Here is a 72,089-nt window from a genome sequence, read left to right as displayed (position 1 = left end):
ACTTAATTAAGAAATAAATATCAGATAAAGGTTTCAATTAAAAAATGTTAGAGACGTCGTAAAGATTGTCAAACAATCAAAGGGTGTATAACAATGACACGGAAATGCATGTATTGATTTCAATTTTCCCAATTGTAGAATACGTTTCTGTATTTGAAATATATTTGCAGAAAGAATTCGTGACCATGTTGCTTTCTTCTTTTTCCTTTGAAGGATATATCTTATTACTTATTAGTTATTGTTTAACTTTATATATTATTTTGTTTTTAATTAAGTAAGAAGAATTTTATAAGAATATTTTAAATATATAAATAGGTGTAAATCTTATTGAGTTAAATTTTAAAATTTGTTATTTAACAAATTTTGAATATCTTTTAAGATCTAGCAATTTCTCTTTCTAGTAATTAGAAATGATAAACCAAAAGAGTAAAGAAAAGATAGTTGCATAAAATTACAAGATAGAACGTATATATCTTTCCAATTGCTATAGAAGTGGAGGAAAACCAAACTTTCATACCAAACATGTTTGCCTGAAAAGTGTTGTGCACAAACTGGTTTTTGGCAAGACGTGTCCAATCATCATGCTATATATGAATTAATTCCAGCCACAAAAATTACCATAATATATAATAGGGGAAAGTTAATTAAGGTTCTAATTGCAGAGACAATAGTAACAATTACACAAACCTTAAAAACCATGATGCCGTGAAAACTTGGTATGAATGCGGTTGACGTGGTGAGGATGCACTTGCTTAAAAATTCAAAGTCATGATAACTGTTAGGAAATGAAGAACTCATTGAGTTTACTATATATACCATATCAGACATGACATTTTAGAATTGACAAACATTTCCTCCAACATATAAACAAGACACTCTTAAAACATTAAAAACAAAATTTATGTTTAAAATTTTGATCATACTTCAAGTAATCAAGTTATTAGTGTAAATATTCACACGTACGTTAATGATTAATTGTCAGAAAAAAAAAAAAAACATTCATGATATTTAAATCTAAAATCTAACATATAAATTGAGTCGAAGTAATGGGAGTCACTCTGTTTACCTCGCCACAAGATTTGGAGTGTGACTTTGATTTATAAACTCTGAAGAGCCAATCATCCACTTTCCTCCAACCCCACGGAACTAACCTTCTACAACTACCTGTCAATGGAATTTAATTTCGTAATCCTTCTAAATCCACCATCCATTTTATCTATAGGAATAATATATATAGTTAGTTGGTTATGGATTAGAAGCATTATGTATATGCTTCTACTTTTCACAATTATTAATAATATAATTTTCTTTCTTTTCTTGTTTTTTTTTTAACTTTACATGGAGTTACTAATGACTTTTTTTTTCTCTGATATGTTTAATCATGAAGATTTTTCTTTATCCTTTAAGTTCATTCCTAATACCTTCACCATGCACATCACCCTTAAGTCAGACAAAGATTAATTTTTTATTTGTAGCAACAAATTCTTGTTACTATTATTATTCTTTGATAATCCACAAGTTTCTCCAAGGTTCAAAAATGTTATGATTTTTGTGTCAACAATATCAATCCTTTTTGTGTCATGAACAATGAGATAAACTTATACTCATTTGGCTTCTTGCATCACTTTGAATCCTATCCTCACCAAGATAGTGGATCTTGAAACTTCTGCTCAAATTTAAATAAGATTGCACACATATTATGCCTCTCAAACTAAGACACAAATCAAGAAGCTGAAAAATAAGCTATGTACTTCAATGAAGAATCATGGTGTCACTATGTATATGTTTAAAATCAAGAAAACGGTTGATACTCTTGATGCTATTAGAGCTCTCATTACAGTTGAAGATCATATAAATGTTATTTTTTATGACTTGTATGAAAATTATGATCATTTCATTACATTTATCACATCTAGCTTAGAACCTTATTATGTTATTATATTGAGGCATTTCTTATAGTGTAAGAAGAAAGATTTAGAAACGTTATCTTAATGATCAGTCTCCTCTACAAGCTAATAATATTTTTGGTTCATGATCTTTGTCAAATCATCAACAAAATCACAATCGAAACAATACTTCTCAAAATAGGAGAGGACGAATGTTTTTTCATTCCAATAACGATATTGATTACGAGTTTGACATTGATGATCATAAATCTACTAGTGATTATTGTATTTATTTAGAATCCAATCTTGTCTTTTGGTCTTCTCACAAGCAGAATGTGATATCCTGCAACAACACTGAGGCGATATAAAGGAGTATTATTGCGTAAAATCAAATAATTGTGTTCCCTTCTCACTAATATTAGAGTTTCATCCCCTATTTCAAATATTTACTATGATAATTTGAGTATTATTTTTCTTGTTGTTAATCTCATTTGACACTTCAAATTAAAATATTTTGAACTTAATCTTCATTTTTCATGATAATGTTCAACAAATCAAATACAATTCATCTTCTAACTTGTTATCAGATTTTTTATTTACTGACTAAACTCGTTTATAGTATCTCTTTCCTTAAGGATTGTGATAAATTCTATTGTTGTAAATCGGGGGTGTCAGGAATAATGTATACGGTTAATTAGAAGGTTTCATGTATAATATACTGTATTTATATATGCTAGACATTTAATCAATGATAGAATTCTTTCCTTCCTTACTTTTGTTATACCTTGCACAGCGTAAATCATTGACTAACCAGTATTTAAAGTCTATAAAATTTACCAACAAGTTAATATTTTTAATACTGTGACAACGCACTAATTTTAGAACTTATAATCTACAAACAGAAACTTATTTGTTTTGATTAAATTGTCGAAATTTATCGTTTTTACGCCGATCAATTATTCTCATATGGAATTAAGCTTGATAAGATTTGATGGACAGATCGAAGAGGACAAGAGGCCTAGGAGTAATAATTGAACTTACTTTAAATTTTAAAGACCAAAATTAAACAAAAATCTTATTATAAATGTGTATAATGAGTTATTATTGCATTTAGTAGGTAAGGAAGGCACCCAAGAATTTCACTTGGAGGAAGAGTAGGTAAGGTCTGAACTGATGGAGCATTATAAATTGATTACTGAGTATCACCTTTTCCAACTTTTTAATTTTGTTTTCACCAGCCATGATTCATAGTTGTTACATTCATTGTAATTTCTGTGTACTGTGTAAGTATAGAAAATAAATAACTCTTTAAACATTATTTTGCACAACTTAGTAAAAGATCATAAAACGATTTAATTCGATTCATTGATCAAGTCATTTTACTTATTTACTTATGAAATGTTAAAAATTGTCAAGTGTATTTGTAATACTTCAATAGTATTTTCTTAGTTTAATAAAATATATATGCATATTTCCAAATTTTAAATGTATTTTTATACTGTTTTGTTTCTATCACTCTTCAAATAAGCATTACATACGAATTTGATTAATAAAAATAGTTGTACTAAAGACTACACTCTTCGATTATACAAGTAATTCCAAACTCAAGAAATCAAATTATATTATCAAGATCTATAATCATCTTTATTATCAAAATCATTTACTTTCATTGATCAAAATAGCTCTCATTGTACAGGAGTTGTTTGTTTACTAAGCAAAATCAATATAGAAAGAAAGTTGAAAGAGAGTAAAATCTTATAATATTAAAAAAAAAAATAAAAGGAAACAAGATAGAGAAATTTTAAAATAAAAGGGAATAACCTTAAACGCTAAATAAATTATGATGATGGATAAATAGATTTTTATCTCACTAATAGATTTTATTTAGGAAAAATATTAGAAACTACTCTAAAAAAAACTAAAGAGAAAATATAAAGAGAATGAGACTTAAATATTGAGTTGGTCCATTGAGTTGCTAGTTTTTAAATATATATATATATATAATTCTAAATATTAAATTATTAAATAATGTTTTTATTCGGATAAATTGAAAAAATAAATACTTTTTAAGTTATTTTACTAAGTTATGTAATTGAAAATTAACTTGTATACGTAGATATTCATGATTTAAATTAGAATATTATTATTTTAAAATAATGTAACATAAAATTATAATATTTTAAATTGAACTTATTTTAATTTTAATATTTTATGTATATAATAAAATAAAATAAAAATCGGTCAACGGACTAGGTAAGCAGGTCAAGATGGTTTGAAGATAATATCTTATCTGGCATCATTGATGCCGGTTGAGGGGATCCACCCGTTTTATGAGCTTCAAACATAGTTAATACAAACTAATATAAAAGTCAATTGTTTATTAAAATGTTTAAAAACAATTCTAATTATTTTAAATGAGAGCACATATAAAAAATGAATGAAATTTGGATAAAATTAAAAAATTGCAGCATCAATAGTTTTAAGACAGAAAAAGTATTCAAGTAGTGGTCATCTATTTGAACCCAATATATAAATGGCATATAGCATTTAAGATTCCTTTCTCTTTTGTGCACACTTTTTCTCTTTTTGAAATATAAAAGGAAGGTAAAGCTTCTCCGTAACTCCTCGTGCAGAAAACGATATTAGGATGCTATAACATTTAAGTGCCACTTTGTTTTTATCAAAACTTGAATGGTTTATATTATGTACATATGTGTTTAACGTAAAATCTCTTAAGAATATAAAATAATGATACTGTTAATTTTAATATAGTAAAATCACCTCAAATTATTAACTAAAACCTATGAGACCTCGTCATAAGAGAATACGAGGTTACCACTTAATCTCAACCAACAAAGATGAAATGCAATGTCTCTCTAGCATCTCACTAGGATTTCTGTTAATCAAAGAAAAAAAGAATTAAGATTTCTAATCTCATACTATGATGGATATCTATTATCTCATTTACTATTTATGTTGTTCTTCCCTTTTGCTTGTATTTCTCTTCCTCACAAGTTTCCTTTATATAGAGAATGAAAAGAAAACTTCCTCATAAAGAGATAATTGATAATTAATGTTTGTCGTATTTTCAAGATACTTTGAAAATACCATCTTGAACTTTTTAGGCTGAACTTCAAAGTCTTCAAAGAGATATAATTCCAAGACTTTGGAATTTTCATCCTTGAATATACTCAATGAATCAATTATCAATATTCATTAGTCATGGTCTCTCATTAAAAATTAGTCATGGTCTCTCATTAAAATTAAAGTGAGATTCCCAACAAAATCTAAATTTGTGGTTGAATTAATCCGATTACATTTTTTCAAGAGCAGTGATAATTTGACATCCATTGCTCCAAATTACACCTCTTCAAATGACAAAAATATTCTTTTATATTTCATAACCTCTATCATTTGAAAGTTGTAATTTGAAGCAATGCAAAAAGTGGGTGTGAAAATAATATTTTTCTTTTTTCAATTATATTTGAACAGTATGAAAATAATTTTATTCTCTATAACAGGTGGATCCTGAGAAGCACACTGTTTTTGAAGAGAGCATCATATAGATAGTGTGGCTGACCAAGGAAAATGCCATCCGCATGGGACGGGGCCAGAGACAAAAGATGACGAGCAGTATTTGTAGCATTTCTACAAGAATGCGATAAAGTCTATATGAATCAAGCACTTAATCCTAGATTATGAGAGAAATATTATTATGTTATAATCTCCCTTAATCTGGTTGAAGGCATTTTACCAAACTGAAGAAATTAACGCACGTTAGCTAAGACTTATTGAAAGAAGTGGTTGAATGAAGTAAAACCAAGATTAATTTTCTTATTACAATCATCATGGCGGGCATTGAGTTATGTGACGACACCTACACATGGAATCCTACTCCTTCCAAGTTCTACCGTCTAATGCTAGCCACGTCCAGTTTTGGATATATTGTTACTGGTCACGGTGGAGCTACGAATTTTGCGTCCACTGGGCCCTCCTCTTTTTCGCCACTATCCCTGGTCGTTATCATTGGGATGTGAAGCGCCACGTGAAATTCAATTTTATTACACTTCTTCACACTCTACCCAATTTTTTATTTATTTATTTATGCCATTTTATCCATCTGCAGTGTAGTAAACGAAGTTATGATCCAAATTTGAAAAACTACAGGCATATTTATAATTAAAAACAAAAATAAGTTAAGTGGGGATAGTACAGGAGGAAGGCTTTAATTTAATTGACGAGGTTTTGGAGCAGTTTTGTTGGCCCAGATGAGGGCCAAATGGGAGATATGGTTGGTGGAGGAACCGTCTTCAGCGAGAGCCATGGCAGCAGCATCCTTCAGATCCTTCATTCGGTAACGCAGCTTCTTCCCCTCTTCACCTTCCATCAGGGACTTCACAACGCTACTTATTTGCTGTCTCTCCACTAAGCCATTATCGGAAACTTTGGGCCTCAGCGCTACCTTGACGTCGTGGGTGAGCATAAAGGCGTTCATCCTCTGCTCCGCGAAGAGGGGCCATGCGATGAAGGACACCCCGTTCACCACGCTCTCCAGAATGGAGTTCCAGCCGCAATGGGTGAGGAACCCAGCGGTGGAGGGATGGGCCAGAACCTGAGGTTGCGGAGCCCAAGAGGGAACCAAAAGGCCCCTACCTTTCGTTCTCTCCACAAACCCTTCGGGTAAAAACCCAAACGGATCCGCCGCAGTCTCCGCTTTGAAATAAGAACCGTTGGCGATTTCGTCGTTTGGGCTCTTCACCACCCACAAAAACCGTTGCTCGCTCGCTTCCAGCCCGTGAGCCAGCTCCTTGATCTGGGCACTGGAGAGGGTCCCAGCGCTTCCGAAGGATACAAATAACACGCTCCCACGAGGCTGCTCATCTAACCACCTTAAACACTCCGACTCCACTGGACCCGTTTCCATTCTGACTAATGGCCCCACCGCGTAAACCGGGGGCCGTCCCGGTTGTTCCTTCTGCAACTCGCGCCAAGCTCCCGGTTCAAGCTCTGCGAAGCTGTTCTCGATTATTCCCTCGGCTTCTCTATACCTCTTCGCGTGGTGTAGGACCCACTTGTAGGCCTCGTTCTTGCGGTCCTGAACCGGGTCGAGTAAATCCCTTCCGTGAATAGGAATGCAGCCAGGGATGGTCACCGGTTCGGGGAGGTCCCGGAACTCGCAGTGGGCCTCCTGGTCTAGGGTTGGGAGGTAGAAGAAGAGGGAGAGGGCAGTGGCGGTGGATGGGAAGAAGACGTAGCGGGAGGCGTTGAATTCGGCGGCGATGTCAAAGGCGTCGGTGGAGAAGAGGTCGACAACAAGGGCTGCGAGTGTGTGGGTGGCGGAGAGAGAATGGAAGGCTTCGCGTAGGGAAGGGAGGGAGCGGAGGACGACGTGGGACATGGTGGTTTCGATCATTGCGTCAGGCGGGAGGTCCGAGAGAGTGACCGGAGGGAGGAAGGTGTGGGAGATGGAGTCGGGGAGAGCGTGGAGGACGGCGGTTTGGGCCTTGGAAGGTGGGCCTTGGGTGGGGATGACGAAGGTGACCGACAGGTTATGGTAGCGAACGACTCGCTTGGCGAACTCGATCATCGGGATTAGATGGCCCATGCCAGGGGATGGCATCATGGCCACCATGGGAGGTGCGGGAGCCACTCGAGCTTCTTGTTTTGGGATTTCCATGGCACCAAATTCTGAAATTAAGCGGTTCACTCTTTTCGTTTTGTTTTCTCTGTTTTGGAATGGTTGTGAAGATGAAGGAAGAACAGAGAGGGAGTGTTTATATATAGTGAGGGTGTGTTGAGGGGTGAGGTTTATTCATTGGTTCTGAGTGCCTACGCTTGAATTTCAGTGAACATTCTGATATTTTTAATTTGTGATGGCTATAATGGAGACTGGTAGTAGTGTTTATTAGTAATTAATTTATTTTAATAAATTATTATTATGATTATTATTATTATTATTAGGTGATTGTTGTATGATTGGAGTGTGGATGTGGGAGGCAGTGGAGTTTATATTTGATTTAATTGAATGGTATTTAAGGAGGAGGCAATGGTATGTTGAGATAATATGTATCTAGAAGGAAAGCGTTGAGTGCGGAATATGTGAATTTATGTAATGGCTGGGGATGGATTATGGATGATGTCAGTTCAAACGTAAGGCTTATGTGATCAAAACTATTTTGCATTTGGTGTTGGAAGGTGCGGTTCATGTGTCCCTCCTCAACACAAAAACCGTGTCCATTCAATTCCGCCTCCCAGTCAAGGCCCTCACCCCACCCTCCAACTTATAATACATTCAAATTCCACCTCTTCTTTGCAACTCCACCAATAAAACGACATCTACCACCGCTACATTCTGCTCATTCAATTCAATCTACAATTATTATTTAAATATATACAATAATATATTTCTATTAAATACTTCAATTTTTATGTATTTACTACAGAAGTAATCTTGTTAGAATATACCTTATCTCTGTTTAACAGGACTTAATTATGAGCACCACTACATTATGCTCATCTATTCATCTGCATTAAGTTAAATTGTTAATATTATTAAATTAATGTGTTTGTTCAAATATGAGTCTCGATACCACTGTGGAATTCATGTTGAGGGGGAATTGTAATATTAATATGGAGTTTTAAAATAATTATAATTATTGTATAAAGAATATTATAAATAATATATAATTTTATGATTCTATACATATATTGCTAGATCAATCAATTATATATATTACTAAATTAATAAATTTGTGTTTTAATTATATGTAATATCTTGGAAAGATGTTCAATGATGTATTATATTATTTAAATTATGATTTAATGTTTAAATAAGAGTGATATATATATATATATATATATATCATTTATACAACATTCAACACTTGAGTGACAAGTAAACGCTCAAGTATTACGTTGTGTTTGTGGTGTTTTTGAAACTTGTTGTACCATACAAAGATATATCATCACTCGAGTCGCAATATAATCATTCAAGTATATGAAACAATGTGCCTGATGTTTTTTAAACTTGTAGGATTATAAAAAAATTCCTTACTCAAATGTTGATGTGACTTTATAATGATAAAAGAGGATGATGGTTGCTAAGGTAACAGTGAATGATTGAGCGAGAGAGATGTCAAATCACTTATCTTAGAGTTAGTTTTCCTAAGTAATGTAATATCACTTAAACATGAAAGTCTTCTTATTAAGGTAAAAAAATTGCTAGAACAACATAAATCTTTTATATATATATATATATATATATATATATATTGATGAGATTGATACATTTTTATTATATGTGTATATGTATTTGATATCAATACTTATTAGAAATGTGTATGTTGAAGTCTAGTGTGATACTCTAACCCTCATATGGATGTATGATTACTTGAGATAATACTATAACGTAATAAATTTGTAACTCCTTAAAAAATTGAAATATTCTATTTCAAGAATGATGGATGGAATGGATTCAAATATCTAGAAGTGAAAAGCATAATGAAGTAATTATACACGTTTCCTTGAGATAATATTTGTTAAATAAATTATTGTTAATTAGAGGAAATTGTTACCGTAATTTGCATACTTTTGATCTACACACCAATAAAACCACCACTCTCCAAAAGGGAAAAAGTTAACAGTTTTGTGTAAAATAAGTAGGATACAATATTGATACACGGAAAAACAACAAATCACTCTGTTTTCCATTTTCAAAAACCTTGATTACATAGTAACATCCACCACTTTGTTTTTCGTTTTCAAAAACCTTAATTAGATAGTAGCATCCACCTTCCGTTTTCCAAAACCTTAATCACACAGGAACATCCATGCACTCACACATAAAATATCTATTAAAAACAATAAAAAAATTAAAAGGAGGAGGGAGTTGTCAAAGGAACAGGGGAGAGAAAACACCAAGGGAATAACATTTTTTCTACTGGTTAAAATGAAATAAATGTTTGTATAATAAACCCTGTCTATAAAATATACTTAATTTAAAAATATAAGAGTTAGACTTCAATATATGTAACTTCCAAAAAAACATTTAATTTTAAAATTTGAAAAAAATAAATATAAGAATCACGTTCTTTTCCATCTTTATACTAGTTATGAACTCTGAAATATATTAAATTTATATAAAAAAAAACGTTTTGGTCTACTAAATGAAACGAGCATGAGTTTAAAATATACAAACTACAAAAAATAATTAATCTTTTACATTCAATATTAGCATAAGTATAATCCATTTGAATTAAAGTATATTTTATTTTAAATTTGTAACCTAACCTAAATGTCACTCTAGTCAACATTATTAAAGTAATTGTCAATATAGTATTTAATAAATATCATAATTAATATATTGTCTTTAAGAATATTATAATCAATATATGAATAAATATACTTTAGTAATAGATATTATGCTGTAGAAGATGTTTATAATCTATAATAGTCAAATAAAACTATCAAGTATGAACTATAGAATCAAATTAATCTAGACTCGTCTGGGTAAGATTATCAAAAAAATTTAAATAGCATGATATTTATATATGTACTGTTAATTGCACATTTATTATTCTCAACGCTCTCTTTGACTTGCACATGATGATATGATCTTTTCATAATGTTTTTTCGGACACATCTTCGGATTATGTTTTTAAAATACAGCCTAAAACAAAAACCATGAAAGTCTAGATCAGCTTGAAAGAAAAAATATAATTTATGGAACCATTTAAGGTACTTATAACAACTGATATATTATAAGTAAATTTAATTTCCAAAGTTAATTACATGATCGTTTTATACCAATAAATTAATTACTATATTTAAAGCTTCGTCAAATGCTAGTGAGACAAATTATCAAGTACTTTTTCAACGATAATTTATAAAAAAATATATATATAAAAATATGTATTTCAACTGTAAACATTAAGAATAAAACTGCAAAGGATCAGTGAAATTAATTAAAGAGTTTCTGAGCTGTTATCTATGTGAATGTAATAAATGGTCTCTACATTTAAAAAAGAAAAATATTATTCAAATGTTGGCTTTGAGTTTGCAGGTGCACGTGCACGTCCTCATGATTGAATATATGCAAAGCAAATTTTGCACGTACACTGATAAAATCCCATAATTTCCAACACAGTTATACACTCAAACTAAATTGTTGTGGTTTCAGGGAATGTTGGTCTATTACAAGCATCATCCTTCTCAGATGGCAAATTGATTAATAAATATCTTAAAATTAAATTATTTTAAAATATTTTAACTTATTTTAAGAGCTTTATATTTCCAAGTTATAAGATATTTTAATTAGCTTATAATTTATTTAATATTGTTTGCCATTTTTAAGATTTTTTTTGAGTTTTTTTAATATTTTTTTACGTAATTCAAATTAAAAAATTAACATTGTATATTAAAATAATTAATGGTTTAGATATAATATCACGTGACAGACACACACAATGAAAATTATTTAAAAAATGAATGTAATAGTGTGTTGAATTGAGAAAAAAAATAAACTTTTTAAAAATAAATAAAAATTGAATTTGATTAATGCGTGTTATATCAACTTATTTAAAAACTGATTTCTCCAAATAAAAAACTATTTAAATTTTTTTAAAAATAAATGTAATAACTAAAAATTAATAAAAAAATTTAATTATTTTAAAATATATATATATATATAATTATAATTATGCAATAATATATTTTTTTACTAACACAAATTTCATGTATATAACTATATTCTTCATATATTTTGTATATATTAATTGTATGAAAAATATTTATATTTAACAATAAAAAATACACTACAAAAAATCATTAAATAGAAATTGATTTTATAGACAAAAAATTAATCACTATATTAATTAAATTATATATTATTTTAGATATTAAAAAATATTAATTTATAAAGTAATTTTTATTATAAGAAAATTTATAAAATTAATTTTAAATTGATATCTAATTAGTTTCTAGGATTTTAACTACTAACTTTAGAATATAAATTAATTAATAACTAAAACATTGGTAGCTAATTATATACCAATTTAAAACTAATTTACAAATTTTATTAATAATACACTACGAGAAAATCATGAAATAGAAATTAATTTTAGAGACAAAAAATAATTAGTTGCTATAGTAACTAAATTAGAGACCAGTGACTAAATAAATTTTTGATTTATGAGTTAGTTTCTATTATTGTTAGATGGTTTATAAATTGGTATCTAATTAGCAACCAAAGTTTTTGCTATCAAATTTAGAATCTAAATAATTGGTAGTTAAAACCTTGGTAGTTAATTAGATACCAATTTAAAAACTATTTAACAGTAATAGAAACTAATTTAGAAACCATTTTTTTTAGTTTCTAAAATGTCTATAATTTAGTTATTCTTGTAACTAATTATTTTGGTGTCTAAAAATTGATTTCTATTTTATGATTTTCTTGTAGTGATAGAAATTATATATTATTTTTTTAAAAATATTAACTTAAGAAATAAAAGTAAAATATATTTTTATACAACTTTTTTTAAACAGTCAACTAGTTTGAAATCATGAGACACTGCAATAAAATTATCAAATACAAGCTAATATTTAGATACCAAAATAATTAGTTACATTAGTAACTAAATTAGAGACCATTTTAGAAACTAAAAAAAATGGTTTCTAAATTACTTTTTATTATTGTGAAATAATTTATAAATTGGTATCTAATTAGCTACCAAAGTTTTAACTACCAATTATTTAGATTCTAAATTTGGTAGAAAAAATCTTAGTTGCTAATTAGATACCAATTTAAAAATCATTTAACAATAATAGAAACTAATTTAGAAATATTTTTTTTTTTTAGTTCCTAAAATAGTCTCTAATTTAGTCAATATAACAACTAATTGTTTTTTCTCTAAAATTGTTTTTTATTTCATATTTTTTTTAGTGAGAAGAAAGATTAAAAATTAAAAAACAATAATATAAATAAAAGTTAATGTTGTTTAAATATAAATAATTGTTTCACATAATAAATACGTGAAAATTAACATAAAAAAATACTTTTGAATAATAGTTAAGTGGAGTCTAAAGACTCTCTAGAAAGACCGTGATTTTAATAAATTAAATATATGGACTAGTGCATGTGAAATTGTTTTAAAAAAATCTCTTTATATTATAACAATAATAAATAAATATAATGACTGACAAGATTTTAATTTGTTAGTATAGTTAGTTTTTTGTTTTATTAGCTATAGAAGACATCCGTGGCATGGGCATAATTAAATTTATAGATTTCAACACTAAAGACGATTTATGATGGTAGTTTTATAATAATGTGAAAGTGACCCCATATCAAATCCACTAAATGCCCTTTATAATTCATAATTATTACTTGTTTTCTTTGGCAACTTTACATTCCAATTATTTTCTGCCTAATCTTTAATTGTTATCATACTTATGGGAAGCTTTTCGCTACACTTCATTCGCATCATTCTTTCATCATTGAAACGTGGTGTGAATACCAATAACAACAATATTTTCATGTGTTCAAATGGATAATGTTTAATTTTATTTTTATAAAATTTTTAATGTTAAGCAAGATAACACAACTTTAGTTTATTAATTAATTGAAATTATACTAACATGACAAGAAATTTAATATAATCAAATTTTAACTAATTTTACAAGATAATTTTTATAAATATTACACATTTCAGTAATTAACGTGTAAAATTTAAGATATTACATTTCTTTCTTAAGTCTTCCGTCTTACCTTAGCTCACTCTTATGAATCTATTTTTTTATAAATTTTTATTTAATAACAACTTTATATACTTATAAATATTGTTGGGTGTGAATGCTGAAATATTCTAATAATTAAAAAGGAAAACACACACGTGATGAGCTTGAAATTAAAGTGGATACAGAGGAGGAAATGAACTTCCTAGAAAAGTCTTCATATGCATATTTTCTTTCCATTCGCATTCAACATTCTTTTTATTTAAATTTTTAACTAATCCATGCAAATTATTCTTAAATCTGGAATGGTCATTGCTGCCCTTTGACTTTGAGCTAATTGTGGACCGGAGAAACCAATAAAAGTTTAATAAAAGAAAGTACATTAATTGTTTTCCAATTTGTTAGAGTTAAAAGTATAAATCATAAACCCATTACCTTATAATTTTAAATGAAAGTGGACTCATTATATGTTAATACTACCTTTTTATTCTACATTCACTTTAGAACTTAAAAAAAATACTATTGTATTATAATATAATATTTCATTAGAAAAAACAGTTGTAAGTAGAAGTAATTTATGTGTAAAAAAACTTTTTCCATGTTAATTTCTCATGTAAAATGATAAAGAACTTGAAATATTGGTGTTGGTTAGTAGATAGATGTGTCTTAGTTAAGCACTAAACATAGATAAAGTGTTTATAGTTCAATTTTATTAATTGACTCCCACTCAAACTAGAAAGCAAATCTAATTATTTTTATCCCACGATGTTGCAGAAGCATTAGCTCTCCAAAATCATATTATCCTTATTAATTAATTAATTGATTGATTAGATAGATCTAAACTTAATTAATGCTGAATTAGAATGAGTTGTTTACTACTACAACTGCTGCAAGAATGGAACCATAAAGTGAGTAAATTAAAGGTGTGTTGTTGGTGATCTTTGGCATATTGGTCATTCAAACATGGTGGCAGAAAAAGTAACAGTGCTGCTGCTTTTTGTGTACCAAAAAGTCATGCTTTCCAAATCATGACGTTGTATGCATGGTTGGATGCTTCGCTTTATGCCTCATTATGTAAATTATTCATTTTAATCAAATCATATCCTACCATTTTAATAAATTTGAAATATATCGCTTTTGAAGGAAAAAAACAATTTAATTTAATCACGTTGTCTAACAAGTTTTTATATTTTATTTTATTTTTTAAGAAATAAAAAATAATCTTGTAAAGATTTATTTCATCCATAGTTTATTCTATTAATATGTATAGTCTACCTAAGTATATTTTTGTTAACATATAATTTTGGTTTAATTCTTTCATATTTTTGTATTTTTTTTAATTATATTTTTTTTTTCATGTGATGACAAATGATTGTTGTTTCTTGAAGTGTCTGTACCTGAGTGGAGAGATGGGGTCCAGGCACGGTCGGTCGATGTAGTGTAGTTGCTGACGTGTCGGTCTTATTCTCTTTCGGTCGGTCGCTCCTTCTTGGTGTCTCCTTCGGTCGGGCGGGGGAGGGTACCTGCGAAGGCACTCCGACGCTCAAGTAAGTATGAGATTCTAAGAGTGGTTTAGTAAGTGAATCAAAACGTACCTTTCTCTGGCTTGAGCACCGTATTTATAGGATTGCTAAATGGGCTTTCTACCTCTTGGGCTCAAGGTGGTTATGGATAGGTTTTACCAATCGTGCTCCGGAATACCCGGGGGAAAATATCTTCTTCACACGCGTATTCCTTATTTTTCGGAATATTTTAACTACCTTAGTCTTGTCGCGCCCTCACATTTATTATGAGTTCGGTCGGTCGGTCGGCCACATCTGTTCGTCCGGTGCCTGCCGGTACAGTGTCAGTTTAACTGAGATGTCAAGTAACGTAGTAATGCCATAAAAAAATTTTATAAAAAAAAGAAAGAGTTTTGTTTCACCTTGTAAAACATAAATCAATTTAAAATGTTTTGTTATATTGAATTACATTTTACTATAATATTTGACGTTATATTCGTCTGGATATGATATTAAATTTATAAGACATATTACTGACTATTTTTTCTCTCATCAATAATATAAATTTAAGCCCAACCTATATATAAATTATCTTTTATTTTATTTGCAATAATGATGCAAATACCTCAATGCTATTGGATACTTTTAAAGTTAAACTGAATGCCATAAAAAAGGCTATACAGAAATATTTAAAACATCTAAAAGAAATTAAAAATATTCCAAAAATTAACTCATTGTGACATACAAAATCTATATTAAGACATAGAGTAAAGAATATCTAATAGTATACAATTTTTTTAATATTAGCGTCATGTCGTAACATGAGTGCGCTATTTAATTCTTAATTTTAATGTTGAATGATATATGTTGTATTTGAATGCAATGTCAAGTTTTGAATAATCAAATTGATGATGAATAACTAGACGAGGTGGTGACGTGAATAAATTAATAATAAAGTAATTTTGAAACTTGGTAAAAATGAAATTAATGAGCTTGCTACTTATTCGAAACTATTGAATTTTCAAAGTCATTTTGGATTTGTTTCGAATTCTTCTTTAAAGTTGAATAATCATAATTTTTTTTATTATACATACATATTAGAGTGTCAAACATGTTTAAATTAAGGTTTAAAGAAAAGTTAAATTTGGTTAGATTGAAAGGACACTCATTCTAGTTAATTATGAAAAAATTATGATTCTAGGATGGATGTTAATTCCATTTAGAGAGCTAAGAAATAATTTCAGACAAAATGTAAATTCATCTATTGGAGGAGATTTCTCTTAACAAATCTCAACCAAAACTTTGGTTAATTGAATTCTCTTAGTAAAATAATTGCTCAGTGGAATGACTATAATGCAAGAAGGAGTTGAATAAAATAAAATATATTTTTTTATGCATTTTATGAGTATTTTTCTTAATATTTTTTTTTATCTCAACCTAAAGTTAATTGATATTAATTAAATATGAAATATATTATTGTTCAATTTATGATATGGAATGAATTAAAAAATTATGTAATTATTGATATATAATGACTAAATTCATATTACTATGATAATTATATGTGATTTGTGGGTAGTAACCAAGGAGATACTATAGAATGGATAATGTTTTGTATATGTATTAAATCAGGGCATTAAATGAAATTTTGTGATATAGAGATATAAATAAAGGTATCAGATAAAGAATCAATTTGATATTAAATTGGTTGTGAGAAGTGACTGATACTTAACTAGATATTTATAAAATTACTTTGTCATAGGAGGTTGCGAAATAAAATTATACAAAGTGTAGTAGATTGCGAAATAAACCAATATTAACACATATTTTTCTTACAAGGACCAAGAACACTAAAATTAGGTTGACAAGATTAGCTCTTATACAAATCTTCCGAACTTTGGGCTGGACTCTCTCGGTCTCTTCTCACATTGGGTGCTCTAGACTTCTCCTCAAGGTAGATACTCTCGGCTTCTCTTTCGGCTAAGTGCTCTCGGCTTCTCCTTCGGCTAAGAGCTCTCGGCTTCTCCTTCAGCTAGGTGCTCTCGGCTTCTCCTTCACCTAGGTGCTCTCGGCTTTTCCTTCAGCTAGGTGATCTCGGCTTCTTCTCGGGTTGGGCTCTCGGCTTCTTCTCCTCACAGGTGGGTGTGTGTACCTGCAAGGCGCTCCGATGCCAAAGTCAGATATAGTTTTTTGCTTATCAGATCAATTGAAAATTCTTCTTACCTTTTGAGTTGAACCTCTATTTATAAGGCTCTCTTATTGGGCTTAAGAGTTACTTAGGTCTTTTCTTTTTGCACCTAACATTTTGAAAACACACACCTGTATATTTGGGCCCATCTTATGGGCTTTGCTATAATCACTAATTTAATTTTACGCACAACCTTTCGGTCGGTCGAGACTTTCAGTAGACCTTTCGGCGTCAGAGCCTCCGGGTCGGTCGAGACTTTCAGTTGACCTTTCGGCGTCGAGACTTTCGGTTGACCTTTCGGCCGTACAACCTTTCGGTCGGTCGAGACTTTCAGTTGACCTTTCGGCCTAGACAGTACACTAGCCCCCCAGGCATGAGGATTTGAAAAAGACGTTATGCCTAATGAAAAGGACAAATTTTGTATTTAATACCTTCCGTATCAAAGTATTGCCTTGTTTCGTGTACTTTTCTTGATTATATCGATTAACATGACGAGTTATAATTGTGATATCGTAACGCTTCGGTTGGAAGGGTTTTTTGTTTTTATTGATTCAGAAAGATTGAACCGAATACTCTCAAAAGGTATAATGTCTTCTTCAAGCTCTGTTTCGATTTCTGATGAATTTACAGAATTTTTGGACATCAGTAACGAGGCTATCAGGAAAGTAATTGAGATGAATCGAGCAAATTTGGCGAGCGGTCGGCCGGCACTCGCGATGATAATCGAGCGAGCGGGCGTTCGGCCAATACTTGCAATGTCATCGAGCAAGTTTGGTGGGTGGTCGGCCGGCACTCGCGATGATAATAGAGCGGGCGGGCGTTCGGCCAATACTTGCAATGTCATCGAGCAAGTTAGTAGTGATGAGTTCAAGTGAAGAAGCTATAGATCTTGAAGCTGAATAAAGAGTTGGTTGAATCCAGCAAGAGTCTTGAATAACATAATTTTTTCTTTGTTTGAAGATGTGTTTACCTTTTTCCTTTCGGTCAACCTTTCGGCCTATAACATTGAAAAATGATAACAATTGTTTGGAGCCGTTTACCTTTCGAGCGAGCGTAGTGAGCGGCCGACCATTACTTGCGATCATAATCAAACGAGCGTAGTGAGCGGCCGGCCATTACTTGGGATGACAATCGAGCAAATTTGGTGAGTGGTCGGCCAACAATGAGATTCAACGTTTGAAAGGAAACTTCGCAGAAGCTGATAATAATCTTCGTTTAGAATCTGTGATAAACCAGTTGAATTCAAGGGTTACTCGAGCTGAGGGTTATGTTATTCAGCAACACAAGTTGGGTTTTGCAAAACCTCTCCAGCAAGCCGAGTATTTTTGCAAGATTCCATTGGATGCTGGAAATTTCGACATGGGCAAAGATTTTTATAATGACGAACTGATGCCCATCAGTGAAATTCCTTATGATGAAGATGAAGATGAAGATGGTGGCACTGATGATGTTAGGCGTGCCGGCGCCGAATAGCTTGTTTTAGTTGGTTTGTAAGAACTCCCAAGTAAAGTTCCAGGGTGGCACTGAGGATGTAACATGTTTTGTCCCAGCCACTTGATGGTTATTTTGGATGTATAACATCAAGTTATATATAATATTCTATTTACTTTACACGTATCCCAATTATTTGCTAGTTAATAATCTTTATTTATCACAAATGTGCATGAAAGATAAAGTGAAGATGTGATTATCCACTTTCAATTTTTGAGTTTGAACCGAAAATAATTGTCTATGAACTTTCTAATTTTTGAGTTAGAGACCAATTTTGACTATTTTTATAGGCTTGAACTTTTGGACTTGATACTGATACGCCAATGTTTATTTAGACTTCTCGGTTTTGTCTTGAAACCTCTCGGTTTTGCATTAGAACCTTTCGGTTTTTTCGATAAAACCTCTCGGTTTTTGTTTTATGTCATGCAAAAAATGAGACCTCTCGGTTTTTGTATTAGAACCTTTCGGTTTTTTATAAAACCTTTCAGTTTTGTATTGGAACCTTTCGGTTTTTTATAAGACCTTTCGGTTTTGTATTGGAACCTTTCGGTTTTTTATAAAACCTCTCGGTTTTTGTTTTCTGCCATGCAAAAAATGAGACCTCTCGGTTTTTGTATTAAAACCTTTCGGTTTTTATAAGACCTTTCGGTTTTGTATTGGAACCTTTCGGTTTTTTATAAAACCTCTCGGTTTTTGTTTTCTGCCATGCAAAAAATGAGACCTCTCGGTTTTTGTATTAAAACCTTTCGGTTTTTTATAAGACCTTTCGGTTTTGTATTGGAACCTTTCGGTTTTTTATAAAACCTCTCGGTTTTTGTTTTCTGCCATGCAAAAAATGAGACCTCTCGGTTTTTGTATTAAAACCTTTCGGTTTTTATAAGACCTTTCGGTTTGTATTGGAACCTTTCGGTTTTTTAATAAGAGCTCTCGGATTTCTATTGGAACCTTTCGATTTTTTGAAACACACTCGAGAGAGGGATTTCACCTGGAGTGAAAGCATCTTGATCCGAGAGGCTTGAAGATCGAGACACACTCTCGGGAGGGATTTCACCTGGAGTGAAAACATCCTGGACCGAGAGGTTTGAAGTACGAGATACACTCTCGGGAGGGATTTCACTTGAAGTGAAAGCATCCAGGACCGAGAGGTTTGAAGTATGCGAAGCATTGATGGATTTAACAATTTGACTCTTCATATGAATAACTTCTTCATTAAGTGTTTCAATCTTGAATAAGACTTTCTTTATACATGAAAAATCATCCTTGACCGAAAGGTTTTACATACAAGGATGAGTGTTTAACTGCCTTGGACTTTGTCTGCTCCTTATCCCTCCATCTCTATCGAAGCGTTTCAACTGCCCAACTTGAATCAATTCTTCAATTCTATCTTTCAAAGCTACATTCTTCGCGTATGACGACCATGATTCTTGTGGTATCTTTCAATTCCATCTCTATCAAAGAGTAGTGAGCGGCCGGTACTTGCGATGATAATCGAGCAAGTTTGGTGAGCGTTCGGCCGGCACTTGCGATGTTAATCGAGCAAGCGGGCAATCGTTCGGCCAACACTTGCGATGTTACTCAAGCAAGTTTGGTGATCGTTCGGCCGGCACTTGCGATGTTAATCGAGCAAGCGGGCAATCATTCGGCCAATACTTGCGATGTTACTCAAGCAAGTTTGTGAGCGTTCGGCCGGCACCTGCGATGTTAATCGAGCAAGCGGGCAATCGTTCGGCCAATACTTGCGATGTTAATCAAGCAAGTTTGGTGAGCGTTCGGCCGGCACTTGCGATGATAATCGTCAAGATTGGTTGCCGGTTTTTTGCAAAGACTGTCGGCAAATGGTCTCGGTTTCAGTGCTGTAATCATATGATGCATTGTGACTTTCGGACTGAGATTGCGAATACTTAGTGCTACCTTTCCAAAGCACTGCATAAATGTTCTTAGGGATTCTCCCTTTTCTTACCTTATATTCACTAAGGCAATTGATGTCAGATGATGTGGTCGGCTTGTAGCAAAATGAGCTACAAACTTTTCTACTAAAGTGTCGAAACAATCAATGGATAACGGTGGCAACCGAGTATGCCAACTCAGCCCCTCCCTTCAAAGTTGTTGGGAATACTCGGCACAAAATGGCATCATTCCACGTATACAAACTTATCTACGTTGTGTATACTGCAATGTGTTAATCAGGATCTGTACCTCCATCATATTTCTCCATGGTAAAATTCTTCCCATTTTTCGGGCAGTGAGGTTTCTATAACGGCTTCAAAAAATGGATGCCTCCTGACAAATATTCCTACAAAGATACCAGAAGTCTCTGGTATTCTCTCCCTTGTAGTTTCAAATCTTTTCTCATTATGTACCCTTTGGTGGACATGTGTTCTTGGTTGAACAGTTTCAAATGATGTGTTTAAATTCGTCTCTTCATTCAACTTCCTTTTCATGTACGCATTCTCCGCCCTTAGCATACTTAACTTTTCTTCATTGCTTCTCTTTAGTGTTTCGAACTCTCTTTGTAACTGCATGAGCATAGCCATTGATATGGAATTTTGATTATCTCTCTGCTCCCCAGATTGCTCTCCACCTTGTTCTTCTCATTTGATTCATCTTGTCTTCAACCTTTTTCAGCTACTTCTCGGTCCCACGGTGGGCGCCAAAATGTTCTTACAACAAGGACCAAGAACACTAAAATTAGGTTGACAAGATTAGCTCTTATACAAATCTTCCGAACTTTGGGCTGGACTCTCTCGGTCTCTTCTCACATTGGGTGCTCTAGACTTCTCCTCAAGGTAGATACTCTCGGCTTCTCTTTCGGCTAAGTGCTCTCGGCTTCTCCTTCGGCTAAGAGCTCTCGGCTTCTCCTTCAGCTAGGTGCTCTCGGCTTCTCCTTCACCTAGGTGCTCTCGGCTTTTCCTTCAGCTAGGTGATCTCGGCTTCTTCTCGGGTTGGGCTCTCGGCTTCTTCTCCTCACAGGTGGGTGTGTGTACCTGCAAGGCGCTCCGATGCCAAAGTCAGATATAGTTTTTTGCTTATCAGATCAATTGAAAATTCTTCTTACCTTTTGAGTTGAACCTCTATTTATAAGGCTCTCTTATTGGGCTTAAGAGTTACTTAGGTCTTTTCTTTTTGCACCTAACATTTTGAAAACACACACCTGTATATTTGGGCCCATCTTATGGGCTTTGCTATAATCACTAATTTAATTTTACGCACAACCTTTCGGTCGGTCGAGACTTTCAGTAGACCTTTCGACGTCAGAGCCTCCGGGTCGGTCGAGACTTTCATTTGACCTTTCGGCGTCGAGACTTTCGGTTGACCTTTCGGCCGTACAACCTTTCGGTCGGTCGAGACTTTCAGTTGACCTTTCGGCCTAGACAGTACACATATATTTAAGGGATCCGTCTTTATATATGTTATGTGAATGAATTATTTGACAATGAAAACTATTTACATATTAATTATGATTATAGATCTAATTTGATGTTAATTCATTATTTATTTTACAATTGCGTTTGTAAAAATACTATAATTATGTTTTGAATTTAAGACTTAGAAAAGGTACGCAATGATATAGTTTCTCTTTATATATATATATATATATTGAATAAATCATGTAAGAACTTAGGTATATTTTTGTACTTAGGTGTTATATAATTATTTGTAAACAAGTTTATGTATCTAATAAAATAATAAATAATCACGAACTCTTAATATCTATCTACTTTTTGTTGCTGCAATGTTTATTTACTCATTGTTACTTCTTGCCAGTTTAATTAAGTAATTTGTCAGTTGAAAATTTCACAAGAAATTAGGACTTGAGAAAATAATGTTCTTAAGCTCAATGCTATCATGCATACAAAGTTAGATTTAGTTGCCTTTCTATACAATATTAAATAAAATGAGTTATTTCTCTCTTATTTATTTTTTCACTCCTTCAAATTCATTGACCAATCCAAAACACCCTTATAACAATGTTTGAATAGAAAAAGTGACATTTGCAAATTTGAAAATAAATACTATCATTTCATCTCTAATTTGAACATGACCACTTATATTAATACATTATTATCATGCTTGATGTTATTTTTAAAAACAATCTAATAAATTATGTCTTTAGAATATTAAAGTCTTAAGTTCATTCTTGTTTCTTGGAACATAACACTTTTTTAATACACTGTATATACACCACAATAACACTTGTATGAAAAAAAAAAAAACTCAGTTATCTTTCTTACAACATTCGTACGCATACATATTTAAAATACTTTACAATTTTACTAAATGTACGGTAGATCCTGTAATCTCTAGTTTATGATACCCCACTTCCACCAATATAATATATTATCCAATCCATGTTTCGTTTACATTTTTTATTTATTTCAGAATTGACTTGACAAACAGAACTTTCATCAAATACACGTAAGACATTCATGAAGGAATACTTTTAACTATCAATTTGAATCATGACTCATGATTCATGATCAACATCAATTCACTCCTAAAGTAAGTGTCTTTTGATTGCTTCAGGAATAAGTGAGTTAAAAAATTTCAATTTTCAAAACTACATATAAAATGGATTATAGTTATGATTAAAGTGAGCTTATCAACTTCAATTAACTTCTAAATATTTTTAAAATTACATAAATATTTTAAAATAAAAATTGATGTTTAAATATTTTATATTAATTATAAATTAATTTTCACTATTTATAATTTAAGTGGAAGGTTAACTTAATCAACTCAACTTAATTAGAGTTCAACCTAATCCAACATTGTCTAATGATCTTGACCAATCATAACTCATTTTAAATTAACATTGTATGATTTAAACTTCTTTCGACATGAGTCCAATTCAATGTACTTCAAAGTGGGTATGACTTAACTCGACCCGACATTATTTGACCCACCTCGTATGGTGTGGCCCGATACGACTAGATCAGACGAGGGTCTCACTCAATGCAGATCTAAAATGACTCAATCCAACATGGACCCTACTCGATTTGACCCGATGTGAGCCTAACTTAAATTGATCCAAAATGGGTCGGATAAGACTCAACCCAAGGTGGGTCTGAATCAACTTGGCCCGAGATGAGTTCAACTCAACTTGGCCTAAACTGGACCTAACTGAGCTCGACCCGAGGTGGGTTCAACTCAACTCGACCAAAGGGTGGTTGAACATGACTCTACTCGAGGTGGACCAACACGACTTGGCTCGAGACGTGCCTGAGACTACTCCGTCTACCGTTTATACAACATTACTCAGCTCGACGTTACTTGAATGTACGTAACTTGTTGTAGGCTAGTCACGACTTAACCCAAAGTTTTAGCCCAACTCGACTCCACCAAATGAAGGACGAACTTGACTCGACTCGATGTGAACCCAATACGACTCGAACCGACATGGACATGACTTAACTTGTCAAGGGATGGGCTCACTTGGACTTGGTTTGATGTGGACCCAACTGGACTCCGGCATAGGTGAGCTTGAATTACTCAACCTAATATGGGTTTGAGTCTACTCAATCCATTGTAGACCAAACATGATTAGGTCGAAAGTGAGTCCATCTCGACTTGACTCAATGTGCACCCAACTAAACTCGTTTTGAAGTTAGCATGGCTTAACTCGACCTGCCTAAGTCTACTTGGCTTATTGTTTACACAACTCTACTCAACTAAACTGGGCTTAACTCTACTTGACCGATTATAAGCCTAACATGATTCAACCCAACATGGGTCTAACTCGACTTGGACCGATCAGGCTTGACTCAACTTGACCTAATGTAGACCCAACCTGACTTGACCTGACGTGTGCCTAACATGGACCCAACTTGACTCGGCCCAATGTGGACTTGACTTGACTTAGCTTACCGTGAACTCTACTTTACTTTATTTGAGGTGCGTTCGACTGGAATTAGTTCAAAGTGTGTTTGATTTGACTAGACTCAACCTGATGTGGGTCTCACTCGACTTGAATTAATATGGGCTCGACTATACTCGATCAAATGCGGGATCAAGTCAACTAAGCAATACGTGGACCCTATTAACCTTGGTATGACTTGAACTCAGCCTAACCTGGATCAATCGATCTATTTGACTTGGTCTGAGTCAATCTTATCCATCTTAACATGGGACTGACTCAAATGAACCTGGTCTTTACCTCCCTCAACTTAACCTAGGCACGACCTGACATGCCCAATATGAGTCCAACCCAAGTTGGTCCAACATGAGCCATCTCAGTTTGACCCAACTTGCCCGAAATTGTAATTGACTTGACCTAAAGTTAGTCTAACCTAAGTTGTCCTAACCCTTGCTCTACTCGACTCAGCACAATCATGCCTAACTTGGCCTGACGTGATTCTAACTCATCTCAGTTTGAGTTGGAATCGACCTAATATGGGCCCATGTCGACCAACTTGAGATGATAGCAATGTAGCTTAACTATAGTTACACCTATTTTTATTCATATCAAGTGTAAATTTGGATTGAGTAAATATTTTTCTTTATATAGGAATCTTTTTTTAAGTATTTATCATTTTTATTTTAATGGATTAAATATGTTTTTCATTCGCGTAGTATAACACAAAATTTGTTTTTGTTCCTAATCGAAACCTTAAACCACGTGCGTATTTGTAATAAGAAAAAGTTTGGTATGAGACACTCACAACATATCACATTAACTTTTTTTTGACGTGGCAAACGGACTTTCAATATGGAGTAGAGGAATTATAATGTCCACCTCAATGATGAATTATTGTCTATATAACCATGAAAGTAGAGGAACTAAAACCAATTTTAACTTTATTTTTTTATTTAAAATAATTTTTTTCATATAAAAAAGATTTAAAAAATATATCATAATTAATATTTTTTATATTAAAACTCAATCTTATAATCATGATAAATATTATAATTAATATAGATGTGAATATGTATTTATAAATATTAATTATAGTATTTACATTAATTATAATTATAAGATACAGTTTTAATATTAATTATAATATTAATTATGATATTAATTATAATATTTATATCAATTATAAATATTAATTAATATTATAATTAATATAAATATTATATTAAGTATTATAATTAATAATGAATTGGAACTTATAATTAATATAGATATTATAATTAATATTTATAAATAAATATTCAAATTTATATTAATTACAAAATATTTATTATAATTATAAGATCCATTTTTAATCTAAATAAAAAATATTAATTATAATATAATATTTAAATAATTTAAACCTCTTTTGCATAAAAAAATATTGCATATAAAATAAAGTTAAATAATAATAATTTTTAATCTTTATGTTAATGTGAATAATCACTAATCGTTAAGATAAAAAAACATCATAATATTATAATATAATTTATGTTTTGTTTGACAAAAAAATTAACGTCATTGTTATGAAATATTCATTTTAATAATTTTCTTAATATAAAAATCTACTTAAATTAAAATTTTGACAAAAAATAAAAATAAATTCACATTATAATAAAGAAACGAAAAAAATATATTTAACTTGATTTTTAATTAAATTTTTTACTTTAAAAATTGATCCATAAGTTGACTCTAAACTTTATCTTATGTGGGCTTTTTAATTGTAATATATGTTGTTCAGAACCAAATCCTATGGAAGAAGCCGAATTGACATGTCTAATCACATTATGTAGATAGGATAATTTAGAACAATGTTCATAAAAATAATGTTTCTACTTATCAATATATCCAATAAATGTATACCACTTTACGTTTTTCTTATCATGCATTTTTACCTCTTTTCATTTTATTTTCTTTTATCTCTTTCTTGTAAACTCACAGCACATGGAGGATTTTCCTCAAGGAGATTTTTTTTTTTCAACAAAGTGTAAAAGTGATCTCAAACCAAAAAGACAACAAGGTGTAAAAAAAGACGTAATATTTTGGGCTGATAGAAATTTAAAGGAGGCAAATTCTTATTGCAGCTTATAAATTGTGACTGCACGTAATCTCCTTTTAAATTTTTAAAATTGTTTTCCTTCAAGAATTGAAAATCTGAAATTCAAAAATTACATTTTGAAAAAATAAATTTAGAATAGATGTTTGTATTGAGGAAATGAAATTCTGGAATATAATTGGAAAATCAAAATCCCATTTAAAAAAAAATCGAAATATAAAAATACATTATAAAAAAATTTCTAAAAAACAAAATTCAGCAATATATTTTGAAAAAGGAATTCTGAAAATCAGAAAAATGTTCCAGAAATTTAAATCTTGAAACGTGTTCTAAAAAAAATTTAGAATGTATGTTGATCGGCACCTTCGCATTTTTGTTATTTCTATAAATATAGGTGCACGTTAAAATTTGATCAGGTGCAGAAAGTAATTGACTTTGCAAATGGAATACTACTATTTGCCACTCCCTCATCACTTGAACACAATCCTCATTTACCTACAGTAGCTTTTTCTTTCTGAAACCTATGAGAGGACTTTTAAATCGATATAATCTAATAATAATCGATGAAAAAAATGAATAATTTTATTATATTGAACTTAATATTATTTATAAATTCACCATTATTTTATATTTTTAAATTATCAAACAAGTTATACTTATTTATTGAAAAACCATTTAATTAAATTTTTTAGTAACTATTAAAGTAAAACCAAATTAAATGATTATTTTGATAGACTATGTAAAAATATTATATTACTAATAATTATATAAATATATTTAGATATTTTATATTTTTGTTATACTCTTTTAATATATTATTTGACATTTTCTTCGATAAAAAAATAAAAACAAGACAAAACAAAAAAGGAATCCCTTAAAATAGTTTTAGATTGAATTATTAAATATAATTTAATATTTTATTCAAATGAGTTTAATAATATGTTAAGAAAATCATAATAATTAATTCAAAATAGTTCTCTCCGCATAAATTAGCATAATTATTTAAATAAAAAAATAGGTTATGTTTTTTAAAACAAATTCACCTTCAGAATCTTTCTTGAAATTTCTTTAAACATTTTTCTCTTTAATCTATTAATTTCATCACTATTTAAACTAAATTTTATTATTTTCAAATAAATGATCAATAATCAATAGTCAACAATATATGTTTCAGAATATTTATTTCAAATTTGAGCAATTATAATATAGCTTACCTGTTCAAAAAGATTTATTTATCCTATGTATTGCACAAATAAAAATAAAAATATAATTTATCTGTTCAAAATCAATTTAATTGAATCCATGAAGATAATGTAAATGTTATTTGAATATTTTCAATTCTATTTAATCCTAACTTCACGTTGCCAACACAAGGAGACAGAAACGAATTTACAGAAATGGTCAAATTGTGAGCATTTGCAAAAGTAAGTCGTTCCAGGAGTCAATTGGGCCTGGGAGACACCAATGCAGGCAATCATTCTGGACCTTAGCATTGAGCAAAGGGTGAAACTGGCGGTATGGGCCTGGATGCCCATCGGGCCTCAACAGTGAAAGCCCAGTTGTGTCCAAAAGTTTGAAGTTGGCACTTGCATTCTTAGCCCTGTGAAACTCTTCAAGTTCAATGCTTCTCATGATGGAATCCTCATACCTCACATCTATCTGCTCCTCTTTGAAGGGAACTGTCCTATTGCAGTACCCTCCACTGAACCACTCCCCATTCTCAAAGTGGTCTGGTGTGGTGGTTCTGAAGAACACAACCGCTTTGTGCTCTGAATGTGTCATGAAATCAAAAACCTGATGCAATGCTTTGCGGTATGCATGTTGGTATCCTGCATCTGTTAAATTCTTTCCCTGGCATTTGTTGCAGCCTGTTACAGTGTTATTTTCATGGTATATTGCTGTTTTGAGGAACCATTTGCCACCTGCGATTACAATGTAGTCAAAGTTCTTGTATTGGCTGGTCCACTTGTCGTCCACAATGTCAAGATGGAGCTGTGTTTCTGAAGAGGAAACTCCATTGATGTCCTCGAATATATCTGCTTTGAGAAGGAATGGGCTCCATAGTGCCGAGAGTGTGAAGTTGTAAGAGGGGAACTTCCATATCCTTGATTTATATTCTTCATCATGGTACACCTCATCAGCTGCTTCCACCTGCACTGGACCACACAATCACTTGGACAAATCTATATCGATGCCACAAATCATGCGGCAATAATTGGTAAAGTAATAGATTAACAACGCATACCCGTGAAAGGAGCAATTGAAAGAGAAAAAACGATTGAACAAGAAAATGTTCTAGTTACTGAATATGAAGTTCAGACTAGAATACGTACATGGAGCAATGAATATTCACTGGAAGACACCTGGTGTTTACACTGGTTTATTCATGGCTAGTAAAAGTTTACTCTATTCCCACACCAAATGTTTTCGCACTAATGATCATTGATCACAAAATTAGTCTCTGGTTAGTGTTTGTTTACAAGTATTTCAGAATTGAGGTAGGCAAAGCTGTTTGAAAAAGACAACAAACTATCATGGAAGCAGTGGACCAACCATACATGCACAAGCTGTTTTCCACAATCCTACTTCTGCAGCTTTATTTACAAAGACATATCACTATCATATCATCAAGGACATTGCATGTAGTGCAAGCTGTTGAACTTTATTCCTCATGAATGAAATTTGGAACCACTCTTATAAATAATTACTTATTTATTAGCTCTAACCACTCTAACTACACCAACAATCTATGCAACTATTAGGCTAGATCACACCATCACATGAACTAGACTCTGTATAGACCTAATGGCCCCATTCCGAATTCTTGGCTTTATTGTAAAATAAAAAAGGAGGAAAAAAAAAACGAGAAACGTGAATCATTTTAGTTTCTTGTGATTTGACAAGCCAGCGAAGAGGAATCATGAGTGTGTCTAAAGCTGAGTAGAAAACAATTGACACCTAAGTATTACAGTTCACAAGAAACCATCTCTTGTCAGCCAGAGAGATCAAGAAAAGCATTAAGAAGCTCTAAAAAAGGAAAGTTAGAACAGAGAAGAGAGAACAGATAGGGTACTTTCTAATGACAAACCAAAAGGCCAAGCATGTGAAATTTGCAATTGGTTAGCAGAAGGAATTAACTGTACCTGTGAGAGAAGGCAAAGTAGAGATTGCACATGGTTGCGAGAGATGGAATCACCAATAAAGGCCCATGATTTATCTCTCATCATGTCAAGGAATTTCTTTGGACTGAACTTGGGTAGTTCACAGTCCCTTGGGTTCCACCTCCAATAAAGGTACCCCGAATCAGGCCGTCCATTTCTCATGCAGTTCTGATGATCTTCAATCACACGGCAGCTCTCATTATCGTACCTTGGACCATTTAGGTCCGGCACCCAATCTCCCACAAAAAGATCACACTCCACTGCATCTAAATATTTCAAAGGAAAATTATAAGCATTGCATCAATACACACACACATATACACCTGACATTTCTAACTTTTAATCACAAAACTTGTCGTTGTGGCATTTCAATTCAATGTAAGAAAGAACCTGACTATAGCTGAGAAAAAAAAATCATGATCCATGTGGTTAAATTATGCCCCACTAGTGTTCTGATGAACAGTTTGATAGGTAGCAGGGAAATTAATACTTATTTAAATATTAACACAGAAGAAAACAGGTCCCCAAAGTCTAGAAACTAAAAAGTTTCAGAATTCACATTCCGTGACAGAAACCATTGCATGCAGAACTGAAAGATCTAAATGGTTCCAAACAACTGAAACCCCAAATAATTATCAGAAGAAAGAAGTAGAAGTGGGGTTCTGCCACTTTTCTTATCATATATTGTTCTAGTTTGACTCAGAGGGGAATTTATCCTACCCAAGTAATGTAGAATTGTCTCCCAGAAAGGATAAAGGATGCATGTGGTTTTTTTACTAAAAATAACAAATCGCAAACACATTTTTTCTGTTGCAGACCATGCAGATGAACTGTCTTTGACACTACAAAGAAACATGAAATGATTTGTTACCTTGGGGAGATGTTTGGGTCTGGTTTACAGGAAAATCAACAGAATAAGATGGCGGAGGCGGAAAAGAAAGAAAGGGTGAGTGTGCTATTGCATTTGCAAGAGGGGGAGGATTGTGCACAACAGATGAAAAGCTGAAGGAATCGGTGAGGAGGAGGCGAATAATGAGACCCACCAAGAGACACGACACTGCCAACTTAAGGAAGACATGGTGATGACGATAGTTGTGCTTCTGTACGGATAATGGCTTCAAATCAGACCTCGTTTCCCTCATCTCCTGTCACTCCACACCGAGAAAGGAAAATCTGTGATGCTGAAAACAGTAGTTGAGAACAGAGGCTTGAGCCAGTAAACCGCTACTTTCTCAAAACAAAACAAACGGTCCTTACAAGAGTGACCAACTAATTGTGGGTATGGATAGAAACATTTTAGTATTAATAGAATTAAAGTGCTGCATGTTTTTTTGCATACTTCCTCTGCTTCTGTACTTTTATGTGTGCTATCACTCACGGGCAAGGCTCTGTTTGGATTGGTAAATGTTAAAACAACGTTTGCACAGTTCCGAGGGAAGAAGTGAAACTTGTCCAAATAGAATGTGTGTCGTACTAATAACACAATATGCTGTTTGTCTGTTTTTATTTTATTTTATGTATTCTCATCTTTCTACAGCTTTTATGTCCTGTCATGTGTTGTGCTCACATTCTGTCATTTTATATTTTAAGATGGGATTTATATTTCATCTTTTGTACATAAGTAAATTTTAATGAAAATTCTTCTTTTGAATTAACCACGCCATAGCTATAAAATCCCAGCAAAAAATGAATGAAAGACAAATCTATTTGACAGACCAAAATCCTCCTAATTTCGAGTTTGCTTAGAAGGAAACTTTTGTTGCAACTGTTGTTTTCTTACCAAGTATTGGTCAACTTTTCAACGTTGATGCTGAAATAAACCTAAATTTTACAGGTTTATTTTAGAAATAAAAAGATTAAGATTATATCACATGTTAACGACGTATGCTGAGGGCATCATATTCTGTCGCAATTTTTCTCTTTATGTGCCTTTTTCTTTACATTGTCGTGATCGCATCTGAATTTCTTTATCAATTGGTTTCATTAATTCGGAAAGCTTTATTCTCTAACCTTTTTTTACCCAATCTCATCTCATTTTCTGTCATTCTTTAGTAATCAAATATATAAAATTTCAGGATAATCTCTTTTCTTTGTTACAGATGGTCCCACACAAAAACCTTAAAACTGCATAATAAATTTAAATCATGACGGAATCTGTAAAAATATAGTTTGATTTTGGGTTTATTCAAATAGCACAATCTTTTGAAAATCTTCTTAGGACAAACACATGTGAAAAGAGATCCGAATTACCAATTATCACAAATCTCAACGTGTTTAAATTAAATTAATAAAATGTATCCTATAAAAAAACACCCAATAGAAAAAAGTATATATTTTTTAAATAGATTTTAGTTCTTTAGAACATTAATATTTATTCTGGAGGGTAAAAATAATTTGATTAAAGAAAGTTGACGATAGATCTATAATGAGTGGTAGTTAGCCAACATAACCCTGTCAAAGATCCTATCATGCTTCTCATTTTTCTTTTTCTTTCTTTGCTTCTCTCCAATAATAGTTATACAGAACTATATGACATATAACTTCTCAATTTTAATAGTAATAAAGTAAATAATAATATTTAGGTGAAAAATTCAAGTGCATAGATGGAAGTTCCATTAATTAAATATAAGTGGGAAGAACAATATATATTAAAAAACTATTATTTAATGTTTTATTAAAGATAACGTGAAATATTTTAGATATATATTTACTCTTAAACTTATGATTCATTAAATGCAAATTTCTCCAAAATACTTACCAACTCTGTGATTATATCCAGTCAAATAACCCAAACAATTCTTTGGCATAAAAATGATTTTCCATCATAAATTTGGTTATAATATTTTCTTAACTCTAATTATCCTGTGAGGTGACGTGCACTGCAAAAATCAAAGCCAAAGCTGAAAGCTCAAGGCCAGCTCATAATCCTTTCCATTATTAATTCCTTTTATTTGAAAAAAGGAAAAAGGATAGAGGTGTGTTGATGTGAATTGTATTCCACCCATTTTTTTTGTGTTGTTCCACATCTTATCTAAGATTATCATGAATAAACTTTTGTTTGGATTTTAGTTTGAATCACCTAAATCAATTTGTATATTTAACAATGTACCCTACATGGCCTACTTAATTTCTATGTATTGAAAAATCAAGTCCAACCATATACTTAAAAGCTAATCAATTAGACAGAATTTTTCTTTAATTTCAAAATTAACTTATAAATTCGTGCTAAATCAAAGTCACCAATAAGATATTTTTTTTTATAAATACATGTTTTCCAATATAAGATAAAGATATATATTTAATAATATCTACTACTTTCTATCATAAATATACTTAAATTTTAGATAATTTTTTACAAATATCTTTTATGTCTAAACAGAAGATTTGCAATCAAATAATGTTAGAAAAAGACACTAAATATATAAAAAATTATAAGCAGCAACAAGAATGTGATTTTCCCCTTCATACAAGAACAACCACTTTATTAAAATATTTAATATATTTTTAGATAATTAAATAAAATTCACCTCAAATTTCAATTAACTTAATTTATTCTTATATGAAATCCATACGTATTATCTTAATAAAACAATCCTTTTTAATTTTATTTTCTTTTACTTTATAAGTCTGAGGTATTTGGTATGTATCAAAATGAATTATTTTATATCTTTGTTTTTTAAAGATAAAAAGTCTACAGTGTAATAAAATAGAGGAACAGCTCCAGCTCCTTTCAACTTAAATATTCTCAAACGATAAAAAAAAATTCAAACAATAATAAATTTAACTAATTTTACCTTCTTTAATAATATTATTCTTGAAACATAATTTATTTAACGGACATTCTATTTTCAATAAAAAGATTATTCATCGTAGTAAGTTCCAATGAAAAATATTTTAGAAAAATGATATTTTGAATTAAAATTAGTATAATTAAATAATGTTAACTGATTTAATTAGTTAATATGTAAATAGTTATTTTTATTTATATGTAAATATAAAAAATACAGGAAAACATAGGGATAAAAGAAAGAGAGTAATGAAAGTCTTGGATGTTTTCCCCCGTAAAATAGATAGACAGATCAGGCTAAAGGAAACATGATGGGATGAAATAATATGAAAAATAGGGAATACAATTAAGCAAGCATACAATTATAAATAAGATATATTTTACAATATATATTATAAAATGAATAAAAATATATATAATATATAAAGTTAAACATTAACTAATACATGAATAAATTGTGTTATAACTTGTATTTTGTATAAAATATACTTCGTAAAAGTAGATCAAACTCAACATGTAAAATGTCAAATGGTAAGCTGTTAATATTTACCATAGTTACTTTGGAGCAGTCCCACCTTTCAATTGTAAGGTTTAAATCATAAAAAAATAGTGATTTGAATGAGATTTTTTTTGGAATATTTTACTAGTGAAATTAAAAAAAAATTATAAGTAAAAAAATTTAATTAATGAAATTTCATTTTATAAAATTGTGTATTTATATAAACAATTTTTTTAATCTTTTTTTAAAAATTAGTTTTCTATTTTTTTTTCATATTTGACTATATCCTAGTAATGTTAATAGCTAGAGAAGAGAATATAACTTGAATATTAGAATTTTTTTGTTTAAATTAAATTTTTCTTTATCCTTTTTCTTTCTTTTGTTGCATGGGTGGTCTGTATGTCTAGGGACATGTGATTGCATGTGTGATTTGATGACAAGAATACCTACAGGTCTGGAGTCACCGTATTACTTTTGATTTGATACTAAATTTATGTGTGTATTATCTTTATAAAAAAATATATGATATGTTTAATTGATTTTTTTATCATGTTAGATTAATTATGTTGTATAGAAAATGGATTGGATTGTAAAACATAAATGGATGTCATTTGATATTGATGATGTGAACATAATGTTTATTAAAGAGTAAGAATATTTGTCGTGTAATGGTAAATGTCTTGAATTAAGAATGTTTGTTTGTATAGAGATTATTTTAATTTTACTGTTTAATAAACTCATATTGAAAGATGTATCAGATATTTGATATAGATTTCTCTGATTTAGTTTACAATATAGGATAAAACAGAATCTTGTCAGTTATAAGAGTTTATCTTGTCACATGAATAATGTTACTTATTTTTACTGAGTATCAAAGAAGATGATAATGTATAAGGGCAAAATCTTTAACGTTTAAATCCTATGCAAGTGTTTTTTTTTTTTTTTTTGAGTTTAAATTCTATGCATATGTTTCTATTCTATAAGTCATCAAATATAAGTATATAAATGTTATGATAAATTGATAGACCTAATATAGGCATTTAAAAAAATTACAATTATATATGTAATACAAATTCATGTCATGGACAAAACCACTTGAACTTGTCATACAATGGAAGAATTTCATGTAATCTTGCAAATATTTCCAGTTTGTTCCATTATCACGTTCCAAATAATGTTTTCCGAATCAGATGGATGGAAAAAGATTCACCTTCTCCAACCTGTGGTAAAATATTTTCTTTCTACGTTTTGATTATGTAGCTGCTCTAGGTGGTTTCATGCCAAATCCATGCTTCACTTTCTCCACTCTGTTACATTGTCAAAAAAGCATGGGTTCAAAATTAGCCCAAGTTAAATGCTCTTAGAGATAAATAAAATTTAATGCAATATCAACAAACTTATAAAATGTCAAATAGTGGAATCATATTAGGAAATGGAATAAACATCATCATGTGGAGTTAAGTTCAGGTAATGTACAGAGAAAGAAAGAATAATCAATTTGATGCATAAAAATGGTAAACTCTTCAATCGGATGCATCAAACACGACCATAAAATTCAGAAGTAAACCATCAGAACGTTTGCTTGCCTGTCTTCCACGTGTCTCTACAAAAGTTATCAGGCTTAAATTCTGCATCTTTTACATTTCAAATGTTTTTCTAAATATTCTATGTCATGCTAACATTTGATTGCATTAAACTTAATACATGGTCGTGTGCAAGTAGAAGATATATAATACCCAATAGACGTGTAAGTGACTCCGGTTGAGTTGAATTGAGTTTAGTCCAATCCAATCCAAATAAAAAAAAGGAAGATTACTATCAGAGAATTGGGTGCAAAACGCTTACACCCCTCCTCGATGGAAACAAAAAAACATATGACAGAACATCAGAAATGTACCCTAGATCACTGGTACCAAAAATTACACAACTTTTCAGCTGTCTTATTTTCTTCATTTTCACCAACAAAATTGATAAATAAAATAGTGAACAATGAAGACACAAAAAAGAAAAATTTAAGTATATTATATCCCTTTTACAGAACAATAAAATGATTCACAAACTATCAGCTGCAGCCTGCTACAGAACAGTGCCTCTCACCCTTGGTAAACCTATAATGATTTGCAAGATTCTAATCGTTCTATTTCTAACCTAAAAACCATCTTGCAAATTGCCAAGTGAAAATGTGTAACTTGGAAACCTGTTTCCAATCTAGGGCTCAAGATCACAGGCAACTGTGAAAATGTGGCTTGCTAGTAAAATGTTATGAAATTGTGTTTTAGGCAATCAGTAAAAACATATCATCTCTATGTATAAAGTAGGAAAAAGAGAAGAGTGCATTAAAACAATAAAGGAAGACTACAATTGGTAAAAGAAAATTATTTTTTTAAATGGTAAAATTAATTTTTCACATATTTACTAACCCAGTGTGATATAACTCGTTATTAATTGAATTCATTTTGTTTATATTTGATAAAACTAATAATATAGATTTAATATACTTCAATTTAACCCAACTCAAATACTTTTATTTGAATAAATTTTTATGAAAATCAACTTATACATGCTTATAAATATTTCTATATCATCATAAAATAAGTTAATATTAATTTATGGATTAAGTAACTTACGAAAGTTAACTTAATTAAATATTAATGCAATATAATCTAATTTTAATATATAATGCTTATAGATAACATTTTCATATTCAAAAGTTATAATGATTTGCAAGATATGGATGGTTTTATTTCTATGTCAATTGGCATGCACAAATATTACAAACATCCAAGATGGCATAGAAACTTTGAAAATGAAGTAAGGGATTATGAACATTTTTTAAAGTAAAACATTAATAACTTAGCAGTGAAACACTAGCATCTCCAAGTATATCGTAGGAGCTAACACGAGTGAATTAAAACAATAGAGGGAAGAGAATCATTATAGAATATATATGAAAAGAATAGCACTTACGTTGGTGCAAGTTTGCCTAGCCCTTTCAGCACTTCACCTGTGTCTTCATTCAGCACCCTCCCAGAAATTTCAATGATATAAAACCTATCTCTATCTTTGGGGAGTCCTCTCCGAACTAGCAAATCCAAGTCTTTTTGGTGAAGTTCCCTTCCATTTACATAAATATCAGTATTTCCACCAGAACATTTGTACGCCATGGGAAGATTGAACTCTTCCATAAATGGCTGCAGGAGAAATCACCTTATTTAATTAAAAGGATGGTGGGTTCCAAATCCAAATAAATAGAAAATTCATTTAAAGTGGATTGAATCTAGATTAAATCCACTTTTGTTAATTATATGAAATTCACTTTGTCAATTACATTAAATCCATTCAACCTAGACGTAGACCAATTCGACTCTACATCGGTCCAGATCCAGACGACTCGACATCGGTCTGGGTTCGGACGACTCGACATCGATCCAGGTCCGAACAACTCAACATCGGTCCGGGCCCGAATGACTCGACATAAGTCTGGGCCTGAACGACTTTTCATCGGCCCAGACCCAAACGACTCGACATTGGCACGGGTCCGCTCGGCTCGAAATCGGTCCGGGCTCGATTCTCTCGAAATTGGCCCGGGCCCGAACGACTCACAATCGGCATGGGCCCACACAACTCGACATCGGCCTCGACCCGGGCCCGCTCTGCTCGATATCAGCCCGAGCCCGCTTTGCTCAACATCGGCCCGGGCCTGCTCGACTCGACATTGGCTTGGTCCCGCTCGGCTCAACATTGGCCCGGGCCTACTCGGCCCGAAATTAGTATGGGGTTGATCGTCTCGACATCGGCCCGGGCCTGAACGACTCAAAATCGGCCCGGGCCTGAACAACTCAAAATCGGCCCGGGCCTGAACAACTCAAAATTGGCCCAGGCCCGCACGACTCAACATCGGCCCCGACCCGGACGACTCAACATCGACCGGAGCCCGAATGACTAGACATCGGCCCAAGCCCGTTCGGCTCGACATCGGCTCGAACCCGCTTGGCTCGACATCAGTCCGGGCCCGCTCGGCTCGACATCGACCCGGGCCCGAACGACTCAATATCGGCCTAGGCCCAAACGACTTGACATCAGCCCGGGCCCGCTTGGCTTGTCATTGGCCCAGGCCCGCTTGGCTCGACATCGGCCCAGGCCCGCTCGGCTCGACATCGACACGAGCCCGAATGACTCGACATCGGCCCGGGCCCGCTCGACATCGGCCCAGGCCCGCTCGGCTCTACATTAGCCCGGGCTCGCTCGGCTCGATATCGGCCCAAGCGACTCGTCATCGTCCCGACTTTGCTTGGCTTGACTTTTGTCTGGGCCTGCTCGGCTCGACATGAGCCTTAGACTACTCGGCTCGATATGGGCCCGGGCCCACTCGGCTCGACATGGGCTCGGGCTCGCTCGACTCGACATCTGCCTGGGCCCGCTCGACTCAATATTGAATCTGAAAGACTCTGCTCGGCTTGGTATCGGCTCTGGCCGACTCGGGTCGAATTGGCCCAGGGTTGACTCGGCTCGACTTTGGCCCGAAATGACTTGACTCGACTTTTGTCCATACCGATTGAATTCGACTTGGGCCCGGACGACTCAGCTCGACGTGGATTTGGATCGACTTTGCTCAACCTGGACCTGAATTGTGTTGGCTCAACTGGATTGGGCCAAGTCAAAATCCAACCTAAAATGCAATTTGGATAATCCAAAAATGTATCCAATCTATATCTAACCCATATCCAATTAAAAGATTAAATTTAAAATCCAAAAATATGGATTTAAATTTAAAATAAATCCATTTAAATAGATAAAACCAATATGAATTTAGATAATTATGGATTGGATTTTGTAATTTGGATTTTTTCTTACCTTTATTTATAATACAACCAACATATAGCCATAGAATGGTGGAATTAACTTACAGGAATTATTCCAAGACATGGCCCTCCCATCACACCCCCAAAATCCACCCGTAAAATCATACCTGTTCAAAGCAAGAGTTAATGCACTATATAAGCAATCACCACAACATTTATAATTGCTTCCAAATTGCAAAATCACTCATCCAGGAAATGTTATTATGTAAAGAGGATTAATACCAAAGCATGAAACTCAATTTTATTTTGTCAGTGAACACTTATATACTACAGAAAATTGGAATTTAACTGAATCTACTAACTAAAACAGAAATTGATGGAAGCTCTATGATATATCACAATCTAACCAATAATTTCCAGGCTGGATTGGTCCTGCTAGTTTTTCAGCCTTCTTGATGACAAAGTTTGGTATGGGCTTCCCATTTACAGTAACAAGGCTTGAATCGCCTGTATGATTAGAGCAGGAGAAATCTTGGAAGCTTTTCTTGATAGTGTTTGCAGAACATGATTGACCAAATATGTAACCAACAATCTCGTTTTCAACTTGAAGTGAGACATTGTCGGTGGATGTTGTTACAATCTCAGTCGCAAAAAGAAAAGATTTTGAGGAATTGTCCGGAGTGACTAACTGAAATTCTTCTTCTGCACCATCGCTGTTGATGGCACTGTCTACCACCGAAGCAAAAGTACGCTCAGGGGATGTTTCTTCTTCACTGGTGGAACCACTACTACTCCTTATTGCATTGTCCACCACCCAAGTAAAACCTGCAGGGAAATCTGTATTGAATATTGCTCCCAAATTGGCCATGTTTGAAAGTTGAAATTTTCTTAAGGGTAGCACTCTCCCCCTTAAGTATACCCAGTTGGAATAATTAAATGGTAAACCATACATCACTGTTATCATAGACTGTTAATTAAATCCTTTTATTATTTAGATTTTATTAGTATGAAAAATGAAACTAAATTGACTAATCGTCGAGTAATACACATATTTGAGTATTCTAGAATCTGGTCTCCTTTACTCTTTCAATTAACTTTATTTTAAGTTGATATATATTATGATATTGTATTTGAAATTGACTTTAAATTAAAGTTATATTGCAGTTTACGTAACATATTTGATTAGGTACATGTAATTCTAATAATAATAAAGCTGTATATATACAACATAAACTTTATAAATGATTATTGGTTTCTTTCAGTTCTATCATCTATCATCTTAGGACTGTTTCTTCCCATAAACATGGTTGTTAGCAGGATTACAACAATAATATCAAATAAAATAATATTTTTAATTAAATTTGTTAATAAGGTTAATAATTGCTTCACAAATTAAATGAATAAGTATTGTTTATTTTTAGAAGATTAATATTTTAGATATAGAGATTCATACTTGTAAAAACCTTTAAAAGCTCAATAATCTACTATACTCATATATATCTTACATAGATCCTTGATAGAACAAATTATCAATCATACCTAGTAATTCATAGCTTATAAGCTTATCATCAATCACAGTGAACTATAACTTATGATCATTAAAATATATTATATCTTATGTTAATCAAATAATATCTTTTAAGTATTATTTTCTACTTACACACACATACATCCTTCAAGCAAAATTCAATTTATTGAGCGAATTAAAATAGTAAAATATTCTAATTGTTCTTATATTCGAATTTGTTGAAACTCATCTACTAAGATGCTTATACAAAATCAACAATTTTACCTAATTTTTCAAAATTAGCCTCAAATCCTAAACTAACCAATTCTATCATTTTTAACAAATTTAAAACAACTTTTTAACACTTCAAAACTCATAACTTAGTCATAACTCAAGCAACTTAAACATACAATTATCCATCATATAATTTTAAAATAATTTAATTTTGTAATGAACCAACTCATCTAAATCTTCTAACTTGGGATTGAACTTCATATCAAATTCAAATTGAAAATAAATATAAAATTTATTAGCTCCTCCTATCTTAATTTATGTGCAAAAACCTGTAATCTTTAGAAAAGCCTTAAAATTGTTTTTTATGATATGGGATTTATAAAACCAAATATATCACTATAAACCTAGTTTAGCAAAGATTTATCTATCTTGCTTTATCACTACGAATCCCCTTTCTACATGTAAATGAAACAAGAAAAAAAAACTTAAAATATGAATAATAAACTACATGTAATTGAAACAAGAAAAAAAAACTTAAAATATGAAGAATAATAAACTTTAGAGAAATCAATGAATTTATAGAAGTATAGTTTAGAAAGATAATAAACTTTAGAAATTGATAATTAAACATTATAATTTATATATTCAACATAAAATAAATTTTTAATTCTTATTTTCTTCCGAGTGATTCACTGAACTAAAATTGGCTCTTTTATTTTATAAAATATTATTATATTATATTTATATTTAATTTATCAAAGTTTATATTGTATTTAGAAATATTATTGTTATTATTTTAAGGTGTACATTACACCTAACAAATATTTTATGGGATTAAAAAATTGATTCTAAGTAAGTGTGTTTGGATTCAATGAAAATACTATATACACATGAAAATACGAAGAAAAATAAAAAAAATCAATGTATTAAAACATATAAAACACTAAATATTTACGAAGAAAATTTCATATAATCGATTATGTTAGAAATCTTAATTAATTATGTGTATAAATAATTTATTATTATTAAACTTTACGTTTCTTTTTATTATTATTATTTTAATAATTATATTATTAATGTTAATTTATTATAAGATTTTATATTGTAATAAAATAAATAATAAAAATAATCAATAAAATAAAATAATTTCATATATTAATTTCATATTTATTTATAAATATTTCTATATTAAAATAAATAATTAAAACACTAAAACAATAAATAAAATAAAATACAATTAAATAATTTCATATTTATTAATATATATACATATATATATTTATATTCTAATAAATAATAATTATCATTGTAATAAAAACATTATATCAATAAATAAATAATTTAAATTTTCATATTTTATAAATTAATTTATTTTAATATATTATAATTATGAATATAAATTTTTATTTATTAAGATTTAATAATAATTCTTTTACTTTAATTTAAAATTTATTTTAATTCTTATTTATGTTTTAAATTTTTTATATCAATATTTTTTACAAATTAATTTTTGAAATATATACCAAATATTAGTATTAGATCAATTACATGTATTTTGAACTTTTCATTCACTTTTACCTTTTTACCTCTTAATAGAAATATTCTCACTCTTTTTTCCTTTCTTTCTAATTTTTTTCCCTTCTTTTTAATCCAAACAAAAACATAAATATTTTTATAATCAAATAATGTTATAATTAATATCAAATAATAAACTGGCTCATAAGTATGTTATTTTTTATAATCTTATTATTTAGGCCCCGTCTTATTAATGAAATTTTACGTTTGGATTATGATTACATTTATTTGTGTTTTTATTCATTTTTATTATAATTTTTTTGTATTTTATTTTTAAACTAATAAAAAGTGAGGTTTATTAGGAATTACAAAATTTTATGAGTCTCACACCTTGTTTAATAAACATTTTTCATAATTTTATAGTTTTTAATACATTGTGAACCATAGAAGATAATCCGTTAATAGATAATATACAAGAGAGTAAATACAGCACAACAACAAAATATTAAAGTAATTAAATTTAACTATGCAATCAAATACAAATATCTGAAAAGTCATGGATGTATTTATGTGTTCAACTAAGTGAGTGGTTACAAGCAGTGTCTCTAGCATATCTGAGTTTAAGAGTGTTACAATTTGTACAGTTATGATTAGTTGAGTGTGGGGTGGTTATGAATTTCTAATCTAAATCAAAATAAATAGATTCATATTCATTTTAACTAGATCAAATTTATTTGGATTTTTTTAAAATTCATTTAAAGTGGATTAAATCTACTTTGTTAATTAGATTAAATCCATTTTTTCAAATACATTAAATCTATTTTGATATGGCCACAGACTAACTTGGCTCGAACTGGACCTAACCCGACTCAACTTGGATGCGGACCAACTTGGCTCAACATCGACCCAGGCCCAGACCACTTGACATCCTGAGCCTGGATGACTAGACATCGGCCCGAACTCGAACGACTCGACATCAGCCCGGGCTCAAATGACTCGACATTGGCCCAGGCCCAAACGACCCAAAATCGACCCGAGTCCGGACGACTCAACATCGACCCGGGCGACTCAACATCGGCTCAGGCTCAGGCCCAGACGACTCGACATCGGCCCCGACCAGTACGTCTCGACATCAGCCCGGGCACATACGACTCAACATCAGTCTGGGCTCGTACGACTCGACATCGGCCCAGGCCCATACGACTCAACATCGGCCCGGGACTGTACGACTCGACATTAGCCCAGACCCACAACTTGACATCGGTCCAGGCCCGTACGGCTCGACATCGGCTCGGGCTCGTACGACTCGACATCGGCCTAGGACCGCTCGGCTCAACATCGACCAGAGACCGCTCAACTAGACATCAGCTCGGGCCTGCTCGACTCGACATCGGCCCGGGCCCGCTACACTCAACATTGGCCCGGGCTCGCTCAACTCGATATCGGCCTGGGCCTGCTCTGATTGACATCGGCCCAGGCCTGCTCGGCTCGATATCGGCTCAAGCCCGCTCGGTTCAATATTGACCTTGGTCCGCTCATCTCGAAATCGACTTAGGCCCAGACGACTCGACATCGGCCCAGGCCTAGACACGCCAACGACCCGGGCCAGGACGACTCAACATCAGTATGGGCCTGCTCTGCTCGACATCGGCCAGGGCCCGTTCGATTCGACATCGGCTGGGCCTGCTCAGCTCGACATCTATTGGGCCCGCTCGACTCAATATCGACCTTGGCCCGCTCTGCTCGACATTGGCCCGGGCCTAGACGGCTCGACATCGGCTTGGGCACGCTCGGCTCGACATCAGCCTTGGCCTGGTTGACTCAGCTCGACATGGGCATGGACCGACTCGAGTAGACATTGGCCTAGGCCAACTCGACTCGATATCGGCCCTGGCCGACTCGGGTTGACTCAATATAGGCCACTTAGCTCGACTTGGCCCAAGGTTAACTCAACTCGACTTTGGCCCGGAACGACTTGGTCGACTTTGGCCCATACGAACTCGATTTGACTTGGGCCCGGACGACTCGGCTTGACGTGAACTTGGGCCGACTTTGCTCAACCTGGATCGGGCCAAGTCAAAATCCAACCCAAAATGCAATTTGGATAATCCAAAAATGTATCCAATCTATATCTAATCCATATCCAATTAAATGGATTGAAATTAAAATTCAAAAATATGGATTTGGATTTGAGATAAATCCATTTAAATAGATTAAAACTAAAATAGATTTGGATAATTATGGATTGAATTTTGTAATTTGGTGGGAATGAAGAAAAAGTCAGGGCCAAATATTCTAAACATATACAAAAATACAGATCAAAATGAAGATGTATGCACAGGGAGAATGACTTTACCTATAGCTCCAAACCATGTGATACTTATTACTAAGTCAATAATTCTTGTTTAGATTTTGTTCCACATCTAATCAAAAGCCGTGCACACAAGATAGAAGAATACGCAGCAGTCTTGCTCCGGATCATAAAAAACCATTTCCATGATTCACTTAGAACACATCAAACTGATCAAGGAATAAATTACAAATTTTTACACGTCAAATTCTACACTACATGACTTTCCGCACAATTACTTTTACTTTTCCTAAGACTGCCTGATATCAAACATAGAACTTCTTCCAATGAAGTTTTTTTTTACCTATAGGCATTTAAAAAAATTACAATTATATATGTAATACAAATTCATGTCATGGACAAAGCCACTTGAACTTGTCATACAATGGAAGAATTTCATGTAATCTTGCAAATATTTCCAGTTTGTTCCATTATCACGTTCCAAATAATGTTTTCCGAATCAGATGGATGGAAAAAGATTCACCTTCTCCAACCTGTGGTAAAATATTTTCTTTCTACGTTTTGATTATGTAGCTGCTCTAGGTGGTTTCATGCCAAATCCATGCTTCACTTTCTCCACTCTGTTACATTGTCAAAAGGCATGGGTTCAAAATTAGCCAAGTTAAATGCTCTTAGAGATAAATAAAATTTAATGCAATATCAACAAACTTAAAAAATGTCAAATAGTGGAATCATATTAGGAAATGAAGTAAACATCATCATGTGGACTTAAGTTCAGGCAATGTACAGAGAAAGAAAGAATAATCAATTTGATGCATAAAAATGGTAAACTCTTCAATCGGATGCATCAAACACGACCATAAAATTCAGAAGTAAACCATCAGCACGTTTGCTTGCCTGTCTTCCACGTGTCTCTACAAAAGTTATCAGGCTTAAATTCCGCATCTTTTACATTTCAAATGTTTTTCTAAATATTCTATGTCATGCTAACATTTGATTGCATTAAACTTAATACATGGTCGTCTGCAAGTAGAAGATATATAATACCCAATAGACGTGTAAGTGACTCCGGTTGAGTTGAATTGAGTTTAGTCCAATCCAATCCAAATAAAAAAAGGAAGATTACTATCAGAGAATTGGGTGCAAAACGCTTACACCCCTCCTCGATGGAAACAAAAAAACATATGACAGAACATCAGAAATGTACCCTAGATCACTAGTACCAAAAATTACACAACTTTTCAGCTGTCTTATTTTCTTCATTTTCACCAACAAAATTGATAAATAAAATAGTGAACAATGAAGACACAAAAAAGAAAAAATTAAGTATACTATATCCCTTTTACAGAACAATAAAATGATTCACAGACTATCAGCTGCAGCCTGCTACAGAACAGTGCCTCTCACCCTTGGTAAACCTATAATGATTTGCAAGATTCTAATCGTTTTATTTCTAACCTAAAAACCATCTTGCAAATTGCCAAGTGAAAATGTGTAACTTGGAAACCTGTTTCCAATCTAGGGCTCAAGATCACAGGCAACTGTGAAAATGTGGCTTGTTAGTAAAATGTGATGAAAATTGTGTTTTAGGCAATCGGTAAAAACATATCATCTCTATGTATAAAGTAGGAAAAAGAGAAGAGTGCATTAAAACAATAAAGGAAGACTACTATTAAAGAATAGGAACAGAATAGCGCTTACGTTGGTGCAAGTTTGCCAAGGCTGTCCAACTCTTCACCTGTGTCTTCATCCAGGACTCTCCCAGAAATTTCAATGATATATGATCTATCTCTATCTGTGGGAAGTCCTCTCCCTGATAGCAAATCCAAGTCTTTTGGGTGAAGTTCCCTACCGTTTACAAAAACGCCAGTACTCCCACCAGAACATTTTTCTGGCAAGGGATGATTGAACTCATCTATAAAGGGCTGCAGGAGCAATCACTTCATTTAGTTAATATGATCAGGTTATGTCTCTAAGCATACAACAAACAGGTTGTGATAGAATGGTATAACTTACAGGAATTATTCCAAGACAAGGCCCTCCCAAGACACCCCAAAATCCAGCCCGAAAATCATACCTGTACAAAAGAAAATCTATTAGTGCACTATAAGCAATCAGCAGAAAATTTATAATTAGTTCAATGTAATTCTGTAAAGGGAATCTAGGCATGAAACTCAGTTTGATTCGGTCAATGGATATATACTACAGCCAATTTCAATTTAACTGAATCCACTAACCACAACAGGAATTGATCGGAGCTCTCGGATATAAATCAATCTAATAGAGCATCAGGTATAAATGGTATGGAAGGTTACAACTGACCCTAAAGCATACTAACCAATAATTTCCAGGCTGGATTGTTCCTGCTAGTTTTTCAGCCTTCTTGACAACACGATCAGATAATGGCTGCCCATTTACAGTAATGCTGATTTTGCTGCGATCATCTGTATGATTAGACCGGGAGAAATCTCGGAAGCTTTTCTTGATAATGTTTGCAAAAAATGATTCACCCCCTTTGTTGGATCTAGGATGATAGTGTTCTCGGCTAGCATCTCCAGAATCCTGGGAAACACCAATGTTTGAATAATCATGGACATCCATCTCGGTTGCCAGTGCAGCCTCTTTCAATGAATTTTGACGTGATGACATCTTGTCCACTTTTGTCTTCTCTTGCTCTGATCGACTACTTTGGTTTCCTTTTCCAAACCGATTTACTGCATGGTTATTATTGGAGTAATCAAAATACTCCTGTAGAGGTGAACCAGCAGGAGGAGGAGATAAAGAATCTGTCGTTGGTGGATGAATGGACTTAGTTGCCTCCCTTGGATCAATCATTGCTTCTGGACTATTTTCATCTTCAGAAGTACTGAGAGATGAAGAACGAAAACTTGGAATCTCCAGGGACTTGTTAGAGTTCAGAGCACCCATAGAGAGAGGTTCCCTGTCTACCGAATGAAAATCATAACCAGAATAATCATCAGATGAAAAGTTAGCACCAGTCCTGTTCCCATGAACTCGGGAATGTGACATACGACTACTCACAACCTCATTAGAGCTGTTATCACCTCTAGAGGGAACTCCCTTTGTTTCTAAAATAGGAGAAATAATCAGCTTCTTATTGATGACAGCTAAGCTTATTTCTGAGGAACAAGACCCACATTGCACTTTCTGCCGGCGATTTTTCACCAGAACCAATGCTTTTTTAGGAAGTAACAGCAACTCAGAGCAATTATGACATGAGATGAAGGGCGAACCACCAGCTACAGGATAGCAACGCCGGCTACTAGCAGCTAACATTACTTTGCGAGGACGAGTTCGAACAAAGCTACCCATCTCAGAGTTGAAATCACTACCCCATCTTGCATGTAATTGTTTTTCACGATAAGTCGCAGGAGGAATGGCTGGTCTAGAATTATGAACTTGCGGACCAAATGCCACTGGGATGTCATGATGGAATAACATAGGATCATTTGGAATATCAGGGAATCTGCTGTTAATGAATGAAGCAGGTGGTGCTGGCACCGAACCTCTTCGTTTGTTATCATAGCAATGGAAACACGAGCAAGAAGGTGGATGAAGCATTGCATTATTATGTGAGTATAGTTCATATGAATCTGGATTAGTATCAACATACCGTCCAGGATAGTAGGGATGCAATGGTTGTTTTGGGAACTGGTGTGGACCTCTCCTCGGCATTTGGGATGCAAAAGGATCCCCATATCGATTTGGATTATGCATTGAAGGAGGGAAGTTGGGCATAGCCATGTCATGACCACTTGCATAAGGATACGAATCATGGTGATGATAATTGAAATGAGTGGAGCCTGCCACGTGCTTATCAGTGCCATACAATTGCCTTGAAGTTCTGTTCAAACCTGATGATCCGTCTGAAAACCACGGATCAGAAGCACCATAGGGATGGGGATCTGGTGGAATCATCCTTTCATCAGGAATAATCTTTTCCTTTTGGTTGTTTACCAATTCAGAAGACTTACTGAGGTGAACCTTTAACTCATCTAGCTTCCTTAGAAGCTCAGCTCGATCCTGCTCAAGGTGCTCAACCATGTTTGCACCATCTGCTTCATTGCGATTCCTCCACGATCCCATATAATTATTAGAAAAGCCATTCGAAGGTCCTTCATCAGGATACTTCGAAGTGGAAAATCTCACCCTTTCCATATCAGCTTGTGGCTTTCTCCAAAACTCCTCCATCTCACTTCTCTCTCCATTCTGCCAATTAGAAATTCTCCCAGAGAATTTAGACCCATTCTCACGACTAATTCGAGACTTGGGCGGTTCCTCCTGTTCTCTTCCCATTGCTTTACCCACTTCATCTTTACTCGCATTGACATCAACATCATCATCAAATACCCCTTTCTCACCAATACCCTCTGATTGATTCAGAAATTTCTCGTCCATGTTATCTACTTTATCCACATCCCTTTGATTTTCATCCCTTAAGGGACCACTACTGGACTTAGCATCAACGTCCGAAGCATCACTGCGATCCACTAAGCCTTTCTCCAATGAACTTTCCGATTTACCAGAATCTACTCCAACTCCAACCTTCCCGTCATCCGACAAGCTACCACTCACATAACCCTTATGCTTCGCTGCAAATTAAAATCAAACGCAACTAAAATTAGAAACCAAAAAGCTTAACCCGTTTCCAATTTCTTTCCCACCACAACATATACGATCATTATACTCTGCCGCAAGTAAGACGCAAACAAAAACTGATTGAAAGTACGAGATCGTAGCAATGAAGTAGAATATGGAACTGCAAATTTCAACCACAATTTTGTCTAACAAGAATGTCTTCATTTCATTAAAGAAATTTGGAAGCACGTCAAAATCAAAAGTGAAAACAAAACCAAGGTGACAAGACGAGAGGGGCAAAAAGATACCTCGAAGAACCGCACCACAACCACCACATTGATAAACAGAGTAATCGGCGAGTTCGGGAAGAAGATTTTGACACTTTGGGCAACGCACCAATCGCACCTTGGCCGTGTCCGACATGAAGAAACGTTGAAGGAAAAGGGACTAGGCAAACAGTATCAACAACAGCCGAGAAGAATAAACGTTGAAGCACATGAGAAACGAAATGGGAAGAAAGCATATAAAAGAGTGTTTGTTTCTCCCTAAAGTGAATGCTTGGCTTCTTGGAAACAACAACGTTAGAAAGGGAAGGGTCGAAGGTGGCGATGTCGTTAAACAAACAACGCTTTCTTTCACAAAGTGAAAGCAATAGGCTCAGTGTGTGTGTTTGTGTGTGGGAGAAAGAGGGAGAGAGAGAGAGAGAGAGAGAGAGAGAGAGAGAGAGAGACTCAAAAGAGAAAGAGAAACTCTTTTTCTCGCTTTTTCTTTTGGCGCTGCAGCTGCTGCTGCATCTTCTTTTGGGTTTTGTTAGTATTTTTCTAAGAATCCAAGCACCAAAGACAAGGAAAAAAGGAAGAAGGGGTAATTAATTAAGAATCACAGCGGGGACAAAATTTCCTCTGGGAATCTAAGAATCTGGGGAGGTTAAACTCTGAAAGCTGAAATTATAATGGAAAACTAATGAACCCTCTTGATTTAATTTGTGTTGGGCTTCAAAGAGAAAGAGTGAGGGATTAAAAGAGTGTACGAGAAAAACACGGGATCATTTTCCAAGGTTGTAGTGTACTGGTTCAATGCCAACGAGGAGAAACGACCAAATAATTGTGTCCAAAAACCGAAATGAGAAAGCAGTGAAACGACGCCGTTGGGTAATTCCTCTTTGGTGCGTTTTGGGTACATGCCTTATTTTGCATAGGGAAGCGAGAATAGTAAAAGTAGCAGTGGTTTGAGACAGAAACTAAAATCTAAAACCGCAACTTAGTGGGTTAGAATGGAAGTGGAAGTGTGAGGTCAAGATGATGACTCTCTTCTCTTCTCTTTTCTTCTTCTCTGCTCTCTCTGCTTACCACTGATGCAGCAATCAGTTCTCAATAGGGGGCTTTTTCCCCTTCCATTGGATTCTTATGTAAATTCTAATGCTTATTTACTTTTTTTCTATTCGACACATTCATCTTTCTTATACATTTTTTTTTATGAATCTCTCAAAATATTTACCTTATTTAATCACATATTAAGAAATAAGATTAGCTATAAATGATGTCTAATCATATTTGATAATGCACGTTTACTAATTCCACCACAACTTTAGTGTTGGTTAACCTTGCAATGGGAAAATGTTGCTACAATTATGCTGCTTGTTATACAAAGTCATCATAGCATATTGGGGTTGTTTACTTGCTAAATACTTTATGCGTTGTATTTTGAATTTTGATACCGTTGAGTCAAGAAGGCTTTTTTTTTAAATAAAATAATTCGCAATTAGTGTGAATTAGTTTCGGTTCAATTTTTTAAAATTATTTTTGGTAAATATTTATAAAATAACGTTTTTCATCTTTGCAAAATTCAAAATCAATAATTGTTATTTTACTGTAATAAATTGTCAACTAACTACTTAACGTAAAGTCCTATATTGATTTTAGGTTAAATGTCCTTTTTTATCGTTTTCATATTTTAATGTTTTTATATTAATTTTTAAAAGTTTGTATTTTATAATTTTTTAAAAATATTTCAATTGTTTTTAACTAAAACGTTAAATAGATTAACAAACTTAGCATATTTAATTAATAGAATTATTTGTTAAATCGATTATCTTATTTAGTATTTCGATTGAAAATTTTCAAAATAGACTTTTAAAAAACAAAAACAAACAAAAATATTCGAAATTTAATATACCAAAATAAAAAATGTGAAAAAATAAAAATAACATTTAGTCTTCATTTTAAGTTTCATTAAGTTATACTCTAGCATGTCTATATAAACTATATGAAAACATGATTCTAAAAGGGAAAAAAATTAAAACCACCTTTTTATAGTAAACAACTACATTAATAGTAAAATATTTCATTAAGATGTTTAATTAAATTATTTAATAAAATAATAATAAAAATGATAATAAGGTGGTGGTATAATTTTAAGTCTAACTCAACCTTATAAAACTGACTCATGAAATTGAGGTTTGCACCCATTTATATACAATGAAATATCATAATCTCTAGTCGATGTGGGATCTCCAATACACTCCCTCACGCCGAGAGTGATAATTCGTGTGTGTGATAACATATTATGGGTGGTCCGATAATGGTCCGATAGCAGGTGGCCTAATAAGCTCAACAAACACTCACTAAGATAGACTCGAAATGACTTTGATACCATATTACTAAGTGGATTTTAAACCTATGTTGATATATATCAAAATAAAACACAAAAATGTGATAAATAACTAGACAAACTAGATAAGTAGACAATTAAATTAATTTTGTTTTGCGTTTTAAATTATGTTAATGGTAAAGTTGATTTTTTCTTTCACACCTAGGAAACCAACCAAGTCAGATATAATTAGTAAATTGCATGCTTTTATTTCTAAGTGTATCATCATATTAAGGATATAAGCATGGTGATATTAAAATCATTAAATAATAAATATCCAACTAGTGTAATATATTCTACTTATTTTAATAATTTTAAAGCTTTTGAAAAAAAATCCAGATATTTGTCAAAACATATTTTATAGAAAAAAAATTCGAAAGATATTCTCATACCATTCACGATTACTATTTTATTGAGTTTCTTAAATAATTTTTGTTGGGTCTCATATTTTACTTTGGACTTGATAACTTCGCAGTTTTTTTTCAATTATTCATATTAAACGAGTTGCTGAAATCTCACATAAGCATCTCAATAAATAAATTTGAATCTGAAAAATATACTTTTTTATTTATTAAACAACGAGTTTATATAAACAATTAAAAAATATTAAGTAATATTTCTTAAAGTTACCCAAATCATATAAACAACGTCAAAGTATAGAGAACACAGATACTTATAAGAAAGTAATATTAATTTTACAATTCAATCATTTTATATTTCGAAGATATCCCCAAAATCTATTATATAATTCTCAATGAAAAACAAAAGGAACTTAGCAAAAGACATTAGTAATTTATCCATCAACATTGCAGTTTAATCAATCAAAGTTTAGGTCATTGGCCTTGTTGTCTATCTACTAATTTGTGGCATGGTTAAGATCAATCTAAACCAAAGATTAGTTCAATATTTCACTAAGTTTACAAATGTATGATAATTAAATTTTATTTATCATGTATTTGTTTAGGGTTTATTATGTAAAATGTACGATAGTTACAAATTTTGATATTTTTTAAAGTGATATTTTCTCTTTTAATTTCCATTCTTCTCTGTTTTCATATTTAATTTTTTCATCTCCTAGTCTTTCTGTTTTTATTAATGATGGAGTGAACCTGTAAAAATATTATGATGTTCAAGTCAGTTTGAATAGAATCTCTAAATGTGAAAGATAAAAAGTCACGGTATCATCTTGATTTCTAAGTTATTTATACATTTTGATTGAATCCTTGTTGTCACGAGTTTACATAATCTTAAAAATAATCAATTTCACCTTAACCAATATTTGCAAATAATCTAAATTATTATTAATTAAATGATGTTTTAGAATCTCATTTTGAACTAATTATGTTGAGAGTTCATCAACAATTCAACCAATTGATATTACAATATTATATTTTTTTTTAAGTTAAAAAATACCAAACAAAAAATAAAAAAGTGGTAGACATGAAAATGTTATTTATTTATTTTCTTCTAACTTTCAAAAGAGAAATCAGAAACAAATCCAAAGGTGTCAACACAAACATATTGTATAACTATGATGTCAACATCCCAGTTTGGTCCAGCACAACATCAGGCTTCGCCTAAAGATGTTGGAGTCATGCATCATTACTGCCATTGTTGTCTCATTGTCATCTCCTCCAAACTCCTCTTCACTTCTCCCAACCATTAATAACCAAAACTCTAATATATTTTGTCATCACCAGTTATCATCCATTGAAATTTATGAAAATTACAAAATTTGCAAGTCTTTTCACATTTAACCAACTTACAAATTTTAATAAAATTTAGTTAATAATGAGGTACATGTTAGAAAATATGCTACTGGTGGTTTTTTATATTCTATACAAACATTTAAAATTTTAACCCATAATGAACAAAATCTAAACCATGCTTAAAAAACAATACAGCTCGTGAAAGAAATGGCATAAAGATGTGCATGTTTAGTGAAAAAAAAAACTATTATTTTGATGATATGTTGAAGTGGAAGTATGGGAGAAAAGAAAGAGAAACTGAAAAGCAAAGTTACGTGGTTATGTGTAAAAGAGATATTTTGAGGAAGAAGATTATCAAAATTGAGAAAAGCATTACGAGGATCAAAGTTATACATACATAATACAGCTGACGACAACAAAAACAGTTCCTTTCTTTATCACTGACAACTCTTCCACTTTTTCTATGGGAATTTGCATACCATCCTTACTCCTACTTTTCTAAATTTATTTTTTTAATATGAGAAACTATTATACATTATTTTAATTAATTTGTAATATTTTTCCACATTTTTTTATTTTTCATTAATTATTTAAATAAAAATAGTATATTTATAATAAAATTATCAAATATTTTAACTATAAATTTATTTTCTTACATATTTTTTTATATATATTTTTTATAATTTTTTATGTAGTCACTTGTTATTTAAAGTATAAAGCTAGTTGAGATGTAAAATTTTATAATAATGTCTAGAATTAAAGTTTTTATATAAAAAAGTAAAAAAAAAATTGTTATTTAGATTTTTTTTTTTAAATTCGCATAATTTGTGTTTGACAACTAATCTTTTAAGATAAAGAAAAAAAAACTAAGTGAAAATGGTTAATGAAGATAAAAATGACATAGTAACACCATATAAAAAAATAAAAAGGGTAAAAAAATGTGTAAAAAAATCAGTTAAAAAATGAATCTATAGATAGAAGAAGAAAATTAATTCCTACTATTAATTGTTATGAACTATAGATAAATAAAGGAAAAAGTAACTAAAAGTGGACAGTTACAACTGGTTGCAAAAATACAAGTATTAAAGAACAAAGACAAAGAAAATAGCAGAGAACTTTTTTGGAAAGATGCTAGTGGATGTATTCTCACAATTCATGCAAAATATGATCGTATGAAAATCAAGTTTCGTGTATGCAAAATATTAAATACTAAAAACATTTTAAAATTCTGTTGTTTTGATGTTTGTAATTATAACTAATAAAACAATAACGAGTCTGGATTTTGTTGACAATGTTAATAAAATTTGGATATGATAATATGGAAGTTAGTGGCTGGTTTTGGTAGTCATATGATGAAGTTAATATTATATACATAATTAATATTAATATTATATACAAAACATTACCATGTCCATGTGTTTAATGCAATTTATGATACAAAGTCGCCAACAAAATTAGCTGATTTGTTCTTAGTATGATGTCATCATGACATACCTACAAACTTAAATTATTTTTTTAATAAAGCATAATAAGTTGTGTTATTTGATTGTTTCATTGTTTTTTTTATTATGTTCCAATTGGTACATATTCGATGAAAGAAAGTCAACAGCTTATAATTGATTAACTAAAATAAACAAGAGATAGGTTTTTTGATATTTTAAAAGAAAAATTTAATAAAGTTAATTTGTAAAAAAGTTATATAATTCTAATTTTTTAATATAAAATATAAAATAGATTTATTTTTTAGAATCATTTTTCTTCTTATTTTTTTATGTACACTTGGATACCTTGGTTGGTTAAGCTTTGTCAACTCTGAACACGATAATGTAAAGAATTTTGAAGTAGAAGTGTGGTTTAATTTTTATTATTTTTTCATTTGAGACAGATTCAAAAGCCTATGAGAAGAAGCAAAATATGGAAGGTGGCCAAATGTTAATATAGGAGGGAATCACACTTCAACATTTGGAGAGGTCAAGATGTGCTGTCACTCTGACTTTTTCAAATGTATCAAACTAAAAATCCAAGTGGGAAAAAACAATTGTATCTGTTACAATTAAATTAATGAAGAGTATTATCTATTCTACTCATAAACTACTTTTATTAAAATACGTGACTGGTTATTTTAAATTTAAATTAAAAAATTAGTCAATAAGTTGAATATTAATTTGTTCAAATAAAATGTTGATGAGAAAAAACACATCAATTTTAAGAAAAGATATCACTCGTACATTAAAAAAAATGTCATAAACTGAACAATTAATGCTCAAAAGTTTTGAAAAATCAATTTAAAGCTAGACTTGTGTCGGAGTTGTGTGGTAAAAATATTGATGTTTTATATATAAAAACTAATAAGGTACCTGAGGTAGATTCAATCCTTGTTAAAAAGAAGTTAATAGAGTGGTGCTTGATCCTAATTGAGGGAAGCTAAGTTGCAAGTTTAGATAAAAAAATTTTGTCTAGACAGGTTGTACTCGACGCTGCAGTACAAAAAATATAGAGTGAGTTAAGCTAAGTTGTAATAAAAAAATATTAAATGGGTCAAAATCTCTTTAAGTAGATGTTTTGTTAAATATTATTTTGAAATAAAGAGAAATAACATGAGAATTGTTGTAGATTAAAACATTTCATAATATATAAGTAAGTGCAAATCTCACCTTATAAGTCGTTTTTATGATATTGAGTTAGACTTAAAAAGTTTATTTTTCAATATGATATCAGATTCATTTAAGATCTATCATCCTCCTGAAATTGTTCTGGATGCACCTCCTCCTCTTGAAGTCGGTCTGGATGCATACCTAAGACGCTCCACACGTCCAAGACGACCTCCTACATACCTAGAAGACTTTCAAACTGAATTACCGCTCACAAACAATGTAAGTACTAAATACCCTTTTTGTAATTTCATTTCATATCACTCCTTATCACCCAACTTTAAACACACTATTTCTTCTATTTCATCTCACACGGAACCACGCAATTACACTGAGGCCTCTAAGCACAGTTGCTGGCAGCAAGCCATGAAAGATGAATTACATGCTCTAGCCACTAACAACACATGGATCGTGACATCTCTACCCCCTGGCAAAACCGCCATTGGCTGTCGCTGGATTTATAAGATCATACATAGGTCTGATGGAACCATAGAAAGATATAAAGCTCGCCTAGTAGCTAAAGGCTACACCCAATTAGAAGACCTTGACTTTCTAGATACCTTTGCCCCTGTTGCCAAATTAACCACTCTTCGGCTGCTCTTAGCAATTGCTGCTGCCAATAACTGGACCCTCACTCAACTTGACGTCAACAATGCTTTCTTACATGGTGACTTGATTGAAGAAGTCTATATGAAACCACCTCCTGGTCTTGTTCTTCCCCACTCCAACCGTGTTTGCAAACTTCAAAGGTCTCTCTATGGGCTTCGCCAGGCTGGCATACAATGGTATGCAAAGCTATCATCCTTCTTAATTTCGAATAAATACACTATATCTAATGCAAACCACTCCTTATTTTTAAAACATTCCGGTTCTAATACAACTGCATTACTTGTCTATGTGGATGATATTGTGTTGACTGGCAATGACAAAGCTGAAATTCTTCACATCACCAACCTGCTGGACCAACATTTTAAGATCAAGAATCTGGGTGATCTCACTTATTTCTTAGGCCTTGAAGTCGCCCGCAACAGAAAATACACCTCAGTCAAAGAAAATACACCATTGATCTCCTACATGAAACAGGCATGCAGAATTGTTCCCCTATGCCCACTCCCATGGCACATTCATCTCGGCTTTCCATCACTGAAGGAACTCCGCTGAATGGTGACGAAGCCTCGGCTTATCGCAGACTTATTAGACGTTTGATTTATCTAACCAACACCAGGCCTGACACTGCTTTCAGTGTTCACAATCTAAGTCAATTTGTTTCTGCACCCACCAACAACCATAATCAAGCTGCCTTTCGCATTCTAAGATACCTTAAAGGTAATCCTGGATCTGGTATTTTTTTATCCAGCATTAGCTCCATGCATTTAAAGGCCTATAGTGATTCAGATTGGGCGACATGTCCTGATTCAAGAAAATCTGTCACTGGCTTTTCTGTTTTTTTTTTTGGGTGAATCTTTCATATCATGGAAATCCAAAAAGCAACAAACCATATCCAAAAGCTCCTTTGAAACAGAATATAGAGTCCTTGCTGCCACTACCTGTGAACTTCAGTGACTGACCTTTCTTCTTCAAGACCTGCACGTCCCTTTCATCACTCCTTCAACCCTATATTGTGACAGCCAATCTGCCATACAGATTGCATCTAACCAGGTCTTTCACGAGCGCACCATGTAAGTCAAAACATGAATAAACGTAATTGAACACATACAATTTATGTTCACAAATAGATCTTATCATATCATGATTCTCACACAATCATACAACCAAGAAGGAATAGGCACTTACCTTGATCCATGAGTGATCCTAATTGAGCAATTACTTTATCTCCTTTATCCCAATCTATCTCTTGCAATTCCGTTCTTGTCTCACACTTTCGTGATGGTTAACAGTGAGACAACTATTATTTGCAGAGACAGAACCCTATAGCCTTTAGTACCCAATCTCCATCAGATGTAGGTTTTCATTAGGTATATCATCATATATATATTTCTCACATTAACCAATGGGCCTTTATTCTATTATTATTATTAAATCATATTTGGGCCCAAAGCCCAAACTCTAAGTCATGTGAGTCACTTTATAGAAATTAATATACATAATTTCTTACATTCTCCCACTTGACTCATATGAGTTATAATACTTTCATGATTTAATAATGACATAAATGCGCATTTAAAAGGCCTTACATAAATTGGTTTTATCATTATTCATAATCAAGAATACAGAAATAATAAGAGTCATGGCGATTACATGTCATTTGAATCAACACATTTCCTTCCATGTACTACTATATCATTCTTTCTCCTTAATATGACTTTATAGTGAGAAATACATAATTGGTTCAAACATAATGTCATTGTCATCAATAACAACATAATTTGTTTTCCACACCATAATAACATAATTTGCATGCATATACATAAAGTAGAAAACAACATAAATTTCAGAAACTTTATTTATCAATGAGCTCAGAATGTCAAATAAGCATTAACAACATTCATAATTCACTAGTAAACATAATGCCCATATTTACAACATGACCAGTAAATGTTTTGGGCGGTAACCCTTTTGTTAAAGGGTCAGCAATCATAAGATCAGTGCTAATATGTTCTATTGACACTTTATGTTTCTGAACTTCTTCTTTAACGGCAAAGTATTTCAATTCCATATGTTTAGCACCTTTGGAATACTTGTCATTTTTAGAAAAGAAGACTGCTGCAGAGTTATCACAATAAATTTTCAGCGGCTTGGCAATACTGTCAATAATTTCAAGTCCTGAAATAAAATTCCGCAACCAATTAGCCTGAACTGTGGCCTCAAAGCATGCCACAAATTCAGCCTCCATAGTGGACGCAGCGATGACTGACTGCTTCGCACTTTTCCATGAAATCGCTCCTCCGGCTAAAAGATACACATAACCAAATGTAGACTTTCGTGTATCCACACAGCCAACAAAATCTGAATCTGTATATCCAATCACCTCAAGGTGATCAGATCTTTTATAAGTAAGCATGTGATCTTTCGTTCCTTGCAAGTATCTTAAAACTTTCTTTGCAGCTTTCCAATGATCTAATCCTGGATTACTCTGATATCTACCAAGCATACCAACTGCAAAACTAATATCTGGTCGTGTACAAGTTTGAGCATACATTAAACTCCCAACAATAGATGCATAAGGTATATTCTCCATCTGTTTCCGTTCCAAGTCATTCTTTGGACATTGCATGAGACTAAATTTGTCTCCTTTCTGTATTGGAACAGGAGATGTCGAACATTTATCCATTCTGAATCTCTCTAAAACTTTATTAATATATGCTTTCTGAGACAAACCTAACAGTCCTTGTGATCTGTCACGGAATATTTCAATTCCTATCACATAGTATGCCTCACCCATATCTTTCATCTCAAAGTTATTAGAGAGAAACTTCTTAGTCTCACTTAATAGACCAAGATCATTAGTTGCAAGCAAGATATCATCAACATACAGAATCAGGAATATAAACTTGCTCCCACTGATCTTCAGGTATATACACCGATCAACGATGTTTTCCTTAAACCCAAAGGACACAATAGTATCATTGAACTTAAGATACCATTGCCCAGAAGCCTGTTTAAGCCCGTATATTGATTTCTTAAGTTTACACACCATGTGTTCCTTTCCTTCTTCAATGAACCCCACTGGTTGGTCCATATAAACATCCTCTTCTAAATCCCCATTCAGAAAAGCAGTTTTGACATCCATCTGATGCAACTCAAGATCATAATGAGCTACTAATGCCATGATAATTCTAAAGGAATCTTTCTTAGAAACAGGTGAAAATGTCTCCTTATAATCAATGCCATCCTTTTGAGTAAAACCTTTGGCAACAAGTCGGGCCTTGTAACGTTCGATATTGCCATGAGAGTCACGTTTAGTCTTAAAGACCCATTTACACCCGACTCTCTTGCATCCTTCTGGCAATTCTATAAGGTCCCATACATCATTCTGTGCCATTGATTTAAGCTCATCTTTCATGGCATCTAACCACTTATCAGAATTATCATCATTGACGGCGTCTGAAAATGAAACTGGATCATTATCAATACTTAAGTCATTTTCTGACTCTTGTAGATAAACCACATAATCATTCGAAACAGCAGACTTTCTTTCTCTTTGAGATCTTCTTAATACTATTTCTTGTGGTTGTTCTACTACGGGTTCATTGTTTTCTTCATGATCATTAATTTGTTGTTCTTCTTCATCGTTGAGTGACTCAACTACATTAGGAACAACAATACTTGAAGTAAATGTACTAGTTAAAGGAACTTGTACTCTAACTTCCTTAATCTCCACATTTTGTGAAGTATCACTCCCACTGGTTTCACCATTTTCAATGAACCGTGCATTTCCAGATTCAACAATTCGTGTGTTATGGGTAGGACAGTAAAACATATACCCTTTCGACTTTGCTGGATAACCAATGAAATATCCACTGATTGTTCTTGCATCCAATTTCTTCTCGTGCGGATTGTATATTCTAACTTCTGCCTGACATCCCCAAACATGCAAGTGTCTCAAACTGGGTTTCCTTCCTGTCCAAAAGGTGTCTTTTGAACTGCCTTACTAGGAACCCTGTTCAATAGATACATGGCAGTTTTTAAAGCATACATCCACAATGAAACAGGTACAGTTGACTTACTTAACATGCTCCTAACCATATCCATTAAGGTTCGATTACGCCTTTCTGAAACACCATTTTGTTGTGGTGTACCTGGCATTGTGTATTGAGCACAAATACCACGTCTCTCAAGGAACTTAGCAAACGGACCAGGGTGTTGTCCACTTTCATCATATTTTCCATAATATTCACCACCTCTATCTGACCTGACAATTTTCACCTTTCTGTCTAATTGCCTTTCCACTTCATTTATATAAACTTCCAAGGCATTCACCGCTTGCGATTTTTCATGCAGTAAATAGACATAACCATAACGTGAAAAATCATCAATGAAAGTGATAAAATACCTTTCTTTATTGAAAGAACTTGCATCAAAAGGTCCACATATATCAGTGTGTATAATTTCAAGAAGCTGAGTACTTCTTGTGACTCCCTTCTTTGTGTGTTTTGTTTGTTTGCCTTTAATACAATCCACACATACATTCAGATCAGTAAAATCCAAACTTGGAAGTATTTCATACTTTACCAATCTCTCCATTCTTTCCTTGGAAATATGTCCCAAACGTTTGTGCCATAAGAAAGCAGAACATTCATTCACCAAACTTCGTTTAATGCCAACATCATGATGCGAGGTCATAAGAGTTTCAGCATATAGATTATCGAGATTCAATCTATACAATCCATCATAAAGAGTACCAGATCCAATCAAATGGGTACGCTGATATAAACTGAAACATCCATTCCCAAATTTAAAAGAGTATCCGGCAACATCAAGTTTAGACAATGATACTAAATTCCTAGATATACTAGGTACGTAAAAAGTATCCATCAGGTCTAAATAAAATCCAGTGTCGAGGATTAAACGATAAGTCCCGACTGCTTCCACTGGAACCTTCTCTCTATTTCCCATGAAGACAAACTTTTCATTTGGCTTTATGGTTTGGGTTGAAAGGAATCCTTGCATCATGTTAGAAACATGAGTTGTGCATCCAGAATCAATCCACCAAGAATTATGTGGAACTTCAGTTAAGTTTGATTCAAAACATACATAATAAGCACTAAAGACTGGAACATACGTAACCTGCGAACATAAGGCTACAGGAACAGATACTGCAATCACACATGCTTAACATTAATACTTCGAGTCATAAACTAAACATACTATACAGATTCAGAGAACATTATATGTATACTAATGTTCTCCTTTGGGAGATCCATTAATACACAAAACATAATGATGCTAATAGTATTAACTTATTTGGCAAGATGTATGCATTAACTAGAAACACTTGTTATCTTTGGATATACAAGCAAAACTAATAACACACACTCACTACCAACAATCATATCCATTAATTATAAGGACAACTAATCAACCTTTGGGTGATCCATAATGCCCTATAATAATGAATTTCCATTTACCCATATACTTCATAATTTAGCATCCATTCTATAGGTAATTGGAATAAAATTTATCAGTAATCTGGAATTAAATAAAACTTAAAGATTTGATCACTTTGGTGATTAACAAATCTATCATACAAATAATTCCAGAAATTATATCATTAATTGAAATAAAATTCATCCATAATTTGGAATTAAATAAAACTTAAAGATTTGATCACTTTGGTGATTACAAATCTATCATACAAATAATTCCATAAATAATATCATTAATAGAAATAAAATTTCATCATCCATAATTTGGAATTAAATAAAACTTAAAGATTTGATCACTTTGGTGATTACAAATCTATCATACAAATAATTCCATAAATAATATCATTAATAGAAATAAAATTTCATCATCCATAATTTGGAATTAAATAAAACTTAAAGATTTGATCACTTTAGTGATTACAAATCCATCATACAAGTAATTCCAAATTTTCAATTTAAAATTAAATACATAAAGCGGAAATATAATTTTTCATTCCTCACTTTCAATCAATTAATTAAACTTTAATTTAAATGCAAATTAAATTACATTATGACATAATAAAATTTCATTAAAAATTTAATTAAACTTTAATTTAATGCAAATAAAATTATATTAAAATATAACAAAATTTCATTAAAACTTTAATTAAACTTTAATTTAATGCAAATAAAATTATATTAAAATATAATAAAATTTCATTAAAACTTTAATTAAACTTTAATTTAATGAACATAATCATTAAAACTTTAATTTAATGCAAATTAAATTACATTAAAAAAAATAATAATAAAATAATACATAAACAGAAAAAAATTAATTTTTCGCTACTCACTTTTAATTAATTAATTAAACTTTAATTTAAATGTAAATTACATTACATTATGACATAATAAAATTTCATTAAAATTACATTACAAATATAATAAATAAATAAAAAATTTGACGTAAAGTTGAATTAAAAAAAATTGGGACCAAAATGCTACCCCACATTATTCACAATAAAATGCATGCAGCCAATGACGTAAGGTGCAGGAATGACCAAAATGCTACCCCACATGAATTAACATAAATTATTAATTAAATTCAATAGGTGCAGGAATGAATTTAAGCTTTAATCTAAGGTGCAGGAAACGCATCATGCAATTGAAGGCAAGGTTTCTGCATTAGCGTAAAGGGTTCACTTTCCCTTCCACATTTATCGTAAAACCTTTTGAATCCAAAAGCATTTTACACAGTTAATGACGTGGATCCATAAACCCTAATTTTAAAATTAGGGTTCTTTAATTGGGATTAATTAAAATTAAGGTTTTTTAATTTTGATGGTTTAAGACAATTAGGGAACTATCATAGAGGAATGAAAACCTTAATTTATAAACCCTAATTTTAAATTAGGGTTCTTAAATTGGGAATAATTTTTAAAATTAGAGTTCTTCAAATTTTGGAAAAACATTAATGGAGAATCACAAAAAATGAGCAACAAGGCTCTGATACCACATGTAAGTCAAAACATGAATAAACGTAATTGAACACATACAATTTATGTTCACAAATAGATCTTATCATATCATGATTCTCACACAATCATACAACCAAGAAGGAATAGGCACTTACCTTGATCCATGAGTGATCCTAATTGAGCAGTTACTTTATCTCCTTTATCCCAATCTATCTCTTGCAATTCCGTTCTTGTCTCACACTTTCGTGATGGTTAACAGTGAGACAACTATTATTTGCAGAGACAGAACCCTATAGCCTTTAGTACCCAATCTCCATCAGATGTAGGTTTTCATTAGGTATATCATCAGATATATATTTCTCACATTAACCAATGGGCCTTTATTCTATTATTATTATTAAATCATATTTGGGCCCAAAGCCCAAACTCTAAGTCATGTGAGTCACTTTATAGAAATTAATATACATAATTTCTTACACACCAAACATATCGAAATCGATTGTCACATCGTCAGAGAAAAGCTCAATACAGGACTTCTCAAATTACTTCCGATCTCCTCTGCCATGTAAACCGCTGACATCCTCACCAAACCTCTCCATCCTTCTACCTTCAAAGAGCTTGTATGCAAGCTGGGAATGAAAAACATCTGTTCCCAGCTTGAGAGGGGGTGATAACAGTAGTAGTTTCTGTTATTTAATAATAACAGTTTTTATTTACTTTTTGTTATAACAGTTTCTTAGTTATGGCCCATTAGGTTCTGTTAATTGTAACCCTTAGGCCCAACTCTATAAGGAAGAGTCTTCCTTTCTATCTTATGCACTTTTGTAATGAAACACACGTAATACAAGTTTTTCTAATTTCTTTACTTTCTTCTCCAAAGTTGTGCCTATCTCAATTGTGTGCCTTTGTCGGTTCACTCTTCTCTATCACAGATCATTCTACGTTCATTTGGCGGCACCGTTTCTGCTCTGTTAGACAACTTAAAAGTGGCTACCGTGTTATTATGGTATCAGAGCCATTTTCAGTCTATCCTAGCGAGTGTTTGTGTTGGGCCTATCGTGCCACCCGCTATCGAACCACCCAAAATATATAGTCTCACGCACGAGTTGGCAGTCTCGGCGTGAGGGGGGGGGTGTTGGAGATCCCACATCGACTAGAGATTAGAGCCTTTCATTGTATATAAGTGGGTGCAAACCTCAACCCTATGAGCCGGTTTTATGGGGTTGAGTTAGGCTTAAAGTCCACTTCGTAATAAAGAGTTTGTTAAATTGGTGTGTTGGATAAACTTCTTATCACCTGATTTCGAACTTTATCAACTACTTTTCAAATTGATAAAAACAGTTTTCATCAATTAACATCTATTTCATACAACAAACAATCATTTAATGAGATTTTTGGAATTTGTGACCACATTTCATTCATATTTATATATTTTAACATAAAATTATATTGAAAGATAAAATTAATTTATCTTATTTTGAAAAAAGTTATAAAAACACATAACTAAATTTAAGTATATAATAAAGTTAGTCACTTTTCTTAATTAACCTAAATAAGATCACACTTATCCTTTTGCACTCCCGGGCTAAACATTCTAAGGTTTAAAAAGAAAAGAAAAAAAATGCAAATAACAAATAGAAAATTCTAAGAATTCATAATGAAAGACATGATATAATTTCAAGAAATCAAGGAATCAAAAAAAATGTGAACGAAAATTCCTATATTTTAATATACAAGCAGATAATTAAAATCGAAGGTTGAATCAAAATTGACAGAACTTCACTGGACACTCTCCTACTCTCAAGTGTTTTGAGTTTGTATTTACACTCAGCACCCATGCAGACAAACACTACCATATGCTTAGCAAGACTCTAATATTCATAACAATCGAAAAAAACATGCAATCAAAGATCAAGAGGTCTTCATAAGGGATGTAATGAGGCTAAGGTAAAGGTAGGTAAAAAGTGGGAAAATAGGCTTAAAAACCATAGAAAAACAAAGGAGCAATAGAGCATAGGTCTAAAAACAAGTGTAAGTATTATGACAATTCAACTCCTCTTTTTATTTCAAGATATCATTTTTTCATATAATAGAAAGTCAATCCAATGTATTAGAGGATCCATTATTATTTTCTTTATTTTGCTTTGCTTTTCTTTTTCTTGTTGTATTCCTTTTTTTTCTACCCTTTTTTTTCTTTTTTTTTCTTTAAAACTGAAGAGGTAAATTATGAAAATGAGATACACCCCCACACTTATTCAAAAACCTGTTCCCAAATAATTTCAAAGCTCCTTTATCTTCTAAGGTAGGGACAAACATGGTTTTTTGTTTTTTTTTGTTTTGAGGCTTGTAATGAGGGTTAAAAATAAGAAAAAGGCTATAGGCTCAAGGGGTTAACAAATGGATTATCATAAAGGTAGGCTAATATGGCTAGTGGGTTAATTTAAACAAAGAATGCCTCAATCATATCAATTCATACATGTAAATCACAGTTGTAAAACAAAGAATCAAGCTAAGTTATAGAGTATAAGCAAACATGAGTGAAAACACACTAAAAAGAGTATTAAATGATATATCAATTAAGGCTCAAAACTCACTAGGGACATTCTATCAAAAGATTCAACCCAAAATTTCTCATAACCAACTTATTTATCAATTTTTAAGAAAATCCAAACAACAGAGATCAAGAAACCAAGATTTTCAAGAATTATAAAACATGTCAGCCATTAGACAATCATAAAAAAGCTAATTTATTTTAACAGAAGCAAAAAGAAATTCAAACAATTAAAAGAAAAACAAAAAACACAAAAATAAATCAACAAAAGATAAATCCTAAACTATGATTCTTCTCCCCCACACTTAAATCATACATTGTCCTCAATGTAAAATCAATAAAAAGATGTGTATAATAAAAGTGAGAGAAGAAGTACTCCCTCATTCAGCTTGAGGGAAGTGGCAGTCGCAGCTGTTTCAACCATCCCCTCTACAGTATAAGCCAAGACTCTTCATCCACAGTGGTGTAGAAACACTATCAGCTGGATCGTCTAACCAAAGCATGCAGTACCTTGGTAAACTATGTAACAAAAATATTATGTTGAAGAAGCCTTGAAATAGTGGATGGAACTGGGGTAGGTCTGGAGGGCGTGTGAAATGGTATAGTTTCTTCCATGAATGGATGATGGTACTTTCTAAAGTATAGATGGAAGACAAAAATTTATTCATCATAGACGATCTGATATGGTTAGCTATTTGGGGATCGTCTAAGGGTAGTGATCTAAGGTTAGACAGTCTAGCTAGGGTAGACAGTCTAGTTGGGGTGGGAGATGGAATGAAATCTAAGTTAGGAGGTGGTGGTGGCTGGTAAAGGCTGCTTTCAAACGTTGCAATTATGATAGAAGGTGTAGCCAGTGGAGATGATGGAATGAGTGATATGGGCTTCACCTTAAATAGTGGAGGTTGTATTCTTTGAAGCTTTAAGGATGGAAGAATAATATCATCTTCTTCTCCACTAGAAGTGTCTACTTGAAGGATGGGTAACATCTGCTCTTCCTCTTCTTGTATTACCTCCAAAACTATGTCAGAGCCATCTGCTAGTGCACAATCTTTTTCACTAGATTCGGCAAGTATAGCAGTATCAACAACTTCTCTATCAAGACCTGCATCACAAGAGTTAGTGCATTCTATCTCAACATCTGTACATTTAATTGGATTGGAGAAGTTAAAATCTCCTAAAAACTCAAACACATTTTCATCCTCAGTGTTTATGTGATGCACTAAATGATCTTCACATGTCACAACTTTTAATTCCTCATGATTTAGCAATGATTTCTCCTCCATCAGTAGAGGTTGGACAGTAGCATTCAATGGTGTAGCAATCTTAGGTTCAGCTAGGTTGGCTTCATGCAAATCATTCGGATTAACTTTAAAAACAGTTGATATGCCCCACTTCTTTTCGAAAGTGTCTATGGCAGAGGTAGGTGCTTCAAGGTTAGACATTCCATCAGTGCCTGGATCAAGAGTTATATCTGGATCATGAGGTGATTTCATCTCTTGAACATAATCTGCAATCTCTCCAATCATTTGATCAGTTTTCTCTCTTCTTGTTATAACATCAGCCTCCTTTTGCATTAGAATTTTTTTAGCCTCCCATTCTTGATCATATTTCATGTTCATCTCCTCCATCCGCCTCACCAACTCCTCTAAAGTTGGTTCTTCCTTTTGAATTGCAATCTTGTTAGCCGCCCATTCTTGATCATATTTCATGTTGATCTCCTTCATTTGCCTTGGTTCTTCCTTTTGAATTGGATATTTGTCAGCCGCCCATTCTTGAAATTTTGTGTTACTCTCCGTCATTTTCCTCATCAACTCCTCTAAAGTTGGTTCTTCAAGATTACGATGAGTATTATCAGTTTGCACAAATGGTTGAAAAGATGTTTGACTTTCATCAAAATAGTTTTGCTGATAATATGATTGTTGTTGAGGTTGCTCATAAGACGGTTGACAATATGGATTATAACGTTGAGGCTGCTGAAAGTGAGGTTCACATTGCTGCAGAGGCTGTTCATATTACTGATAATATGAATTATAATGTTGAGGCGGTTGAAAGTAGGGTTCACATTGTTGCAAAGGCTGCTCACATTGTTGATAATATGAATTATAATTTTGAGGCTGTTGAAAGTAGGGTTCACATTGCTGTAAAAATTGCTTATAAAACTGTGAAGATTGCTGCAAATATGGCTCACAATGATTATCATAATTGTAAATTTGTTCAGCTAATTTCCTTTCCATTTTAGAATTGAAAACAGGGGAGATATGTAATGGACACCAACACCTATTAGACGCCTCAGAGCAAACTTTTTTTTTTTTAATTGAAAAGCAAACCAAGTAAACTCCCAGGAAAGAGAGGTGAGTCACAAGCGGACAAACTTAAAAACCAAGTCTTTCCTAGCCAGAGTCTTCCCTGAATTGCTTTCAATTTAAAAATAAAAACTAATGCAAATGCTACACTTAATGCTTTAAAAAAAATAGTTAGAGAGAAAAAAAAGAAAAAAGAAAAAAAATATTATGTAAAAATAAATAAAATATAGAAAATAAAAACAGTAAACAAAAACAAAACAAAAGAAATAACTAAAAAAAGAAAATATATAAAATAAAGGCAAAATAAGATAAAGATAAAAGATATAAAGGAATAAAATAAAAACAAAAAAAATAAAATAAAGATAAAAGATATATGACATAAAATAAAATAAAAACAAAATAAAGATAAAATATATAAAGAAAGAAAATAAAACAAATAAAAAAAATAAAGATAAAAATATAAATAAAGAAAATAAAAACAAATAAAAATAAAATAAAATAACAGATATCCTAAATATTAGATTTTTTATTTTTTTATTTTATTTTTCGTTTTTTTATTGCTATAATAAATAAATAAAAACTAAAAGGAAGAAAATAAAGGTTAAATATGCAGAACAAAAAAATTGGGAAAAAAAATTATGCAGATAAGAAAGAAAAACTTGATAACCAAAATCAAATTGAATTCCCCGGCAACGACGCCAAATTTGATAGTTGTCGTTTTGCTGTCAAATTAATATGATTCTAGCGTAGACTTGTCTAACACTAGAAAGATAATAGTATAATGTTTGAGATAGTTGTGCAAAAAATATAAAAGAGATTAAAATAGCAAATAAAAAGCGGTTGATCCCAAGTTCTTCCACCGTTGAATTCTTCACAGGTTCTCAAATTAATCTTTTCTCAATCCTCCAACAGAGCTAAACCAAATTGAACATGCGCCGATCTGATTCAACTGAAACTCACCAAGTAAAGCATGCGTCTACTAGTTTAATCAATACCCATTTTGTTCCATGCGTATACTCCATGAGAATGCTTACCTCCTCTCCCTTGAATCATGCGCCCAAGAAATTAATTAGAATAATGCGAACTAACTAAGAAACCAAAGTTTAAGATAAGGAAGACCCTCAATCACGCATTCAAGTACAACCTCTCACAAAAACCAGTTTTCCAGGAGATTAGACAATAAAACAACTGCTATAGAGAATTAAAAATCGAAACTTTTATTGAACAAAACCTCAGAACTCAATGGGGAATTACAAAAGAATCAACCAAAAAGGTTTAGCCTTCCATGCGGAGGCAAAACAAAAGAATTACTAAGAAGAAAATAAACTAAGAAAACGTTATGAAACTCTCTCTTTTCTCTTTGATGCTTGTGTCCTTTTATAGGCTTTTCTGCTCCAAATATCTTGGGAAAATATTGCAGTTTAGATTTTCTAAACCGTTTTACTTTCCATAATTCTTTTTATGTTGCAGAAGATTTGCTTCCAATTCTGTTTCTGGAATCTTGTAGCTTTTATTTTCTCTTTCTTCTCCTCAAAATATTTTGTCTGTTTTGGTTCAAGAAGCAACTTGGACTTTTGCATATTTGGCCCATTCACAAAGATGTTTCCTCTCGATAATTTACTCTAAAAAGACAAAATTAACAATAATAATAGTTAAGGCCCAAATAAACCCAATTATAAGAATATTAATTAAAACAATGGATTTATTTATTATTATAGTCCAATAATCTATGAATAAGGCTAGTGAGTGTGAATAAATATATGCTCATCAATGACAAAATAAAATAAAAAACACAAAAATCAAGTAAATTTTAGAGTAAATAAAAATTCATTATATTTAAACTTTTTTTATAATGTTAATTTGTAGTCATACGAGAAATATCTAAAATTATATAAATAATTGGTATAATCATCGGGACCTGTAAGCGTTGTAACTATTAAAATTAATAATACTATTATAACATTTTATTTTAAAAGTTTTTAAAAAATTACTTCTACAATAATCATAACATAATAGACGAACTAAAAAAATCAAAATACTGGAGAAAATTTCTTAGATTAGAACAAATATATATCATGTGATAGAATTATAAAGTAATAGTAACAGAACCTGCAATGTGATATTATATCGTAGATTAATAAAGGAATGTTCCTTCCATCTCTACCATATTTAGTATGACTTATATTAAATGATAACTGCAATGAAAATAAAATACTTATGGAAATTTAAAATTGACTAGGTAGTAACTTAAGAAGTTGTCAATAAAAGTTGATAAGACTCCTAATTATTTTAATGAAGTGTTTTGACAATAAAATGTTAAAACATTGATTTGTGTTTTGATAAGATTGTCATAGACTTAAATCTTTAGTATAATTACTTTAAGAAAGAAGTGCATCTGACAAATAATTTTAATTGATGATCTAACTTTTATTTTTTAAGAAGTTAAATTATTAGTTAATTAATAAAATATTTAAAAGTTGAATATTAGAAAATATAACAATAAATGATAAATATTTATAAAATAAAAGGTTAATTTTTTTTTATTAATTATATGACTTTTAGAAAAAATTATTGGACCAAACATATTTGCATACGTATACACAAATTACTTACTATATTTTATTATAAATAATAGTTATAAAGATAATGTTGAAAAAAATATCATTAATGAGAGATCAAAATATTTCATCGTAATACTTTAATAAACAACTGCGTCTAACAATTAACTTTTAATGATAGTACAGCTATGTTTTAATTTTTAAAATTTTATATTATCATTTAATTTAAGATAGATAATAATTTTTAAAAATTCATCATTTTGATGGTTTTGGTTATCTAGGACATCATTAAAATATACCGTTAATACTAGATGGCGTAAAAAAACTTTTTTTATTTTTATAGTTTATATCCATTAATAACTTGTTTCTTTATAAACTAATTTTCTATTTATCTTTGATTTTTTTTAAATCACAACATTTGATCATCAATATCCTATTATATGTTTCATTATTAAAATGTTATTATCATAAAAAAAATACCACCAGTATATATATATAAAAAAAACTAAATAAGAAACAAAATTTCTTAAGTTGGTAATAACGGAAAAAATGGTAAAATAAACTATCAGACGAAAAAAATACACAATTTATTTTAGGTAAGAAATGTTGTATTCAAACTAATGATATGTTTGTTATGTGTATGATTGTTGTATTGAATTTGTTAGATATTAAGGTTTACATTATTTTTGTTTCAAATATATGTATTGTTTGTTTAAATTTTGTATTCTAAATTAGAAAATATATTTTTAACTTTTTAATTTGAAAATTAAGATTTTATTTTGAATTCTAATTTTATTTGTATTATAAATTCTAAAGTTTAGAATATAATTCTGTATTATGAACTTTAAATTTAGAATAAAATTTGTATTTTAAATTTAGAGTTTAGAAGGTGTACGAAATATATAATTTAAAAATGAAAAAAAAAATCTTCACTTTTTTATCAAAT

The 72,089-nt window shown here is 32.0% G+C and overlaps 4 protein-coding genes across 6 annotated transcripts; all 4 read right to left on the bottom strand.

Moving 5' to 3' along the window:
• Positions 1 to 6,038: 6,038 nt before the first annotated feature.
• Positions 6,039 to 8,461, bottom strand: LOC137831887 (hydroquinone glucosyltransferase). Its single transcript, XM_068639774.1, has one exon. It carries the CDS (start codon positions 7,561 to 7,563, stop codon positions 6,112 to 6,114), a length of 1,452 nt encoding a protein of 483 aa, XP_068495875.1. The 5' UTR covers positions 7,564 to 8,461; the 3' UTR covers positions 6,039 to 6,111.
• Positions 8,462 to 27,998: 19,537 nt separating this feature from the next.
• LOC137831886 (protein trichome birefringence-like 25) lies at positions 27,999 to 31,370 on the bottom strand. Its single transcript, XM_068639773.1, has 3 exons — positions 30,776 to 31,370; positions 29,887 to 30,170; positions 27,999 to 28,894 (listed from the first exon to the last, which is right to left on the bottom strand). The coding sequence occupies exons 1-3, from the start codon at positions 31,044 to 31,046 to the stop codon at positions 28,145 to 28,147; spliced, it is 1,305 nt and encodes a 434-aa protein (XP_068495874.1). The 5' UTR covers positions 31,047 to 31,370; the 3' UTR covers positions 27,999 to 28,144.
• A 3,814-nt stretch (positions 31,371 to 35,184) lies between these two features.
• On the bottom strand, positions 35,185 to 39,876 carry LOC137831885 (uncharacterized). Of its 2 annotated transcripts, XM_068639771.1 has the most exons (4): positions 39,400 to 39,538; positions 39,098 to 39,159; positions 37,158 to 37,381; positions 35,185 to 35,497 (listed from the first exon to the last, which is right to left on the bottom strand). In XM_068639771.1, exons 2-4 carry the CDS (start codon positions 39,155 to 39,157, stop codon positions 35,443 to 35,445), a joined length of 339 nt encoding a protein of 112 aa, XP_068495872.1. In that variant the 5' UTR covers positions 39,158 to 39,159; positions 39,400 to 39,538; the 3' UTR covers positions 35,185 to 35,442. The 2 variants fall into 2 exon arrangements, with proteins under 2 accessions (XP_068495872.1, XP_068495873.1); XM_068639772.1 differs by having other exon boundaries at positions 39,098 to 39,876.
• A 4,840-nt stretch (positions 39,877 to 44,716) lies between these two features.
• LOC137831883 (protein ENHANCED DISEASE RESISTANCE 4-like) lies at positions 44,717 to 50,519 on the bottom strand. Of its 2 annotated transcripts, none has more exons than XM_068639765.1 (5): positions 49,467 to 50,519; positions 46,898 to 49,172; positions 46,576 to 46,636; positions 46,261 to 46,484; positions 44,717 to 45,179 (listed from the first exon to the last, which is right to left on the bottom strand). In XM_068639765.1, the coding sequence occupies exons 1-5, from the start codon at positions 49,579 to 49,581 to the stop codon at positions 45,125 to 45,127; spliced, it is 2,730 nt and encodes a 909-aa protein (XP_068495866.1). In that variant the 5' UTR covers positions 49,582 to 50,519; the 3' UTR covers positions 44,717 to 45,124. The 2 variants fall into 2 exon arrangements, with proteins under 2 accessions (XP_068495866.1, XP_068495867.1); XM_068639766.1 differs by having other exon boundaries at positions 46,576 to 46,623; positions 46,927 to 49,172; positions 49,467 to 50,487.
• Between the last annotated feature and the right edge of the window lie 21,570 nt (positions 50,520 to 72,089).

This window comes from Phaseolus vulgaris, chromosome 6 (genome assembly GCF_000499845.2).
Source record: "Phaseolus vulgaris cultivar G19833 chromosome 6, P. vulgaris v2.0, whole genome shotgun sequence".
In the NCBI taxonomy this organism is placed as follows: Eukaryota; Viridiplantae; Streptophyta; class Magnoliopsida; order Fabales; family Fabaceae; genus Phaseolus; species Phaseolus vulgaris.
The sequence above is the reverse complement of the archived record's forward strand: the minus strand, read 5'-3'. Positions and strand labels throughout refer to the sequence as shown.

Excerpts from the sequence above, each read along its gene's own strand:
- LOC137831887 (XM_068639774.1), bottom strand. The coding sequence starts at position 7,563 with ATGGAAATCCCAAAACAAGAAGCTCGAGTGGCTCCCGCACCTCCCATG.
- LOC137831886 (XM_068639773.1), bottom strand. The coding sequence starts at position 31,046 with ATGAGGGAAACGAGGTCTGATTTGAAGCCATTATCCGTACAGAAGCAC. Across the intron at positions 30,171-30,775 it reads GACCCAAACATCTCCCCAAG|ATGCAGTGGAGTGTGATCTT; the intron begins GTAACAAATCAT and ends TGAAATATTTAG. Across the intron at positions 28,895-29,886 it reads TACTTTGCCTTCTCTCACAG|GTGGAAGCAGCTGATGAGGT; the intron begins GTACAGTTAATT and ends GGTCCAGTGCAG.
- LOC137831885 (XM_068639772.1), bottom strand. The coding sequence starts at position 39,157 with ATGATTTTACGGGTGGATTTTGGGGGTGTGATGGGAGGGCCATGTCTT. Across the intron at positions 37,382-39,097 it reads CATGTCTTGGAATAATTCCT|CCATTTATGGAAGAGTTCAA; the intron begins GTAAGTTAATTC and ends TTTCTCCTGCAG. Across the intron at positions 35,498-37,157 it reads CTAGGCAAACTTGCACCAAC|AGTGGAGAAAGTGAAGCATG; the intron begins GTAAGTGCTATT and ends ACAATGTAACAG.
- LOC137831883 (XM_068639765.1), bottom strand. The coding sequence starts at position 49,581 with ATGTCGGACACGGCCAAGGTGCGATTGGTGCGTTGCCCAAAGTGTCAA. Across the intron at positions 46,637-46,897 it reads ATCCAGCCTGGAAATTATTG|GTATGATTTTCGGGCTGGAT; the intron begins GTTAGTATGCTT and ends TCTTTTGTACAG. Across the intron at positions 46,485-46,575 it reads CTTGTCTTGGAATAATTCCT|CCCTTTATAGATGAGTTCAA; the intron begins GTAAGTTATACC and ends TTGCTCCTGCAG.